The following is a 70497-nucleotide window of genomic DNA, read 5'->3' as shown; positions in this document are numbered from 1 at the left end:
CCTTAATTGTTCCCACAATGGTTTCCTACCTGCAATAGAATTATACCCATAGACGTAGGTTGATTCACAGTTAAACTGAGATGCTCTATCCTCAATATTGTGAGCACGTGATTTTTGTTTCACGAGACAATCGCTCCAAAAGAAATAAAAAAAAATAATAACAACAATTGATCCCGTTGTGCAATTTTGAGATTTTTACATGGCACTTCGTTAATTGTTTATGACTTTGGCCCATTTTTACTTTATTAAAACAAAATACAAAAAATGTACGTGTCATGCATGATCTGAATCGTAACATGGTTGTTAAATAGAAAAAGCATGAACAGGCATCTTTGCCCGTGATTTTGTTTTGTTTAATTTTTACCTGTTTTGAATCATTTTAATGTGTGTGCAAATAATTGTATTAGGTGTTTATTTTAATTTGATTTTACTTAGTTTTGTATTTTTATAATAAAAGAAAAGAGAAAAAAAAAGAAAGAAAGGAAAAGACCCCTTCCGGACTTGGGCCAATTTGTTAAAATTGGCCCAACAAACTCAGCCCAAAACCCAGGCCTGCCCGGTCCAGACCATCTGATGCCTAGAGAATCCAAACGACGTCGTATTGATACAGGTTGATCTGGGCCGTTGATCTCAGATTGATCAACGGCCAAAATCAATCCCCCGTAACCCACCAACAAACCCGACCCGTCTCACCCGGACCGACCCCAAACCTTTATCCTTGAAACGACGTCGTCCCTGTTTAGCCAAAGGATCCTGGCCCTTCATCTCATCTCATCCAACGGCCAGGATCCATTTGCTCACTAACTATATAAACTCCTAACACTACCCTGCCCCCCTATCCAAACCCCAGCCTTCGTCGTCCTCACCACAACCCCCAAACCCTAGAGCCGCCCTAGTATCCCCCACCATGAAAACCGGCGGCATGAACGCCGGTGACCTTCCCCTTAACACCATAGAACCCCCTTGACGTCCTGAACCCAAATCTACCAACCACACACCTCGAATCCTATCCCACCTTCTCGAATCTTCATTTGAAGATTCGAGTCGGAACCTAATCTACACCGATCAACCCCAGCTTCATACCAGACACTCCCCGGACCCTCCTCGTGACCAAACCATACTTGGTTTAATCTGAATCTAACCAGGGTAGCACGAATATTAGATCTGAGTTTTGAAACCACGAGGTCCCTCGTCACTGGTTCAAACCGGTTCAAACCAAAGAGGTTAAGGTCTGATGGACTTTAATCGAAGTGTTTCTCCGTTCAGCCTTAAGAAAGTTTTGTCCGAGTCCGAGTTTGAGGTTTTGATTTTTCAAGATTTAAGGTGAGTTTCTTTCTCTTCTTTATTTGTTTTGGCCCATTTGATTGTGTTAAAGTCTGTTCATGCTTTGATTTTATGTCTTTGAATTTTGTCAACTGTGCCCCGTCCATTTGCCTGAACTTCTGTTTGTTTGAATAAGTCTTTCCATTTGCTCTGATAATGTATATAAATGTTGTGCAAGTAGTTGATTTTCGAGTTTGGACTGACTAGTGACTCCTCGAGTGTATTTCTGCTTAGTCAGTATAATTCGAACCATGTATCGACACTGTTTAAATGTCTGATTTTTGGCTACGATTGTGTATGTTAATGCTAATATAGTCGAGTCGACATGTGTCGTCAATTAGTTTCAACTGTCCGAACAATAACAAATCAACTTGCCTCTGTTGAACATTTGCCTGAATCAATTAAGAACCAAGTCTTGTTACTTATAGTCGTGAATATGATTTCAGAAACCTAAGGCTTGGTCTGTAACTGAAATTTGAGTCGGTGGCACGTGCACTTGTGCACAGCATGTGCATTGTGCACAGCCTGTTTTCCTGCATAAAAAGGCTTTTGATTTTAAAAATGGTTTGACAGCATATGCTGTCAGATATATTCTACTGCCCATATTTGCTTTTGGTTAATAAAATGGGAAAGTTTAAAGCTGCCAGGAGAATGATGGGGTTTTATATTTAATTAGCTAAAGTGGAACTGAAAAGAAGGGCACATGGGAGGGGTATGGTAATAGTCTAAACAGGCTGTTAAAAAGGGGTAAGGAGGGATACAAAAGGAGGCAGGACTGACTTTGAAGGTGGTAATAGACACACACAGTGGGGAGATTAGAGAAGGAGAGTTGAAATACATACAGAGAGAGTCTACAGAAATAGAGAGAGAGACTGATAGGGAACACCTGAGAGTTCAAATTCCGAAAACAGGAACTGGAAAAGAATTCTTTTTGATAACCCAAATAGATTTCAAAACTGAGGATTGACATTCGAACTTGAAAAGAAAGGAGATAGGGAAAGGGATATCACAAAGATCAGAAATTGTCTTCTTCCTACTATTTGTTCGATTCTCAGTTTTGTTCAAACTGTCCAAATCAGTTCTGTCTTCTTTCAAGTGTCGGCTAAGTCTGTTGTTTGGATTTGTATTGTTTGTTTCTTCTGGAATTGGATTGCTTGGATCTCTTATTCCATACTACTGGGAATTTGTTTCATTCTGCCCTTCTTCCATTGGCTTTACTGGTCTTTTGCACTGGGATTTTTGTTCTATTGGCACCTACTGTTACTGCTGTTGTTGGTATCGCTTCTATTGCTCAACTGACTGCCCTACTTTCTTCATTGTAAGCATTTCCTCAGGTACACATTTCGAATCTGTCTGATGTTGCAATGAAAGTTGAATCGAAAGATCTGAAGGATGTTATAATCATCTGTTGCATTGCTTACAAATTTTTATATAAATGTTGTTAAGATATGCAGTTTCTGGGTCTGTTAGCCTAATGGAGACAGATTAGTAAGGTTGTATTTAATTAAAAGTTTATGCCAATTGGAAACTGTGACATTTTATTCGTTTAGGAGCACACAAGATGTAAATACAATCCGTGAAATATGCAGAGCCATTTAACACAATTGCTAAATTCAAACTAGCTCTTTCAGCATGTTTCGAATATGTAAGGACAAATAATTGTTTAGATCTAGCTAAAGACAATACAGTTTCAAACTCTTGAGTTTCAGTTTTCATGAAGCAGTTTATAGGATGAGTTTCAAATATCATTAGTCGCATTTTTCTAATAAGTAGTTTTAATTAATCTTGCCTAAATAAGTTAGGATTAGGGAGCTCGTGCAGCAGTCGTAGCATTTCATCAATCTTGTATATAATTCTTCTATCAAGTTAAAAGCATGTTTCATAAGGTACAACGTCTCTTCATTCTGTAAATAATTAATCAGACGATTAACTAAAATCTTAATTTGGCCAAAATTGAATTAGTATGCATCTTTTCTTCTATTTTAGAGACAAACACATTAGAAATGTAGTCTCTTTAGGATATCCTTTTCTAAAATAGAGATGAGCCTCGCCAAATAAAAATGCAAAATTGCGGGGCCCTCAATAAATAACCATGATAATTATTTAGAATTCAGGATAGGCCATTTAATAAATTTCATGGCCTTCTACAAAATAATAACGCGTTAGACTCCGTAGGCGCGGCTTAATTAAATCATATTCTTAAATTCGGGTGCACATTGATGTGACCCAAATCCGAATCTCAACGAAGTCCGAATGTGTCGACGATTACGGGTGCATTGATTGTGACGTGGTTCGACATGCATTTTCACGACGTTGCAATTCTATAAAAATAAATGATAATAATAAAAGCGGTATAAATCTAATAAGAAGCATATAAATCACAACATGCATTTAAATCAGTTATTTAGCCTTTATAACAATTTAAGCGACCGTGCTAGAACCACGGGATTCGAGGGTGCCTAACACCTTCCCTCGGGTCAACAGAATTCCTTACTTAGAATTTCTGGTTCGCAGACTTCATTTGGAAAAGTTCGAAAATTTCCTCGATTTGGGATTCAAGATAAACCGGTGACTTGGGACACCAAAAATCAAACCTTTCCCAAGTGGCGACTCTGAATTAAATAAATAATCCCATTTCGAATATTGTCACTTAAATTGGAAAAACTCCACCCGCGCATTTAACCCTTCGGGGCCGGGCGCGCAAAAAGGAGGTGTGACAGCTCTGGCGACTCTGCTGGGGATTAAACCCAGAACCACTGGTTCAGGGTTCAAGAATTCGAGCTTAGAATAATTGTTATATTTGGCTTTATTATCTGATCTTTATTACATATTTTTGCATAACGTGCTAAATATTGTCTTTTACCGCTTTGATATTATCTGAACTGTATATAAACTGTGCCGAAACCCTTCTCTCTTCACCTCCGGGGAGAAGCTCGCTGGTCGAGACTCCCTATTCTGTTAGTGTCAATACCCGAAATAAGAAAGAGGACGGATAAGTTACGAAGCCGGACGGCCTTTTGGTTCCCGGTAAGTTGCCCCTCCTCGACTCGAGTTGTCCGCTCGGGTACACAGTCTAGAACAAATACCAAGGTTTAAACCTAGTATAACTCGACTTCATGCCGGATCCCTAGTAGGAACGCTTATTTGCATCATGTTGCATTTGGCTTAGGGGGCTCAACACAGGGGTTGGGTCCGTCTAGGACAAGCAACCAGAAATGAAAGGACCACCCTGCTGCATCCTATTTATTTTGCGCATTTATTTGCTTCGGTTCCGCATGTTGATCGGTTTCTAAAAAAAAAAAAAAATAGCAGCGTAGGGAGATAATTACTTATTTTGGAAAAATAAAACCAATGTCCAAGTAGTGTCGAAACCTCGTCGGAATTTTTCTAAAAAAAAAGGGAATAAAACCAAAAGTTGCCTTTTAGTTTGATTTATTAAAAAAAAAAAAAAAAAAAAAAAAACACATATAAAAATTGTTCTTTTCTTCTAAGAAAAAAAGAGGGTATTTATTTCAAAAAAAAAATGGAAAACTCATAATTCAAAAAAAATTGTGTTGTTTCTTTTGTAGTACCCTTTTTATAAATTCGGACTGATAGTCCAAATATTGCAAAAAAAAGAAAAAAAAAATTTTAGTGTTTATATTTCTCCAAAAATAATAAAAATGTTTATTCTTGATTACCAGGTTTATTTGATTTTCTCTATTCGCGATATGACCGAACTACGCGGGTCTGATTCTCACCGGGCGTGAGATACGTAGGCAAACTTCATCGGTTCCGGCCCCAATTTTTAAAATCCAAAAAAATATATATATTTTTCTTAAAAAAAAAAGAAATAAAAAATATAGAAGTTTTCTTTAAAATCAAATAAAATAAAATAAAAATAGTCTTATTCTCTCTGAAGTCTTTCATATGAAAAATGAAATAAGCAGCAACAAAATCAAAAAAAAAAAAATAATAATACTCTTTGCTTTCTAGTCTCTTTTGTAAAATGTCAAAAAAAAAATATATTTGAAAAATTAAATTTCAAAATATTAGGATTTTCCTTTAGAAGTGCTTTTGTAAATAAATAAAACTCAGAATTCCACATCATTTTCTTAAAAGTCCCTCTTTCAAAATTTAAGAGGCAACATCATATACATTCTTTCTTCCGTAGAAAAGGTAAAACAAAACAAAAAAAAAATCAACCAAACATATTTTTCTTTTTTTTAAATTTCCAGAATTCCAGTCAAAAGCAAATAAACTTTTAGAAGTCTTTCTTTAAAAATAAAATAAGAATCAGAATAAACAAAATTTTCTTTCTTCTTTTAAAGTAGTTCTTTCAAAAAAAAAATCCAAAAAAAAAAAAATCAAATCCTTTGAGCCCTATGCTAAATGAGCACTTGCTTCTTTATTTTTATATATTTGTGTTTTTCGAACTACGTAATGATCTGATTCACGTAGGCATCGTGATACGTAGGCAATCCTCATCGGATCCGGTCGCATTTCTTTTACTACAAAAATAAAATATATATATATATATATATATATATATATATATATATATATAATAAATAAAATAAAAGGAAAACAAAAGAGAAAAAGAAAAGAAAAGAAAAAAGGGAAAACTAATAAGAGGGAAATACCGGCATGACGCATGATCTCGTAGCAAACATATAGTAGTCCACTTAACTGTATAGGTGCATCATGCCTAACGTAAGATTAACTATCTGTTATTTGCTACAAATTAACCGTGCGCTTGTCGCTGAGTATATCCAGGGTTTTTGAAAAGACGGTTGGTTTGGTGAAAGTCTGGCCTCGCACTCATACTTCACAAGGTCGAGGGGAAGTGTTCAACTGCCTGTTGTTAGGGCCAGAAGCAGTACTCACACTTACTTCACCAGGTCAAAAGGAAGTGTGGAAATGTCTTCAGAAATTCCGTTGCAAACAACCCCGATTTCCGAGGAAAGCTCGATCTCAGCCGTCCTCACGCCTGAATCCGCAACTGCGGAGGAAAATAGAATCCTACGGCTCCGCATGCTGGAAATGCTGGACGACTGGAATAATGGGAAAGAGCCGCCAAGTGTCATCCCCGGATTCCCTGAATTATTCTCCAGGTCAAGTGGGACTTCAAATGTTCCCATAAATTATCCTGCTACCCCATTCGGGTACCCAGCCACCTCAGCCTTCTCTGCTGGATCGCCTTCTGACCCTCATCCCCGAATGTCAGCCACCGATGCAAGCATGAACATCTTTACTGCATCGCCTTGCCCGATTACGGCACAGCCTGCCACGTACAAGCCAAGCTTTGACTCATCCTCTTTTACATTCCAAGCACCATCGTTCTCAATGGAACCAACTAGATTCGCTACCAGCACTAATCCTCTACCGCCTCAGTGCGAGCTTGCACCCAGGCAAGATCAGAACCCCAGATTTGCAGAACAAAATAAGATTGCCAAGAGAATGAGAAGCCTTGAACAAAGTTTGAAAAATATGCAAGGATTGAGCGGACAGAAGAGCGTCTCTTACGCCGACCTATGCATGTTCCCTCACGTGCACTTGCCAACAGGTTTCAAGACCCCAAAGTTCGAGAAATACGATGGGCATGGTGACCCCATTGCACATCTTAAAAAATACTGCAATCAATTGCGGGGAGCTGGCGGAAAAGAAGAACTGCTGATGGCATATTTTGGAGAAAGTTTGGTGGGAGTCGCTTCGGAATGGTATATGGATCAGGACATATCTCGCTGGCATATATGGGATGATCTTGCCAGAGACTTCGTAGGGCAGTTTCAATATAATATTGACATCGCACCAGACAGAAATGCCTTGTCAAACTTAAAGAAGAAACCCTCGGAAAGTTTTAGAGAATACGCCATCAAATGGCGTGAGCAAGCGTCAAGGGTAAAACCTTCCATGGACGAGATAGAGATGGTCACTACTTTTCTCCAGGCTCAAGAGTCCGACTATTTCCAAAACATGATGTCAGCCATGGGAAAGCCTTTCGCAGAAGCGATTAAGATTGGAGAAATGGTGGAGAACGGTTTGAAAACGGGAAGAATTTTGAGTCAGGCAACCATAAGGGCAACCTCCCAAGCCGTCCAAAGCGGGTCTGGAGGAATGGCAAGAGGGAAGAAAAAAGAGGAAACATCCATGGTGGTATCAGAGGCGGGAGAATATCATGATCCCGGGCTTTGTTCTTCGGAAAGAACCTCGCAACATTATTTCCCCCACCAAAATGCGACCTACGCTCCTCAGCCCTACATGGTCATGAGCGCCCAGCCTTATATCCAGCGGACACAACCAGTCAATCGGGGGCAGGCCCCACATCCTAGGAATCAGCCTCCTCACCGAAACCACTACAATCCTCGACCTCCTCAAAATAATTTCCGTCCTCGGGAACCACCCAGGAGACCCAACTACACACCAATCGGTGAACCCTATTCCACCCTATTCCCTAAGCTTGTCCAAATGAATTTGTTGCAGCCCATACCACCGAACGGGCAGAACCCGGGATCACCATCATATCGGCGGGGTGTTAGATGTGCGTACCATTCAGGGGTAGAAGGGCACGACACCAACGACTGTTGGACATTGAAACAAGCTGTAGAGAATCTGTTAGACCAGGGGAAGATTGTGTTGAGAGACGAGGATATCCCAAATGTGACCAATAATCCGTTGCCCGCCCACGACAACGGGCCGATAGTTGGGATGATTTGTGAAGACGAGGAAGTCGATCTGGCACTGAAAGCCATAATTGCTATTGCTGATACAGAAAAGGGACCCAGGGTAACTCCGGAACAAGAAAAGGGAATAAGTGATGTATTCAAGCAGGCCTCCATGGTATGGGGGACGGTCAAAACACCTCGGCCGAACGAGCCAGTGTTTGTCGGACGCATACCACAGGAGCCAAAATACAACAAAGAGGAAGATGATAAGGTGTCCCCGCTCGACGAGAGTGAGGAAATATGTGAGGCAACAAGGGAAAAGCTATGCGAAATGCACATGGTCCAGCCAGGAGAGGGCACTAGCACCGTTGAAGTATCGTACATGGGGCCAAGCACCAAGCTTCAAAACTAGAAGGCTACACCATTCTTGATCAAACGGAAGTCCTAATGAACCTGTCTTGCCACTTTCTCTGCATCACGAGTAACCCCCGAGGGTGACTCAGATGTTTTTCTTCAGTTTCATGTTTTTAATTTCCTGAATGTCGACCTTTTTCCTTATCTTCCCCAAAATGCCAAGAAATGAAATCATGCTTGATTACTCACTTTCTTCTTCTATGTTTTCTTTTGTGTTCTCTTCAATTCTGATAAATGCAGCTTTAAATAACATGACATGTTTGCGGACTTCATGCCCGGATCACGAGAACTCCGATCAGACTTCAAATAATGAGTCAAAATTTGAGATATAAAGAATTTGAAAAGTAGGAACAACTAAAGAAAATTGGTTCATGGTTTGGAAAATGTCCGTCACTAAAGCAGAATTTGAGAGCAGTAAATGGGTTTAGACCCGTACAGAATGATAACCTTAATAACTGCGGTTTGTCACGGGCAATTATACCCAGAAAGAATGGTCCATACGTCATTGAAGAACGTTACCAAATGGAGCATTTGTATCTGGGCGACGTCGAAAGAAACGACGTCAGCCTTGCTTGGAAAGCAGGTGCAGCGATATGTCTAAATCACTCTGGCGATATCTTTGCACAGTTTGAGATGACGAAGGCTTCCATTCTCACTACCCAAACACTATCAACCCTTTGCAAAACTCATTTGAGCTGGTTACTCTTCTTTGATTACCCTCTTTGGAACCTGAAAATATTGTTGAAAATAAGTTGAAAAAAAAAAAAACAATAAAAAAAAAAAAAAGTAGTCTGAACTACGTTTGACTTGATTACGAAAGGATACGTAGGCAACCTCTCCTTGGGGGTTCAGTCACACCAACAATAAAATCCAGGAATTCCCCCGAAAATAAAACTGGGGCAGAAGTTATAACGATTCAGCAATGATCCCACCCAATAGTTCCAAAGTTGTAGTTCAATCCAAATTCTTTTCACCCCAAACCTTTTTTTAAGTCCTTCTGATCAATCAGCAAAGCATTTCAAAATAGGAAGATGGAATTGTTTGGGTCCGATACAACAAAATGAGGAGAATAAAGATGAGAGAGTCTTGTCGGTGAAAACCTTTGGGCACCGTGAGGCGACGAGAGAAGAGAAATTGAAATGAGAGAGCTTGTTTAGTAAAAACTCGCAAGGAGTACTAGCAGGCGACAGTAAGAAGAGAAATGAGAGAGGTCGACTAGCGAAAACCCGCAAAGGGCGTTGTCGGCCAAAAAGATGATTCCACCTCAGAAAGTCCTGGCAAGGTTTCCGGGTTTTTGAAAAATATAGATCTGTTTTGATTCATGAGGAAATGCAAGTTCTCGGAGGTCGGGCATCCAGTCCAAAAGGCATGTCATGTCAGTTTGAAACTGGCATACACTCCAGATAAGTCCCTCTTTTCTCCCCGAAAGGGGCGTTTCTCTTTAAACTCATATGTTCTCCTTTACATAGTTTTCTTTGAGTTCTTTTTTATCCAACTCTTAATTCCGTAGTAATCGCAAAGAAAGGTGGCAGGACCGGTTTTACAGGGCTCTGTTTGGCGAGAGTCGAATAAAATGTACAACCTCGGGGGTGCGTCAGTCCCATCCCGACTGGCCATGATAGTTGATTTGCTTCCAAAACCGACAAATCCCCACAGGCTATCCCTTGTACAATTCCCCAAAGAAGTCCACCACAGCACATCCCCAGCAAGTTTGCTACAAAAAAACAAATCCCCACAGAGTCTCCCTGATAAAATCCCCAAGCAGAAAGGGACAGAAAAGCCAAAGCCTTATAAGGCAAATCATCACAAAATCTGGAAACGCAAGTCTGAGTAGTCCAAGAGTTTTCGCATGTGAAATCCGATCAATAGCAGAGTTTCTCAACAATAATTGGGCCAAGACAAAGCAATTGGAACAGTCAAGGCCCCCAAACCAACCGCCGTTTTCAAACTAATAATTTTTCTTTGTTTAGGAAAATTGAGACAGGTGCGACACAAAGCAGCTGTGCAAGAAGCAGGTGTAGCCCAAAAGAGATAAAGCGCGCAAGCATTGAAACAACCTTGCAGCAGAAAACGACCAAAGGTAAGTTTCCCATAATATTTTCATGCATTTTGATTAAAAAAAAATGCTTTGATGGTAGCGTAGGACCTCATTCCTCGACTCTTCCCGGCATAACCCGATAAATCCTCCCGGCATAACCCGATGAATCTTTTCGGCATAACCCGATAAATTTTTTGGCATAACCCAATAAACCTTTCCGGCATAACCCGATGAAGCTTCCCGGCATAACCCGATGAATCCTCCCGGCATAACCCGATGAATCCTCCCGGCATAACCCGATAAACCTTTCCGGCATAACCCGATGAACCTTTCCGGCATAACCCGATGAAGCCTCCCGGTATAACCCGATGAATCCTCCCGGCATAACCCGATGAATCTTCCCGGCATAACCCAATGAATCCTCCCGGCATAACCCGATGAATCCTCCCGGCATAACCCGATGAATCTTCCCGGCATAACCCGATGAATCTTCCCGGTACAACCCGATGAATCTTCCCGGCATAACCCGATAAATCCTCCCGGCATAACCCGATGAATCTTCCCGGCATAACCCGATGAATCTTCCCGGCATAACCCGATGAATCTTCCCGGTATAACCCGATGAATCTCCCCGGCATAACTCGATGAAGCCTCCCGGCATAACCCGATGAATCCTCCCAGCATAACTCAATAAATCTTTTCGGCATAACCCGAGAACCTTCCCATGCAATCAGCATTAGAGTTTTAAACTCTAAACTGAGCTTTTCCATGCAACCAGCATTAGGGTTTTAAACCCTAAACTGAATTTTCCTTTTAGTCAGCATTAGGGTTTTAAACCCTAAACTGAATTTTCCTTTTAGTCAGCATTAGGGTTTTAAGCCCTAAACTGAACTTTTTTCCATGCAATCAGCATTAGGGTTTTAAACCCTAAACTGAATTCTTCCTTTGTTCGGCGTTAGGGTTTTTAAACCCCAAACCGAACCTCTCCCCAGCTAGCCGGTGTTAGGGCTACAGCCCTGAACTGAACATGTATATCCTCTTTCATCAATTTTATGAACTTCCTGGTGAATAATTAACGAAATTTTCCTAGTGAAACCGGGGCAGAAATTCCGTTCGTTTGTTTGTTTTCTCCCGCAGGTCTGACCTCGAGCCACATGGATCGAAATGACCCACGAGATAAATCCCAGTTCGGAATCAAAGAAGAAAAAGACAAAAGAAGATATCCCGAGATATCAGAGTAAAGGGAAAGCAGATCGACTCCAACATTTGACTAAGGTCCTGAACCCTACCAATCGCGTCTCACTCAGTATCCCGGAGATTAAACAAGTCGCCGCAACTCGCAAGCATCAAGATTCAGATCGGAGTCTACAAGCAAAATCAGCTAAGACCCAAGATCAAGTCGTAAAAGAATCATAGATAGGAATCTTGTAACTAGCAGTTGACATACATATAAGTAGTTAGTTCAGTTTCTAATTTTTGTTTGGTTGTAATAAGGCGGTCAGTGACGTAGCAGTGACAACAGCAACAACATTAGCAGCAAGCATTGCAATCCCATGGTAGTCCCAGCTACCAAAACTTCCCGAACTACATTGACCTGATTCCTGTTTAGCCTAGGATATGTAGGAAATCTTTGAAGCGAGATTCGGTCAGATCTTTCAAAAAACATGCTTCACACGGAGTAGTCCATAGGCAAAAATCGCTCATGCACGCTCACTTTATCTTTGCACGAAAACTCTTCGTGTTTCCGAACAAAGAGGGGCAGCTGTGAGCACGTGATTTTTGTTTCACGAGACAATCGCTCCAAAAGAAATAAAAAAAAATAATAACAACAATTGATCCCGTTGTGCAATTTTGAGATTTTTACATGGCACTTCGTTAATTGTTTATGACTTTGGCCCATTTTTACTTTATTAAAACAAAATACAAAAAATGTACGTGTCATGCATGATCTGAATCGTAACATGGTTGTTAAATAGAAAAAGCATGAACAGGCATCTTTGCCCGTGATTTTGTTTTGTTTAATTTTTACCTGTTTTGAATCATTTTAATGTGTGTGCAAATAATTGTATTAGGTGTTTATTTTAATTTGATTTTACTTAGTTTTGTATTTTTATAATAAAAGAAAAGAGAAAAAAAGAAAGAAAGGAAAAGACCCCTTCCGGACTTGGGCCAATTTGTTAAAATTGGCCCAACAAACTCAGCCCAAAACCCAGGCCTGCCCGGTCCAGACCATCTGATGCCTAGAGAATCCAAACGACGTCGTATTGATACAGGTTGATCTGGGCCGTTGATCTCAGATTGATCAACGGCCAAGATCAATCCCCCGTAACCCACCAACAAACCCGACCCGTCTCACCCGGACCGACCCCAAACCTTTATCCTTGAAACGACGTCGTCCCTGTTTAGCCAAAGGATCCTGGCCCTTCATCTCATCTCATCCAACGGCCAGGATCCATTTGCTCACTAACTATATAAACTCCTAACACTACCCTGCCCCCCTATCCAAACCCCAGCCTTCGTCGTCCTCACCACAACCCCCAAACCCTAGAGCCGCCCTAGTATCCCCCACCATGAAAACCGGCGGCATGAACGCCGGTGACCTTCCCCTTAACACCATAGAACCCCATTGACGTCCTGAACCCAAATCTACCAACCACACACTTCGAATCACCCCTCAGGTCCTCGAATCTTCATTTGAAGATTCGAGTCAAAACCCGATCTACACCAAACAACCCCAGCTTCATATCAGACACTCCCCGGACCCTCCTCGTGACCAAACCATACTTGGTTTGGTCCGAATCTAACCAGGGTAGCACGAATATTAGATCTGAGTTTTGAAACCACGAGGTCCCTCGTCACTGGTTCAAACCGGTTCAAACCAAAGAGGTTAAGGTCTGATGGACTTTAATCGAAGTGTTTCTCATTGAGAAACACTTCGATTAAAGTCCGTTCAGCCTTAAGAAAGTTTTGTCCGAGTCCGAGTTTGAGGTTTTGATTTTTCAAGATTTAAGGTGAGTTTCTTTCTCTTCTTTATTTGTTTTGGCCCATTTGATTGTGTTAAAGTCTATTCATGCTTTGATTTTATGTCTTTGAATTTTGTCAACTGTGCCCCGTCCATTTGCCTGAACTTCTGTTTGTTTGAATAAGTCTTTCCATTTGCTCTGATAATGTATATAAATGTTGTGCAAGTAGTTGATTTTCGAGTTTGGACTGACTAGTGACTCCTCGAGTGTATTTCTGCTTAGTCAGTATAATTCGAACCATGTATCGACACTGTTTAAATGTCTGATTTTTGGCTACGATTGTGTATGTTAATGCTAATATAGTCGAGTCGACATGTGTCGTCAATTAGTTTCAACTGTCCGAACAATAACAAATCAACTTGCCTCTGTTGAACATTTGCCTGAATCAATTAAGAACCAAGTCTTGTTACTTATAGTCGTGAATATGATTTCAGAAACCTAAGGCTTGGTCTGTAACTGAAATTTGAGTCGGTGGCACGTGCACTTGTGCACAGCATGTGCATTGTGCACAGCCTGTTTTCCTGCATAAAAAGGCTTTTGATTTTAAAAATGGTTTGACAGCATATGCTGTCAGATATATTCTACTGCCCATATTTGCTTTTGGTTAATAAAATGGGAAAGTTTAAAGCTGCCAGGAGAATGATGGGGTTTTATATTTAATTAGCTAAAGTGGAACTGAAAAGAAGGGCACATGGGAGGGGTATGGTAATAGTCTAAACAGGCTGTTAAAAAGGGGTAAGGAGGGATACAAAAGGAGGCAGGACTGACTTTGAAGGTGGTAATAGACACACACAGTGGGGAGATTAGAGAAGGAGAGTTGAAATACATACAGAGAGAGTCTACAGAAATAGAGAGAGACACTGATAGGGAACACCTGAGAGTTCAAATTCCGAAAACAGGAACTGGAAAAGAATTCTTTTTGATAACCCAAATAGATTTCAAAACTGAGGATTGACATTCGAACTTGAAAAGAAAGGATATAGGGAAAGGGATATCACAAAGATCAGAAATTGTCTTCTTCCTACTATTTGTTCGATTCTCAGTTTTGTTCAAACTGTCCAAATCAGTTCTGTCTTCTTTCAAGTGTCGGCTAAGTCTGTTGTTTGGATTTGTATTGTTTGTTTCTTCTGGAATTGGATTGCTTGGATCTCTTATTCCATACTACTGGGAATTTGTTTCATTCTGCCCTTCTTCCATTGGCTTTACTGGTCTTTTGCACTGGGATTTTTGTTCTATTGGCACCTACTGTTACTGCTGTTGTTGGTATCGCTTCTATTGCTCAACTGACTGCCCTACTTTCTTCATTGTAAGCATTTCCTCAGGTACACATTTCGAATCTGTCTGATGTTGCAATGAAAGTTGAATCGAAAGATCTGAAGGATGTTATAATCATCTGTTGCATTGCTTACAAATTTTTATATAAATGTTGTTAAGATATGCAGTTTCTGGGTCTGTTAGCCTAATGGAGACAGATTAGTAAGGTTGTATTTAATTAAAAGTTTATGCCAATTGGAAACTGTGACATTTTATTCGTTTAGGAGCACACAAGATGTAAATACAATCCGTGAAATATGCAGAGCCATTTAACACAATTGCTAAATTCAAACTAGCTCTTTCAGCATGTTTCGAATATGTAAGGACAAATAATTGTTTAGATCTAGCTAAAGACAATACAGTTTCAAACTCTTGAGTTTCAGTTTTCATGAAGCAGTTTATAGGATGAGTTTCAAATATCATTAGTCGCATTTTTCTAATAAGTAGTTTTAATTAATCTTGCCTAAATAAGTTAGGATTAGGGAGCTCGTGCAGCAGTCGTAGCATTTCATCAATCTTGTATATAATTCTTCTATCAAGTTAAAAGCATGTTTCATAAGGTACAACGTCTCTTCATTCTGTAAATAATTAATCAGACGATTAACTAAAATCTTAATTTGGCCAAAATTGAATTAGTATGCATCTTTTCTTCTATTTTAGAGACAAACACATTAGAAATGTAGTCTCTTTAGGATATCCTTTTCTAAAATAGAGATGAGCCTCGCCAAATAAAAATGCAAAATTGCGGGGCCCTCAATAAATAACCATGATAATTATTTAGAATTCAGGATAGGCCATTTAATAAATTTCATGGCCTTCTACAAAATAATAACGCGTTAGACTCCGTAGGCGCGGCTTAATTAAATCATATTCTTAAATTCGGGTGCACATTGATGTGACCCAAATCCGAATCTCAACGAAGTCCGAATGTGTCGACGATTACGGGTGCATTGATTGTGACGTGGTTCGACATGCATTTTCACGACGTTGCAATTCTATAAAAATAAATGATAATAATAAAAGCGGTATAAATCTAATAAGAAGCATATAAATCACAACATGCATTTAAATCAGTTATTTAGCCTTTATAACAATTTAAGCGACCGTGCTAGAACCACGGGATTCGAGGGTGCCTAACACCTTCCCTCGGGTCAACAGAATTCCTTACTTAGAATTTCTGGTTCGCAGACTTCATTTGGAAAAGTTCGAAAATTTCCTCGATTTGGGATTCAAGATAAACCGGTGACTTGGGACACCAAAAATCAAACCTTTCCCAAGTGGCGACTCTGAATTAAATAAATAATCCCATTTCGAATATTGTCACTTAAATTGGAAAAACTCCACCCGCGCATTTAACCCTTCGGGGCCGGGCGCGCAAAAAGGAGGTGTGACACTCAATATAATAGTGAATCAATTGTGCAGAACTAGCAAGAATATTCACTGCAACTGATGCTCTTCTCCATCCAATCCAAATCCTTCCATTAGGGGCATGAGCATAATCTGTATAAAATTCCCATTCACTTCCAAATTTTCTAGTAACTTTTGTAACTTTGTGTTGTTTAACTCTAGTCTCAAGGCAACCAATTAAGTCTATCTTCTTTGTAAGCAAAAAGTCCTTAAATTCTTTTTGCTTATGGGCGTTATTCAGCCCTCTTATGTTCCATGAGCAGAAAATCATGGGGGTTATTTTTTAGCAAGACGTTGACTCACTCTCTTTTCAACTGCTTCTTCATATCTTCTCAAAGTTGAATACTGATTTGTTCCCAAGGAGTCCTCTAAATCACTTTCCAACTCTGCTTCCTGGTGGTTCTGAATTTCATGCTGATTGCTGTGCTCTTTTCTTTGAAACACTACTACTTGCTTGCCACTTCACTGCAATTTCACCTTGGTGGGAGAATTATGTTCTTCCTTATTTTGGGGGGGGGGGTTATTGTTGTTTAGCATTAGGCACTGGGATGTCTTGTTTAACCTTCCATTCCTTCTCCTCCTTTATTGGCTTCTATTGCACTTTTGCTGACCTTTTCGCGGTTGTATATGTTCCCGATGCGCCTCTTTACCACATACTTCAGTGAAATGCCTAAAGTGAGCACAATTCTGATAGAATTTAGGTCTCCACTCATAATCAATGTCTTGCTCCCATATGTTACCATCAGATTTTTCAATGGTTATCGTGTCTGATAGTGGCTGAGTTATGTCTATCTCAATGAGAACTCTAGCATATGATATCATATCACCTGTGGCTGTCAATTTGTCAGTGCATATTGGTCGACCCAAGTAGCTAGAAAGTCAATCCAAGTTCTCCTCAGTCCAACACTGTAAAGGTAGTTTAGGAAATGATACCCATAGTGTAACAAATATCAGAGGTTCCTTATTCAATTTGAAATTCGGTACCCATTCCTTTAGGATCATCGGCCTACTATTGAAAGTGTTAAGGTCCATTTTGAAGCAATAAATTCTTATCGTCTTCCGAGTCAAATTTGAAGATGAAGTATCCATCATCATGAAGTAATACTCTGGGAGTTGATACAAAGTGCCACACTCCATATACAAACTGTAACATCTCCTTGAAACTAGGCGTACCTCCTAAAACATAGCCAATCAGAGCATTCCTCCATTGCCTACTTTGTTCCTCCATTTCTATTTCATTTAACTACACAACTTTGACTCCATTTTTAATGACTAGAGGGAAAAACTTCAATTGCATGCCTAGGTGTTGAGCTCGATTATGTTTAACCACATTCGCCATAGTACGGATTTCAGATCCAGAGTTTACCTTGATAGGGCTTGGAACAGATTGTTCCGTAGGGAAATTCAATCTTCGAACAGTAGAACTAGTTGGCTCATCCTTTTGTATCGACACCGACGACTTGGTTTCCTGTTGAATTTGACTTGGACCTTCTCCTTCCGGCACCCAATTGATCAATTGCAATGGAACCAGAGCTTGGGCTAAAGTCACTTTTCTGATGAGTAATTACATGATTTTATTAAGGAAAAAACAAATATTAGGTACAACCAAAATGAATACTATACTTTTTTTTCCGAGAGTAAATTTTATGGGTTCTTCAACTTTGTGTTCATTATCCAAAAGTCACTTTTTTTTTGTTTTGTAAAGTCATTCAACTTTGAGTTCATTATCCAAAAGTCATTTTTCTTTCTTTTGTTACACAAAAATTATTTTACTATGCACTAGTTTGACCATATTTTACAAAGTTTTCTCCTGAAAAGTCTAGTATGCCTTTGACATTATAAATTCTCACATTTTTGTAATGTCGTCTATATTATATGTTATATAATATACTTTTACCTAGGTATTCTACGCAGTGTATATAGAGTGTATATCCAGTGTATACAGAGTGTTTCGAGTGTTTTTTCCGATGTGTTCTTCTTTCTCTCCAACTTATGCTCTATTTATAGCAGTTATTTGAGAGAAATACGCCCCCTCCATGTGCAACAAGCACTAGGCTATCATGGAGGAAGCACTTACATGATGGAATGTACACTTGCTTGGTGGGAGGAGCACTTGCACCATTGTAGGAGGTGCACTAGGCTGCTTATTGCTTAGTGTTGCAACACAATACACGGATTGGAAAACATCCGTTACAAACACGAATTATATCACGTTAATATTCACTATTAACAAATAAATTTGGTCCAAAAAATTAATCAATCGATCGATCATTTGACCAAATCCAAATCCAAATCTCATTTCCCATTCACTCTAATTTTAAGACTATTTCATCTTAAACAAAAACTCAACAATCCCCCACATGAATGGGGAATGGCTATATCACGGAAGTATGCATGAAAAACTTGTGTGATTTGCAAGCAAGGATTAATTGCATCTGGATAAGTAGGTTTCCCTTTGAACTTTCCGTAGTGAACTTATGTCGGATATACTCGGTCAATCGGTAGATTTGATATCTTTGAACCGTCGAACTTTAGTGTATACCTAGACAACCATAAGTCACACAATCAATCCCTTAACCGTCTTTGGTTCTCATTGTTGTGTTCGTTTCAGCCATGAACACTGCCTGGTTTCATAAGTGCGTAGAGAATTGGCCTTGCAAAATTCTCCTTGAAGCGGCTAACACTTCACACTTACATAGGTGATTCCTAAACGTGTCATCCCGTAGATACACTATTTGATATACCCTGTATCAAATTTAGAAATCATTAAAAAGCCTTAATGCTTTATCCTTGGTACTGAACATTGTCTCATCACGAGAATGGACTAAAAAAAATTTGTTGACAATGTTGAACCGTCATTAATGACTTTGTTTGATCTCCTTGAACCTAGATCTTGGGATCTCCAGTCTTCTAGGTAGAGTTACCGCCACAATGACTTGTTCTCGGCCATAGTCCCATTCCCCTCGATGATTTCTCAACTACCTCTCTAGTTAGGCCTTTTGTAAGTGGATCTGACACATTATCACTTGACTTTACATAGTCAATCGTGATAATTCCTCTAGAGAGAAGTTTCCTAACGGTTTTATGTCTTCGTCGTATATGACGAGATTTACCGTTATACATAACGCTCCTAGCCCTTCCAATTGCCGCTTGGCTATTACAGTGTATGCATATTGGTGCCAACGGTTTGGGCCAAAATGGAATGTCTTCCAAGAAATTCCGGAGCCATTCAGCTTCTTCACCGGCTTTATCTAAGGCTATGAACTCAGCCTCCATTGTAGAGCGGGCAATACATGTTTGTTTGGACGACTTTCAAGATACCGCTCCTCCACCAATAGTGAATATATATCCACTTGTGGACTTCGAATCAGTTGAACCGGTGATCCAATTTACATCTCAATATCCTTCAATCACCGCAGGATATTTACTGTAGTGCAAATCAAAGTTTTGGGTATGTTCTAAATATCCCAAAACTCGTTTCATTGCCATCCAGTGAGATTGACCTGGATTGCTCGTGTATCGACTTAGTTTACTTATAGCACAAGCTATATCTGGTCGTGTACAATTCATGATGTACATTAAGCATCCCAACACACGAGCATAATCCAATTGTGATATGTTTTGGCCTTTGTTCTTTGCTAGTGCAAGATTCACGTCAATTGGAGTCTTTGCAACTTTAAAGCCTAAGTGCTTGAATTTTTCAAGTACTGTCTTAATATGAGATTGTGACAATGCCAGACCTTGAGGAGTCTTTTGGATCTTAATCCCCAGAATTAAATCCGCAATTCCCAAGTCCTTCATATCAAACTTGCTAGTTAGCATACGCTTAGTAGCATTTATGTTGGCAATGTTATTACTCATTATCAGCATATCATCCACATATAGGCAAACAATGACTATGTGATTTGGAACATTTTTAATGTACACACATTTATCACATTCATTTATCTTAAAACCATTTGACAACATTGTTTGGTCAAATTTCGCATGCCATTGTTTGGGTGCTTGTTTTAGTCCGTAAAGGGACTTAACAAGTCTACATACCTTATTTTCTTTACCTGGAACCACAAACCCTTCAGGTTGTTCCATGTAAATTTCTTCCTCCAACTCTCCATTTAAGAAGGCCGTTTTAACATCCATTTGATGAATTTCAAGACCATACACTGCAGCTAATGCTACTAACATCCGTATGGACGTAATCCTTGTAACTGGGGAGTATGTATCAAAGTAGTCAAGACCTTCTCGTTGTCTATACCCTTTGACAACAAGTCTTGCCTTAAATTTATCAATAGTGCCATCATCTTTCATTTTTCTCTTAAAAATCCATTTAGAACCCAAAGGTTTATTTCCAGGAGGAAGATCAACCAATTCCCATGTATGGTTGTTCAATATGGATTCTAGTTCACTATTGACTGCCTCTTTCCAGAACAATGATTCCGAAGAAGACATAGCTTCTTTAAATGTTCGAGGCTCATTTTCCAATAAGAAAGTCACAAAATCTTGTCCAAACGAAGTAGACGTTCTTTGACGTTTACTACGTCTTGGATCCCCTGATTAAATGTACTTTCTTTTGTTTCTTCCCGAGGTCATTTAGATCCTTCACCAATCGACTCACATTCCTTTTTATACGGATATATATATTCAAAGAACTCAGCATTATCTGATTCTATAACCGTATTATTATGAATGTTGGGATTTTCTGATTTATGAACCAGAAATCGATATGCTTTACCATTAGTCGCATATCCTATGAAAACACAATCAATTGTTTTCGGTCCTATTTTTACCCTTTTGGGTTTAGGAACTTGCACTATTGCCAAACACCCCCACACTTTAAAATAATTCAAGTTGGGCTTCCTTCCTTTCCATTTTTCATATGGAATGGATTGTGTTTTTCTATGGGGTACTCAATTTAGTATTCGGTTGGCCATAAGAACGGCTTCCCCCCACAAGTTCTGTGGCAAACCAGAACTTATCAACAATGCGTTCATCATCTCCTTTAATGAACGATTCTTTCTTTCCGCAATCCCATTGGATTGGGGCGTGTAAGGGGCTGTTGTTTGATGAATAATTCCATATTCTAAACATATTTGTTCAAAAGGAGATTCATATTCACCACCCCTATCACTTCTTATCATTTTGATTTTCTTGTTAAGTTGCGTTTCAACTTCATTTTTGTATTGCTTGAATGCGTCTATTGCTTCATCTTTACTATTAAGTAAGTAAACATAGCAATATCGAGTACTATCGTCAATAAAAGTTATGAAATACTTCTTTCCACCGCGAGATGGTATTGACTTCATGTCACAAATATCTGTGTGAATTAAGTCTAAAGGATTTGAATTCCTTTCAACCGACTTATAAGGATGTTTAACATACTTAGATTCCACACATATTTGACATTTTGATTTTTCGCATTCAAACTTAGGCAATACTTCCAAGTTAATCATTTTTCGCAAGGTTTTATAATTGACATGACCCAAACGTACATGCCATAAATCATTTGACTCAAGTAAGTAAGAAGAAGCTGAAGTTTTATTATTAGTTTCAACAACTATTACATTCAGCTTGAAAAGGCCCTCAGTAAGGTAACCTTTTCCTACAAACATTTCATTCTTACTAATCACTACCTTGTCAGATACAAAAACGCACTTGAAACCGTGCTTTACAAGAAGTCCAGTAGAGACTAAGTTCTTCCTAATCTCGGGAACATGAAGGACGTTGTTCAAAGTCATGACCTTGCCAGAAGTCATCTTGAGAAATATCTTACCGTATCCTTCAATTTTTGCTGTAGCAGCATTTCCCATGGAAAGTGTCTCGTTGGGTCCAGCAGAAGTATATGTAGAAAATGCTTCTCTCACAGCACAAACATGGCGGGTGGCTCCAGAATCAATCCACCATTCCTTAGGATTGCCCACCAAGTTGCATTCAGAAAGCATGACACACAAGTCATCAACATCATCATGTTTTTCTACCATGTTTGTTTGACCCCTTTTCTTGTCTTTCTTCCGAGCACGACACTCCATAGATTTGTGTCCGGTTTTCCCACAGTTGTAGCAGTTTCCACTGAACCGCTTCTTGCTTGGGTTGTATTTCGGACCAGAAGCCTTCTTTCTCTTTTTGTTATCTTCAACAATATTTGCTCCCATTATTGTTGAATTTCCACGGCCTCTCCTTTCAGCAGCTTTATTGTCCTCTTCGATTCTCAATCGAACAATGAGATCTTCAAGGGACATCTCCTTTCGTTTGTGTTTCAAATAATTTTTAAAGTCCTTCCATAATGGAGGCAACTTCTCAATTATTGCTGCTACTTGGAATGCCTCATTGATGACAAGACCTTCAATGAAAATTCCGTTAGTAAAATTACTAAAAATTTTACTTTCAACATTAGCATTCATTTGAAATATACCTTCAACAAGTAGATCATGAATAATCACTTGTAACTCCTGGACTTGGGTAATAAAAGACTTGCTATCTACCATTTTGTAGTCCAAAAATTTTGCAGCGACGAATTTCTTCATCCCGGCATCTTCAGTTTTGTATTTCTTTTCAAGCGCATTCCACAATTCTTTTGACGTCTTCACGCCACTGTATACATTATACAGATTATCTTCCAGTCCGCGAAGAATATAATTCCTGCACAAGAAGTCAGAATGCTTCCACGCCTCAATCACGAGAAAGCTTTCATTCTCTGGAGTTTCATCTGGAAGATCAGGAACATCTTCCTTGATGAACTTCTGTAGACATAACGTAGTCAAGTAGAAGAACATCTTTTTGCTGCCAGCGCTTGAAATCCATCCCAGAAAATTTTCCGGGTTTCTCTGCCGGTGCCAACGCCGGAGTACGACTTGTCGATGCATTGGCAGTCATCATCGGAACAGCTTGATTTTCGTCATTCGCCATTTTTACTGTAAAAATGACACAAACAAACGTTTAAAACTGGAGTGAAAAATTACGTAGATTTTAATCTCCAACAAAACGCCACGAAGGCTTTACTCTCCAAATGGGAGTACACAAAACCACAAAGGTTTTAAGTTTCCAGAATAATAAAAGTAACACAAATACAGAAATTAAAATTATTTAATTCCTTAAGCTTGTTGTTTACTCCTGCCTGTATTTATAAATAATGATTCTGAAAATTAGAACGTTAGCTTATAAACGTAAATATAAATAAAACAGAAATTAATTCGAGCCCACTGAATTCACAGTGTTTCCTTAAGGAATTTAATCCCCTCCTAGTACCCAAGGTTATAGATTATTTCCTCCCAGGATAGAACGAATTACACACTGGTGTAGCGGTACTTCAAACCCCAGTGTTTCAGCGAACACAAAGTTCGGCAGCAAATCACACTTATGGATGCTTTATTTGTAGTTAAAAACAATGCAGAATAAGGAGGACAACTCAGAAGTCGAATGAAAATTCTGAGAGGAAGGAATGCAAAGTATAACCAATGTTGAATTCTTACTGAAGAGAATATCAGATTGCAATTCGTTTGTCCAGTGTATACGCAGTGTATACAGAGTGTATATCCAGTATATACATAGTGTATATTAAGTGTATACAGAGTGTATATTAAGTGTATACAGAGTGTTTCGAGTGTTTTTTCCGATGTGTTCTTCTTTCTCTCCAACTTATGCTCTATTTATAGCAGTTATTTGAGAGAAATCCGCCCCCTCCATGGTGCAACAAGCACTAGGCTATCATGGAGGAAGCACTTACATGGTGGAATGTACACTTGCTTGGTGGGAGGAGCACTTGCACCATTGTGGGAGGTGTACTAGGCTGCTTATTGCTTAGTGTTGTAACATAATACACGGATTGAAAAACATCCGTTACGAACACGGATTATATCACGTTAATATTCACTATTAACAAATAAATTTGGTCCAAAAAATTAATCAATCGATCGATCATTTGACCAAATCCAAATCCAAATCCAAATCCCATTTCTCATTCACTCTAATTTTAAGACTATTTCATCTTAAACAAAAACTCAACATAATCTACACGAAATATAATTCAACTTAGTATTTAATGTTTGATTGACCGATGTTAGGAATCTATCACAAAAATTGCTTAATCATTCTTTGACAATTCCACGATTGAAAAATATTTCCATGACAATATATATAAACATGGCTTAAAACAAAAAGTATTATAATATGGATATAAATATATTGAGTACTCAACACTAAAGCATGTAATCTATTGTTAAATGTCTATTAAGATTTTGTTCGCTCTAAATGTTTTGCTATGTTAACAAAAACACGAAAAGAAAAGAATCAATAAATTTATAATAGTTATTAATCTCAAAATTATAGTTAAAGAAAAGAATGTAATCAATTAGTGAATACTTTTATCTTTTTATTTTTTAGGTCAAGCATACGATTTTGCTCAGACTAGTTTTATTGCTTGGAATTTGGAAAGAAAATAGACTAATTGTAGTGTGTCATTTAGTAGTTTTACATAAACTTCTAGCTTCAAAGTCCAAATTATGTCTTACCCTCGCAATAAATGATTAATCTGATATACGTAAACAAAGCTACTACATACATTTCAATTTCAAAGTTCACATTTAATTCATTTTTTAATATCGACCAACTATACGTTACTATATTCTAATAACAGACCACTTAGCTACCAAAAATAATAATAACGGACCAATTCAAACATATAATTTCGATTAAAATAAAACATATACTTGACCGATATTTGATCTTCTCAATGAGACTTCTTATATTGTACTATACCAAAAATAAAAAGAAAAGAATCCGATCTTACATGTGTTTCAAAGCAAAAGCAAAACTGAAAAGTAACTATAAGTTGTTCCTTGTAAGTCGAACAAAAAATATTTAATTTGCAAAAAAAAAAAAAAAAAAAAAAGAGCAATACTCCATTGAAATAGTCCATCTTGTTTTTCCTACTATTCAAAAATATTTTTTTCCTATATAAAAGTTTGGCCAAACACCTTAAGTATCTTTAGCCTCCCAAAAACTTGCCCAAATAAATTGTTCATCTATTCCCTTCATTTGCCCCCCCCCCCCCCCCCCCCCAAAAAAAAAAAAAACTACTCTAGATACGTCTGAAAATTTTGGGTCATAATTGGTAGTTTAGTGCTAATACAGTACGACTAAAAATAATTGCATTCACTAGCCAAATATATAATATATATATTAAATATATATAATATATATATTAAATATATATAAAATATATATTTTGCCGGCTATTATTTTTAAAAACGGTTATACCATGTAGTTTTCCTTTAATTAAATTTAATACTTCAAGCCCAACTGCTCCAGGGACTTTTGGTTAGTAGTCAATGCTTTTACTGCAACATAATACTTTCATAATCGTAGGTGTTTGAATGTGATTTAATAGCCCGGATATAATTAAATATGATGGCCAAAAAACTGTACTTTCATGTAAATCCTCGAGTAAAGATTTTACAGAGTTTAGAATACTTTTAGAGGATTGTCATTTTTTCTAAGGAAAAATCTTAATATATCTTTGGTTTAAGTTAAGAGGCAAGCATATTTAATTGCTTACTGTTTGGCAAGAAAGTATAGAAATTGTGCTAGTTCTTTCTAATGGGAATATGCTCCTTATTGTAAACTTGCTATTACTAATTCAATCTAATAAAAGTCTGTGTTAATAAAATAATTATAGGTGTTTTATGTAACAATCTTACCCTGACATTATGTAATCAACATAACTAAGTTATACTTCCTAATTATGCTAGAGGACGAGATTGAATAGTTTGTCAAACGAAGGGATTTGGTCAAATGTACTTTTAAATTTGGCCAAATAACACGATTAACAGTTTAATAAAGTGCTTATTTGTCGTTGCTTTCTTTTCAGTATTTTAATTATAATGCTCAATTTTAGTTTTGTAACTTTGTATTTATTCTTCGGTTTTAAAATTTGTGTGATTGTTACTGCCATTTCTTTTATTTTTCCTAAGCCGAGAATTTTTTCAAAAATAACCTCTCTGTCTTCTCGAAGTTAGTGATAGGGCATACATACATACTACCCTTCCTAAATCCTAATTATGGGATTACACTGCGTTTTGTGTTGTTGTTGTTGATTTTGACAATCTGCTATCTTATTTGACGGGTTTTGAAATTTTGATCATATTCAAAATTAGTATATGCTGAAACAGTTAAATTGCGCGAGGGAAACACGGTTGATGTGATTAAAAATTAAATCAGGAAAAAAAAGTATGTATTCCGCGAAAGAGTTTTGTCGGAAAAAATATAAAGCTCAGGCGGGGCCGGCTACTAGTCAACAGGTCAACGCAATCACTATCAAGCTGCGGACCTTTATTTATATTAATTCAACACGTAATCTTAATTAAGTACCTAACGAACTTGGAAAAAGAAACTGCTGTTTATATTCTCTATGGGATTCCTCTCCAGTTTGTGCAGTTGTTTGGAGAAACGACGGAAAAGTGGCAGCGCCGATGTCGGAGCCGAAGCCGATGACAAGGAAGATGGCTTGTTTTTTGAGCTCCGCAGTTTGCAAATTGCAACTAACTTCTTCTCCGACCTTAATCAGCTTGGTCACGGAGGCTTTGGACCTGTTTATAAGGTGCGTCTCCTCGATTTTTTTTATTTATTCTACAGCTAACCACGGCTCAAGCAATTAGGGTTTTTCGTTACATAATTGCTACATTTCGCATTAAAATAATTTGAACAGCCGAATCTAAGAGCTTATTCTTTTTCTCATAATTCAACATGGTATAAAACAAGCAAATATCCTTAGTTCAAGTCTCATCGCCCCACCCCACGTTAACAAAAAATATCTCCACATTGCACGTGAGTGTGCCTGTTAGTACATAGTTAAAATAAATACATATGTACCCCTTTTGCACATCTTAAGCTTTTAGGTGAGTGCTAATACGATCAACGGAACAAGTCAAATTGCTGTTTGTACATGTAGTATTTACTGTTGTGCAGCTAAGATAATTGTGACACGCTATCTTTGGGCTTTTTATCTTATCTATATGAGTAGTGCAAAGGAATATCTTTGCTACCTCAAGCCTAATATTCACTCTTGGGAATTCCTAGGTAGTGTATAAAATGATTTGAATGCCTACATAGGTATTCAGCAATAAACTATTCCTATGATGTTTCATTAATAATGCTGCCAATGGCAACAAGCTTGTCAAAAGCTAATCTTGACTTCTATTTACAGAATCGGGTGGATTGTTGTGTTGATTGGTTGAATGTGGATGATTTGATATAAGGTACATAAGTGGTGACAATCTTGGCAAATGATGGACATGAGATGGAATATGGTGGTTGTGGTGATGAAACAGTAACCATGATTGTATAGGGTAATTTGTTCTTTGTACTGATGATAAATTCTTGGACGGGAGAGAGAAGGTCAAGAGGCAAGTCATGTGGTGTTTCTTTGATTTAAACAGAGTTGGGCATAGGCTGTTGAATAGATTATTGCTGATGTTGCTTTATAGTGCCTAGGTCCTCCTTCTGAGAAGTGAGAACTGCTAATTTCCATGTAGTACCATCACGGACTCCTGTTGCTTAGGAGCCGAACCTGTAAAATAGTATTCACTAATCACTAACAAGTTTTCATACATCAGAATCATTTAATTTAATCAGTCCAAGTGAAACTAAATATTTCAAAATTCCGAGACTCCAGTTAATAATTAATTCAGCTGCCCTAATGAATTTCATATGGTTACTATAGTTGTATAGTTCAATGAGGGAGATGCGAAGTCTATCTTGATTTTATCTTTTTATTACTTTTCTTCACAGGGACTGATGCCAAATGGTCAGGAAGTTGCTGTAAAGAAGTTATCCCTAGATTCAAGACAGGGAATAAAAGAATTCACTAATGAGGTGAAATTACTATTGAAAATTCAGCACAAAAATCTGGTTATTTTGTTCGGTTGTTGCGTGGACGGACCTGCAAAGATGCTTGTGTATGAGTATCTGCCAAATAAAAGCCTTGACTGCTTCCTCTTTGGTAAAATAAACACTCATGATGCCAAGAATTTCTTGAATACCATCAGGCTCAGGAAAAACTAATAAAGTGCGATTTTTCAGCTAAGGAGAAGTCTCCATCTTTGGACTGGACGAAGAGATTCCAAATAGTTACTGGTATCGCAAGAGGTCTTCTCTATTTGCATGAAGAAGCCCCTGTAAGAATCATACACAGGGACATTAAGGCCAGTAATATATTGCTGGACGAGCAATTAAATCCAAAGATCTCAGACTTTGGTCTGGCTAGGCTGTTTCCAGAGGACGGCACTCATGTAAATACATTTAAAATCTCTGGTACATAGTGAGTGTTATTTCCTTTCCTTGTATTTTTTTTCGAATCGACAAAGGAAAGAAAAAGGGGTTCCTCTTCTCCCATTCCTCCGCCCTTTTTTTCAGTGCAGGCTCAACCTTAAACTAATTGTCATCTGAGCTGCTTCTGCTGAATGCAGTGGTTATATGGCTCCGGAGTATGCGTTGCATGGTTATTTGTCCGTGAAGGCAGATGTGTTTAGCTTTGGCGTTTTGCTGTTGGAGATTATAAGTGGCAGGAAGAGCAGTGATCGTCGGCTAGATCCACAAAAGGCAGACCTCTTAATCTATGTAAGTTCCAGTCCCAAAAACTTCAATGTATAAGTTATTGTTTATGTGATTGAGCATGTGTATGATTTGCATTTCTTTCATGAGTTTTGAGTTTAATTTCATACTTGAATATCACTAAATACTAAGGGATCGTTTGGTTCAAAACCGGGATATCCCATGATTAGTCCCAGGATTATAACCTGGATAACTTATCTCATCTTTTATACGGGATAAGTTACACCAAGTTTTTGGTTTAAAAATAAAATTGGTTTTAGCTAATAGATCCGACCAAACACGGGATAAATTTAATCCCAAAATTTATACCGGAATATCCCACCTAATCCCCGACTAAATGACCCCTAAGAGGGTTTGGCCTGGAAATAAGATATTCAAATTTTATATCAAAATAACAACTTGCTGTCATGGGCATTTCTTGAAAGTAGTAGTATTACATCTTAGAGCATAGTTGGTCAGACAGACAGTCAGTTGTTCACTGCTGCACATTAGCAGGAAAAAGTGACTGGCAGTGACAGCCACATAAACTTCCATTTTCATTCCTGAAGAAGGAAAAGATCTAGAACAACCTTTGATATTTAACCATCCACTCTCCTCTAGAGTAATTTGAGGATGTAGAAATAAATATATTGTCTCTCTTTTTACAGGCCTGGGAACTATTTCAAGAACGTAGGACCTTGGAGCTTGTTGATTCTAGCCTTGAAAACTACGATGCTGATGAAGCAGCAATGTGTATTCAGTTAGGATTACTGTGCTGTCAACCTACTGTTTCAGATAGGCCCGATATGAACTCTGTTAATCTCACGCTTTCAAGTGATTCATTTACTTTACCAAGACCTGGTAAACCGGCAACACAAGGCCGTGTAAGCAGATGGACAACTGATAGTTCTAGTGCCTTGACAAAAAATACTACTACTACTAATACTACTACTACTAATGCCAGTAGTACTTTAACTGGTGCGACAAATGCTACTAGTTCTACTAAGGCTTTTGGAGGCAATAGTTTTGTTGAGGATTATTCTAGAAATTCTATCTCATATTCTTCTATGGACGAAGGTAGATGACCTCATTTCAGAGACGGAGCTAGGATTTGAATTTTATGGGTTCTGTATTATAATTCTTTTAAGCTATTAGGTTCTAAATTAATAATTTTTACATATTCATTGGATATCTTAATATAAGTATAGAGTTTGAACAAAAGCTACTGGGTTCGGTCGAACCCACAATGATCACTGTGGCTCCGCCGCTGCCTCATTTGTATTGTAAATTTTCAGTGAGTTCGTTATTTTCCGCGTATATTTTGTTATTTACCTCATTTATCAGTTCACTTTGCGTGTGCGTGTGCCCACGTGTTTAATATATGTCAAATATGGCTTTCTCATCTTTTTGGACTATATTCATGTGCAATCTATTATAGGAAGACGCACTAAAATATGGTCCTATTTATAAGCTTATTGTGTAAATATAAAAGTGGACAATTCCTCAATATGTTGTTCTGCAGGACCATGACAGAAGCGCGTAACTTAATGGCACTAAGCTTAACCAATTATTATTCCCTCCAGTTTCAAATGTTAATCATTTTGGCAATTTGAACAAATTTATTCTTACGGTTTTAATTAGGGATGTGCAAAAATTTACGGAGTGTTATAAATAATTATTTAACAGTGGATGTCCATAACTCATACAGAAGTTACTCCCATTACTATTCTCAATTAACCTTCCACTGCTTCTTACCATTATGGTTGTAACCCCCACACCTTCATAACCTCCTCCATGATCTTTTCCCATGATCTCAATAGTTAAAACCATGTTTCATGACATCCCTTTGTATTACATCAATATCATCTTGTAAATAAAGGGCTTGTGCATCAAATTGTACACGCTTGAATACATGGAAGAAATATTTCATGACATCCCTTTACATTACATCAATATCATCTTATAAATAGAGGGTTTGGACATCAAATTGTACACGCTTGAATACATGGAAGAAAGAAGAATCTCTCATCTCTTTCTCCCTACATTCTTATCTATTTTCTTGTTTTATATTATTACTTTAAGCTAAGTTTCTTAACAAAAAGTAAATAATATTGATGTTTGACCAAAAATATTAAGCCCTTTTTAGTTAAACTAATTTTAAGGAATGGATAAGGGGTAAATCCTAGCCAAAGATAATTAACTCTAGATTAATGAATGATAAGTAAGAAGAGTAGTGTAAGGTTAAGCTCATGAACTCATTAAGATAATCGAAAGAAATCTAACGTACATAATGAGCTTACATTCCTTCTTGACATCGTCAATCCATAATGTAAAATAAAGAAGAAAGAAAAACTTCACCATTGATGACCACAGGGTATATCTTTGTTTATTCCATAATGATGGCTACAGAAGATGAATAGCAAAGCTTTGAACCTTCTCACATTTCGGTGAGTTGGATTCTCCTATTCTCATCCCCTGTTAGTGAGAAAGTGTGTTATTTGTGAGAATCCCCCATTCTTCGTTCTCACACCTAGTATATATACTTAAGTATTCTCATTTACACAACAGTAATTAACCAGTGTACCTAAGTCATTTAACTAAATTACACACTTACCCTCTAAAATGCCATGACATCTAATTCACCGTACAAGCATTCTGAGTACGCGACCTCGGTCGTGGCCGAGGTGCTTGTCACTATAGCGTTGTACGAATACGACTTTGGCCTAAGTGACTTTGTCGTCCCTCTTTACGCAGATTTTTGTTCAGTCGGATTTCGACCCATACAGTTAGTCCTTCCGCTTGTCGGGGTCGCCCTTGGGCGAGCTCGGTAGGCGGACCTTGCCAATTCGAAAGTTTGAGAAATCTGAGCGTTTTGGTTGATAGGGGAACACCCCATGGCGAGATAACGGTGTGACGTTTCGAAAGCTGCACCAAACCGTTTCATCAGTTCAAAATGTCATTAATTCATCATGCGTCATTATGGCGCACATTCTTTGTATGTTGCATCATTTCCCGTGCCCTTTCTGTTTTCAAAATGACAGCGTTTGGTTTTCTCGCTCAGGGTATTTATATCCTTGTAAATAGGGGAAGCTCTTACACTCGAATGTTATGTTTCCCAATCGCTCAAGAGAGACTTTTGTAGCTTTTCTTCTTCTCCCTCAGTTTTTCACATTTCCCTTTCTGTTAAAAGTTCTTGTTGCCGCTACCTTTTTCCTTTATCATTCCCGATTTTCGCAATCAGAGAAGGGATGGCTAGTGCATCCTCTGACCCAGAGAGAGTTGTTGGTGCCCTTGCGCCGGAAATTGATATACCTCCTCATAAAGAGGGTGTAGTTACGCCGGAAGATGATAAGTTTCCAACCGTGAATGAGGTGGTTCCTCGCCCAGGAAGGCAAGGAATAACTTCAAGAGCCCTGTCGAGGATGAGTATGAACCTGTTATTTCTATGATAGATGTCGCGGTGCTCACAGCGTTCAAAACCAAATGGAGCATCCCTGATCACATTGAACTGGTTCCGACGGGTCGTGACATAGTGCATATACATCACCCGAGATGCTGCGCGGTTTACGCATATCCATTTGTCATCGGATACACGCTTTCCCTTCCTTCCTTGGTGGTTGACTTCTGTTGCTTCTACGAGGTGTGCCCAGCTCAACTCTCTCATACGTATACAAACTCTTCCTTATGCTTATCAAGTACGCGAAGCTGGCCGATCGGGGAATTTCTCTACAACACATGCTTCACCTCTTCACCCCCTATTTTTATAGGGGCACGATGATTCACCTTTGTCACCGAGGAACCAAAGGTTTGGTGGTGAAGATGGATGACAAGGCCAATCACGGCTTTGGAAGAACTTCTTCTACGTCCGAACAGAGCACCCTTAGCTCTTCCTTTCCTTTTATTATATATTTTTTGAAAATGGTTGTTGGTTGTCTCCCTTTAGTGATCCTCGTCGAGTTTTTTTTTTTGTTTTCGCAGCCGAGAGAGTATCTCCTCCGCAAGTTGCTAATATTCGCAAGTTGGTGAGCTCGATTCTGCCCCACACGATGGGGATTCGCGAATGGGTGCCTTTTTATGATAGGTTTGGGCGCAAACCTTCTGCTGGTGAGTCAGCTTGTTTCGATCTTAGTTGTTTTGTTCTTTGCTCCATCTTTTTCTTTACCATATATCTTCATTTGGTCGAATTTCTCATTGGCATGTCGGAGAGGAGCGAGAAGGGCGAGGGCTCCCGTCATTGCTTTCCGTCAGCTGGCTTCTTTTGCCCGGCCCGTACCAATGGTAGCTGTGCAGGATGGCATCCAAAATCTGGTTATTCTGCGGACCACGTTCGTGTCCGAACTTGTTCGTTCGGAGGCTGCTCTTCGGTCAGACATTCCGGTTCCCACAGTCTGTTCGGCGGACGAACCTTCTCATGGTGGTGGTGAAGAGGCCCCGTCAAAGATGCAGAGGTTAATATCAGAGGGGGCATCTTTGATTGAAATGCCCTCGAGGGGCGACCCTATTTCGGCGGTGCCTGAAACCGGCGGTGATGTCGATCTGGGTGTGGAGGCGATTCCCGTTTCGGGCGTGGAAGAAGCTGTCGTAGCAGGGGGACAGAGTTTGGAGATTGTCGCGATTGTTTTGAGCGGTCCATCGACGTCTCGGCAGGCCCACACACCCTCTTCGGTTAATGAGAGGTTGAAGGGCGTAGTGGTAGTGATTATGAGTCTGATTCTGATACCGTTCCTGAGGACATGAGGATGTTCAAGGAAGGTTTTACCAGGGTTAATGTGAGGGCAGAAAGCCCTTCCCGTGTGCTCGAAATTTCGTCAAACTTTAACTTGTTGGAGGACACGGTGGACTTGGTGCCCCAATTTGAACTTCTGTGCTCCGCCGCCGAAAGCAGGTCTCTTCGGGAGATTAGTGATTCCAGGTTGTCACGCGGTGTGGCTGGGATGGCCTTGAGGGTGAGTTCCATTTGCTATTTTCTTTATTTTGTGCCATTTGCTTTCGCTGATTCTTCCTTTTTTCCTCCCCAAAGTTACATGCTGGATATCGAGAGTGCTCGTCGGGCTGAGACTCGGGCCGCTGTCTTTCTGAAAATGGCGACGAAGTATCGCCAGCATCGCAATAGGTGCCATGAGATGCACGCGCAGCTTAGGGCGGGCAGTAATACTCGGTCCCTCAAGTAGGAGTTGGAGATGAAAGATGAGGATCTGGTGCATTCTATCAGCAGATGTAGCGAGCTCTAGGGGCTGCTTAGGGCTAAAGACGAAGAGCTCGAGGTGGGCAAAGGGGTTTCGGCGGAATGCGAGGATCTTCAAGCGAAGGTGTTGTCTTTGTGAGCCGAGCTTGAGTAGAATGCCACTAGAGTTTCCAATCTAAGTGCATAGTGGACAGAGAAGGTGACTGAGCTAGAAAAGAAGGTGTCCGAGTTGGAGAGGGTTGATGGAGCTCGAGTGGCGGCTTTGGCGAGGGCAGCGGTGTTGGAAGACACTATTCGCGTCCTCGGGTCTGAGTGGGAAGTCGAGACGGCGGCGGCTACACTAAAAGAGGCACGGCTCGAGGAGCGGATCGGTGAGCTTGATCGGGATGCCTCGAGCCTGGGAGACCAAGTTGTGACTCTCGAGGCCGAGAAGGCGCAGCTGTTGGCTCAAGACCCCTCAAGAATCTGCCTCTGTTGTTGTCCCCTGCCATTTGTACGAGATATGGGTCCATGCTGAGGCCCAACGAGATATATATAAGGGTTTGTGGGCGGTGGGGAGCGTTTCTGAGGCCATTTTTGAAGATGCTCGGGTTAAGGCACGCGAGGCTCGTCTCACCTACGGTTATGACCCTGCGACACCGGAGGTCGGTGGGGGTGCTGAGATTGAAGATGGGCTTTCTTCTGATGATTACAACACTGGCGAGGACGGTGGTGGAGATGAGGCCGAGTGAAGTTTTTGTAGCTTTTTGTACTTAGTTTTTTTGTGATCTTTTGTTGTTGCTTGCTTTTCTTTATATGGGGCCCCATTTTTGGCCTTTTGTAAGACGTTGTTGCGTATGTATATCTTTTGAATAAGATAGTTGGTTTGTCTTTGGTTGCATGTCTTAGACTTTCTTTCTCATTCATTTTTTAGGAAAATGATCTCCAGATTTTCCGGTGATGATTCCCTGATTTTAGTTGGGAATTTGAATGAGGTTGAATTTAGCTCGCTGATTCGAGCGAGGTCGGATCTTATCTCGTTAGTTCGAACGGGGTCGAACCTTACTTCGTTAGTTCGAGCGAGGTCGAACCTTACTTTGTTAGCTCGAGCGAGGTCAAACTTTTATTTTGTTAGTTCGAGCAAGGTCGAACTTTTATTTTGTTAGTTCGAGCGAGGTCAAACTTTTATTTTGTTAGTTCGAGCGGGGTTGAACTTTTATTAGTTTGGACGAAAGTCGAATTTTACTCTTTGGCGACGGCTGGGGTCGTAAGGGTATAAATCCCAGCGATGTCGAATTGTAACCCGTTAGGAGTTCGAGCTAGTCGAACTTTGGCTTGTTGATTCGAACGAGGTCGAATTTTACTTTCGCTTGGTGATGGCCAGGGGCCGTAAGGGTATAAATCCGAGCGAGGTCGAATTGTAACCCGTTAGGAGTTCAAGCGAGGTTGAACTTTGGCTTGTTGATTCGAACGAGGTTGAATTTTACTTTCGCTTGGCGACGGTCGGGGGCCGTAAGGGTATAAATCCGAGCGAGGTCGAATTGTAACTCGTTAGGAGTTCGGGCGAGGTTGAATTTTGTCTTGTTGATTCAAACGAGGTCGAATTTTACTTTTGTTTGGCGACAGCCGGGGACTGTAAGGGTATAAATCCGAGCGAGGTCGAATTATAACCCTTTAGGAGTTCGAGCGAGGTCAAACTTTGGCTTGTTGAACCGAACGTGGTCAAATTTTACTTTCGCTTGGGGATGTGTGGGCTTGGTGGAGTGGTAAGAATATTGCTCGCTGCCTTGCTTTTATTGGAGAGTATTACTCATTGTTGCATCGTTTATGCGTACGTTGGGGTGAGTCTCGATTTATCTAAGCTTGCTTTCATTGGAGAATATCAAGCGTTGCTGCATAGTTTATGTATGCGTCGGGGTGAGTCCCAGTCTATCTAATCCCTTCATTGCTCGGCTTGGAGAGACTGTTGACGGGATGGGCAATGAGCTTATTTCTTGGGCTTCTGGAACCTTGGGGATTGATTAATTTGAACAAAGTTCGGACGTGACTTGTAGTATTTAGTCGGCTGAATTGGCGTAGCATCGTTATGGCGAGCACGGGCAAGCTTTTCGTGTTCATGTTCTGCCTGTGTTGGCGAGACTGTACGTTCCATGGGCTCACCACCCAGTCCCAGGCTATGGAGATTGCTTCTTAATGATGTCGGCTTGTTCTGAGTCGTTTGTTTGTTATTCGTAGTATGATACGGTGTGGAGGGTTTTCCCGATTTATCGTTTGTCGTAGGGAGGAACTTAGAGCCTGTATGTCGGCTAGCCTTCGTTAGCGTATTTGGGAGGATGTCTCTGTTCTCTATTTTACTTCTCTCTCTTTTTTTTTAAGAAGGAACAACGGGTTAGAAGTACATGGAATAATCTGTTACCTTGGTTTGCTATTTGGCTGATGAACGAGGTTGATTGGATATGTTTCCCTTGACGGCTGGGCTCTTTGGATCTGGGGAGTTCCCTCATTCGGCAATGAACTAGGGATCGTACCGCAGCGCAGCTCGCCTTGTTCTGTATTCTGGTACTAGTTTCTGGCTTGATGTCGGCTTCGGCTTTGCGCTCAGCCTTGTCACTGGTTGAGCTTTGCAATCTCGTGGGCGAACGATCCACTCCCCCTATTAGGGTCTCAAGCTCGATTCCCAGTTCATCTCAATCCATAAACATACAGACAAAGAGTATTTTAGTCAGTTAATTACATAAGCATCGTCTCATATAGTATGAGGGAAAGCGATATGCGCAGGATGTAAGAGGTGTTGGGTACTAACCTGGAAATGGGATTACGGACGTGTTTGGTATGCATAGTCGTAGTCCCACTATGATGGCTCATATTCACAATGCATCAGGGTTGCTGCTGTGGCGGAGCGCAGTTTTCGTGTGTAAACCAGGCATAACTCCGATTTCGCGTAAGGATTTATCCTTGGTTGGTTTGGCGGTTTCGAGGGGTTACCGACCGGTTTCGCAAGTCGACATTCATAATGAAAGGGTGAAACTTCATCGAATTGGAGATAGAGCTATGACTATGTTTGGATCTAGAGGGAACTAAGGCTTTGGCTAGAAAATCCCCACAAACGGCGTCAAATTGTTTGACCAAAAAATGTTAAGCCCTTTTTAGTTAAACCAATTTTAAGGAATGGGTAAGGGGTAAATCCCAACCAAAGATAATTAACTCTAGATTAATGAATGATAAGTAAGAAGAGTTGAGTAAGGTTAAGCTCTTGAACTCATTAAGATAATGGAAAGAAATCTAAGGTACATAATGAGCTTACATTCATTCTTGGCATTGTCAATCCATAATGTAAAATAAAGAAGAAATAAAGAATTCACCATTGATGACTATGGGGTATTATCTTTATTTATTCCATAATGATGGCTACAGAAGATGAATAGCAAAGCTCTGAACGTTCTCTCATTTCGGTGAGTAGGATTCTCCTATTCCCATCCCCCGTTAGTGAAGAAGTGTGTTATTTGTGAGAATCCCCCCTTCTTCGTTCTCACACCTAGTATATATACTAAATATTCTCATTTACACAACGGTCATTAGCCAGAGTACTTAAGTCATTTAACTGAATTACACACTGACCCTATGAAATGTCGTGACATCCAATTCACGGTACAAGCATTCTGAGTACACGACCTCGACTGTGGCCGAGATGCTTGTCACTATAGCGTTGTACGAATACGACTTCGGCCCAAGTGACATTGTCGTCCCTCTTTACGCAGATTCTTGTTCGGTCCGACTTCGACCCATACAATGGACACGAGGTACTATTTGTTAAGATAGCAAGTCAAAACGTTTTTACTTAGCACTACAGAAGTTTCTCAAGAGGGTGTCCGTTCCTATGTTTTCGTCTACTTCAGGACAAGAACAAATATTTGAATCTTGCTAATGACCTACACTTTTTTTCTCCGAGCTAACATGTGATTTTTTATAGAAGGGAGTTGTGAATTTAGTAAGATCCAAAACCAAGATCCGAGGAACTTGAAGCTCGAGTCAACATGTTTTCTCCCAAGACACGATTCAATAAATGTAGACGACTTATGTCAGTATTTGTTACTACTACTTAATTGGAGTGTAGGAAGTAGAAAGGAAGTATGAGATTGGGTGCATGTGGCATGGGTTTCAGAAAATACACAAGAACCCACGCCGCAGTTATAGCCACCGACTACTGACTCAGAACAAACTAACACACTCCATTCTGATTTCTGATTCTACCATTCATTATCAGCCGTCTCATTTTTTATACTCTCTCCTCAATACCCTCTAAAAAAATATAAAGGAAAGCCGCTAATATTTTTATGTAAAAGGTTCACCAACTGCAGCTCATCATCTTTCTCCATATTGCTTTGCTTTTTATGCTGGGGAAAGGGAATAAAGCCACTTTTAAAAGTCTCTCACTCACACCCTCTTGAGAAAAGAAGATACTTGATCCTTTGCCCCTGAAAAATACCAGTTTGAAGATACTACCTTTTCTTATTAATTGAAACAATTGTAGTACTCTTTCTAAAGGCATGCCAAATTGGGAGCTGAAGCATTGTTGCAAGCATGAACAAATCGTCTTTCTCGCCACTATCGGCGTTTGCGCTGTTGTCATTCTTGCTGTACTTCCTTTTGCTTCTCCCTTTTTCTTTTCTATCACATATTCAAGGAAAATCAATTCCTTTATCGTAAATAAAAAAAAAAATTCCTTGATTTTAACCATAGGTCTTAATTGTGGAAATGCTATGTGTATCGCTTGGAATGATCCTCTTTAGTCTTTATGGGTGCTCTGTTTTCCTCCTTTCTTTTTATTTATTTTATAGTATATGGTTTACCAGTTGAGCTAGCTTTTTTAAGGAATGAATTACCCAAAGATACTATTAACATGGTGTCATGTTGTCGGCTTCAGGTTAAGCCCGCACGATTTTTCCCAAAAGGTCTCTCCATTAAGAGATCCCTACATCTTGTATGTAGGTTCCTTTTCAACTACCAATGTGATGGGACTTTGTTCGCACACCCAACATTACCTTTGGCCTCTTTTCATCAGCACACTCAGACTTGTGAGTGTTGAATGAAGTGTCTTATGAAGTACGTACTATTTATCTTATTGCCTCTCATAAATTCGAAACTCAGGAAGTCCACTGATGTGTTATTTCCTCCTTCCGGGTGAAGGGAGGGGACCGGCTAGTGAGCCAGCGGCAGAGGTGGATCTAGGAATTATATTTGATGGTTCACCCTCTAGGTCTTGCCATTGTATCCATTACATTTTTAAAATTATTGGTTCAAAATTTATTTATTTATTTTGAAATTTTTGTGATTATTCATAAGTACATCTACACTTTGTGTCGAAAATGCTGGTTTAAGTTGAATTTGTAGATGATGTGCTATATCCGCCACTGGCTAGGGGTTGATGCTTTTACCAAGTGAAACTAGTATATAAAAGTGCAGATCACGAATTAATTGAGGGTCCAACATGTTGGATCCATAGCAATGGATGGATATGATTTTCACTATCTTCTTAATTGTCTATGATGTGTCAATGTCGTAGTTATGGTAAAGTATAAACAGCTAAAGTTTACTTGTCTTCTACTTTTTGGAAATTTAAGCTGTTGTGACTTAATGCTCTATCTGTGACCATTCCTTTTGGTGATAATCTGTTAGTATTTTTTTCTTGCAGCTTTGGAGGACAGTGCTACTACTACCTTTCAAGCTTGTGACAGTGTTTATTCATGAAGCTAGTCATGCTATAGCTTGCAAACTTACTTGTGGCCATGTAAAGAGTCCCTCTCGCTTTCTTTTAATCATTAGGATATGATGCTGTTGGTTCATATTTCCTGAGAGAGAGTTTTTTATAATAGTTAAAGATATGACACTTGTTGGAAGCTGATAATTATGTGTTCTTATAGTTGGATATTGTGATGGAATATGATAGTTCACCATTTTTAGCTTTAGAAGTTGCATCATCCTTCACTGACCAGAATATATTCATCAGATAAATGCCAGAAAAGAAAATTAGTTTTTGATTGATGTTAGGTAATATACTATTACAGTTCGAACTGTTGTATTATCGTGCTTCATAGCAGTAGTGAGAACAAGAAAACCCTGAACATATTCGTGTTCAATGCTTGTTTCTAGTTCCGTATACCCAGCATATTTCTGAGTGATTGGGGAACATTTTTGTAGCAACTATTTTATTAGCTATGCCATTGCCACATATATAACTGTGTACATACCAATTAATAAATAGTCCTATCTTCAGCCTTATGTGACAGAATGGATCTGTGCTTCCTCTTTTAGCTGATTTTATGAAGCTTGTATTCATCTACAGGTCGAGGGGATACAGGTTCATGCTGACGAAGGTGGCACTACACAAACACGTGGTGGCGTATATTGGTTCATTTTGCCAGCTGGATGTATATTTCTATCACTTCCCTGGTTACATTTTAATTTCAGTGGCTGCAAAGTTCTTATCAAAATGAACTGTGAACTTATTGATTTAGTTTGTTTTGGTTGATTTGATACGTAAATAATCTTAGTACTAGAATAATGTTCCATATTTCTTATGTCTAAATAAACATTACAAACTGTAACATGCCTATAATGAGTTTTCTCTTTCAATGACTGATGTTAACTCACATGACAATCTTGTTTGGATCATGGAATTGACTCTATTTTCTCCTTTATAGATCTTGGTTCAGCATTTTGGGGAATGGTATTAGTGCTTGCGTCCACCAAGCTCCTTACAGCAAGAATTGCAGCAGGATGTTTACTGGTCACTCTAATTGTTGTTCTTTTTGTGGCTAAAAATGTGAGTGACAATTAATTCCCAAGAGCATCTCAAATTCATCTTAATGGCCTAGCATAAATGAATTAGATGTGCATTTTGAAAAAATCCGTGTACAACGTAATGGAGCAGGTGTTCTGAAATGTAATTATTATCTCAGTGTCTCCTTTGCAACAGGACTGAGACATTTTTTTAGCTTGAGCTAGTTGATATTGGATCTCTTAAATAACAATGGTCTTAATATGCATGGTTCTATGATGAAGTTGCAGTACTTGTCTTACTGATCATGTCATGTCTCTTTTCTGCAGTGGACACTCCGCGGCCTTTGTATTGGTAAGATCATTCAGCCAACAAGGTTTTTATAATATTTTGAGACTATGAAAACTAGGCCAAACTGATATTTGAACCTCAAACCGTCAGGATTTGTTCTCTTCCTTGCTGTTGTATGGATTCTGCAAGAAACAACAAAGATTAAAATTCTGCGGTACATCATTCTGTTCATTGGTAACTTTCAGTCCCTTTGCCTTTATGCAAAGTTTCATGCACCATAGGACTTCTTTCCAGTGTGTAAGCTTTTCTTTTACTCATTAAAATGTTAATGAAATGCAGGTGTAATGAACAGCTTATTTTCTGTGTATGGTAGGCCCACACTCTTTCACACCCTTCTTCATTTGATAAAATTTTACATTAACATATTGATGCCTGGACATGTTTTAAATTTATACAGATATCTACGATGATCTGATATCACGAAGAGTACACCACAGTGATGCTGAGAAGTTTGCTGAAGTGTGTCCCTGTCCTTGTACTGGTGTTGGCTGGGGGATCATCTGGTGAGCTCACCTATAACTTAAATAAGCAGCATACAATCTGACTTCTTAAATGATACTAGATCTTTTTGCAGGGGACTCATTTCCTTTTTGTTTCTCTGTGGAGCCACATATCTTGGTTTAGTGATCTTGTCTTGAGGTACGCCTGCTAATTAGACCATTCATTATAAGTCCTTATGTTTTAGTTAACTCCTATGTTTCATCATCATCTTCTCATCACAGCCCCCCGGGATGGTTGAGTGAAGAATCTCACATGTATACAGAAGTTGTTGACTGAAGTATCCTTGGATTCTAATTTCAATATAGGTGTTTCTGCTCACTCCTATGTGCATGTGCGTCTTGGGCAGATTGATCTTAAAATGAGTATACAAAGAAACACATTTGCCACTCAATCACTCTTTCTGGAGATAGTTCTCTTCTAATTCTATTGTGTTTTCTTTTGCTGGCACATAAATGATAGAAATAAAAACAAGAATATGTTTTGAATCTTTGCTTGCTCGTTCTGTACCCTTTTGACTTAAGTACTGCTGAAATTGCAGTGGAATCATCAGAATATCGTTATGTGCTTGTGGTTGTTTCTTTCTCTTTTGTTCTTCTCCGTGGCAAAATTGATGAATAGGCAATTCATTGTAAATGTCCTAAGCGACAGAGTGAAGCATTGTAAAAGTTTAAATTAGAGCCAACTGATGAGAATCTATTGGTAAATAATGCAGGTAGTTTGAATTGAACCAGCCTCTTCCTGGATGAGAAGTTGGATTACTGCAGCACTTACAATTACAAACATATAAGGATGCTGCAGGAGGAGAATTCGAAAATTAGACCAATATATATCTCATATACCAAAAGGATGTATCATACATTTTCCTCATTATGCATCCAGTCATAGCTTCATTCGATTTGTCTTTACATTATACTGTTGTACATATCAGTTTAACATAGTTTCTTCACGGAACTAGTAGCTTTCTAATTTTGGATATTTTTTAAAAAGTGACAATACAATCATGTCATATCGGTACCTTCAATTTTATCTTTATTTATATTTCTGCCTATACCTGTATTTACACACAGGCACACGTATAAATACATGCATATAACCACAAATATAACCCCTAATCTTTAATCTATCTACACAGAAGAAAGGCTGATACAAACTACTTGATAAATAAGAGAAAAATCGTGAGAAGTGGTTCTATACAAAGATAAGTAACTTTTTAACCTTTTGATACTAGGAGAAAAATGATTCACATCATAAACATTAGGAAACAACTTCTATATGTTCCATTCACACAGGAGTCCTAGAAGTTCTTTCAACTATAGCGTAGTAAAATTAGCAACAAATGAAAATGATTACTAAGTATTACAAGCATCTTAGCAATTAGTATATGTAAAAGAGCAGGATTATTAATAACAATATGTCTGAACGAAGGATTCCACAAAAGCCTCGGTACAGTATATAACTTAATTCCCATCAGTAACCGTAGCGAAACATAACTAGAACGTTCTACTTTTGTGAAACTATAGTGTAGGAAAACTAGAATAAAAAAAATCAGTTAAAAACTGGTTTCAGGACCTCCATAACAATTTTTTATACAAAATAGGCACTAAAAAACTAGAGTAAATTATTTTAACTTGGTCGAGTACTAAATAAGGCAACTGCTGCATAGGAAGACGCTTTTAAGTTACTTTTAGAGTTGATGTAACAATCACAAAACTAGTGCAGCTAATAAATCAATAAACATATCACACACCTTGCCATATAATTATGCACCTCAAATCACCAAACCCACGCTCAAGAAAAAAACCTACAGGATATGGCAACTCAATAGGTGGACAAAGGGATAGGACATTGCACGAATACTGTTGGACCAGAATTAATTGCAAGCAGGAAATCAACGAGCTCTAAAGATAATCACACCTAGGTTCAGCATAAAATGGTGGAAATAGCACGGTAAAAGATTTATAAAACAAGTTGAATTATCTTTCTAGCAGATTGGAACAAAATTCCACAGAAACTCAAAACCAGTTTTAACACTGTCCTCTGCCTTCCAAACAAAATTTAAATGCCAAAATTTATAAAGTAGCCACTAATTTATAGTTCTGCATCGAAGAGATCAAGACCACTATTTTGTATGTTTTAAGCCTCTGTGATGGGGTACTCGAACACGACGTCTTTGCCTGAAAGCTTCCTGTAAACTGCAGAAAAGGTCTCCAGCTTGTACTCGGTGTTGTTGCGCTCCTTGGGGTCCAAGAAGACCTGTCCAGCACAAACAAGCACAATGATGGACTGAGAAAAGGTGACAAACATAAATAAACTAAAACATGTTTCAGAAACTTCTTTTCAGATTGAAATTATGTCTTTATTTACTACTAAAATAACCCAGGAGTCAATAGTCATTCAGAAACAAATAGTTAAAGTGGATCTTCCAATTCAAAAATAGGTACTTCTCCAGTAATTACAGTTTCCCAAGTAGGATTGGAGACCCACAACAGTTAAGCAACATGATAAGACTATTTAATTTCAACAGTCATACCTTCATTATCTTGGATCCATCAATACGATATCTAGTTCGCTTCCCAACAATCTCAGCTGGTACAACCAAGTCCTCCAATATAGCATCGTGAACAGAAGTAAGAGTCCTGCTGCGTGGTCGCTGGGCAGCAGAGCCTCTCTTGGGGGGCCTAACTATCCTCCTTGTGGCAATGAAGATCACATCCTACAAGAAATGAATGTCAGGAATTGCTAAAAAATCATATTATCCCGGTGGATTCTTGCATGAATATTCAGAGAAATCGAATAATGATAAAAAGAATATCGGACTACTCAATACTGAACATGTAAGCCATGTCTCACACTGCAAGCAAACTGGTATCCATTTAATAAAGCATCATTTCAGAATTAAGTCACACCAGTTAATTCATTACTAACCTAAACTGTACACAGAATACCAACATTATGCATAAATAATTACTACAGCAACAGATGCATGGATAAAAATACTTCAAATCATCAGCGAATGAACCCAAGGTGTAGAAGATCAAAGATTGGAGTACAACAATTAATACCTAGACGAATTTCCACTCTTCAGAGTGGCATTAGGGTGAGAATAGTGCAAAGAGGACAAATAAAATAAGAGTGGAGTATAATATTTTACCCAATCATAGAAGAGATACATTGGTGGAATCCAGTGAGCAAAGTAGGCAATATTTTCTAACAATCATCAGTGGACTTTTTTTAAGGCAACTGAACGTTGGAATTATGCATATGCTACTCTTGCAAATCACTATAATGTCAATAATCTTAAATAAAATAACAATATGTGGCATAATTTAAGAATAGATTTCCAGGTACAAACTTGAAACATATAAAAGTCAGTGACAGCAGTAAGCATAATACACTAGAGGAAGAAAATGGTAGATGGTTACCTTTCCACTGAATTTCTTCTCCAACTCCCTAACAAGCCGGACATGAACCTTGCGGAAAGCTTTCCTCAGTCTGTATGGCACGTGAATAACAACAGCTTTCCTACTTCCAGACACATCAATTTGACTGCAGCAGCAGCCAAATAAATTAATTATCACAGAACAATCCAATACATATTTACTAACAAAAAATCTGTTAACACCACTCTTACGCTGCTGAATTGATGTATAGATCCTTCAATTCGCTTTTCAGCTCTTGGTTGGTGTTTTCCAAGTCAAACAAAGCCTGTTCAACAACAAAATTTATATCTTCATTCCACAAACACAAAATTATCAAAGGACGGATTGAAACTAAACAATAACCAGAACGGTCAACTAAGAACAACACAAAACCTGTGCAACGGACTCCTCAAATTCAGAAGGTTCAGCATCTTTGTCTTTGTGAATCTTTTGCCTTGACGTGTACATCTTCACAGATCTAATCAATCAACTGATTCAGCTATAAGCCTAAAACCACTATAAATAATCTGCAGAAACTAACCGACTAGGAAATAAAAATTTAAAAAAATGACACTTCTTCTGAAATTCTTAGGCTCTATCCTGATGATACAATATAGGAACGACTTTCAATCAAACAGGCATTGAGATATACAGCTAGTTTACCTGCTTAATTAACTATATTCAGAAGTATGAGCATTCGTCATTTTTTTATTTATACTGTATGGAGTGGTACTTCAGAAAGATTAAAATAACAAATTTGAACTAATTCATGCATTTCTAATTAAACAAGTAAAATGCAGCAGAAAACGTCTATTTCTGTAAATTCTCAGGTATTAAAATTCGGTTTTACGCATATTTTCTTACTAGTAAAACAGAGATAATAAATTGCTTTAACAAATGGAAATTTGGCGTAAATTTGAGGGGAAGTGAGTTTTGAAGAGGGAATGGAAGAGAGAGAAGAGTACCTCTGAGTGTTCGGCAACGGCGGACAGATCTGTGAGTGTGCCGGAATCACTTGGCCTGACAGAAGATAAAAACCCTAGTTGCTGGAAGTGTTAAATCATTTATAAAGAATAATCAACGGCCAGGATGAGACAAGGAGCTCTGTGCGGTTCGGATTCTGTGGGCTGAAACTCGAGTTAGCAGAATAAAATTTCAGCCCGTGTTGTGTACATCTATAAGGCCCAATATTGCTGTCTAGCCCACGTTATTGGACAAACAAGGGGTAAAATTCATAAATAGACACTTTTTAGCCCCTATAATTGAAAATTAGCCACTGTCATGGAGTTTCACCCCTGAAATTTGAGAGGAACTTTTGCACAGTACATCCGTCACTCAAAATAATAGTTGAAAAATTTATATTTTTTTGAATATTAATGTATAATATAATTTCTTTAGATAAAATAGTGTATATTTTTGTATATTTGACTAGTGGTACGATCAAATGTGTAAAGCTCAATTTAACACCCCAAGGCACTGGCTATTTTTACAAAAATATGGCCATTCCAGTGGGTTCTATTTCAACACAAACAAGGTAAGTCCCAAACGTGTGAGTATCATAGCCCATCTCATGTGAGGAAAGTATTAACGAGCAACTACCTCAACTAATTTTTCTTCAAAGGCTGAAACTTATAATTGTATACTACAAAGCAATTGAAAATTCGGAAAAGAGTCAAAACTACCCCTAAACTATTCGATTTGATACAAAAATGACTTTCATCCACCTATTGAGCTAAAAATAAATCCATCGTTATCTTAGTGACGAAATTATGCCCCTATTACTAAAGGACTTATCTAAAAGAAATAGAAAAATCTAATGATCCATGTGTTATGTTACGCAACGCCTTCCTGATGATCTTTGGAAGGCAACGTAAGGCTAAGCAACCGATGTCAGTGCGGTTGCTGTCCGCCAATGAGGTCCTCGCCGCACGCTAGACTAGATTGTCAGTGCCATGAGGGAAAACCAATGTCGTGAGCAAATTGCGGAAGCTGAGAGAGAATTGGGTTTTGAATGATGATGATGATTTTATTGATGACTGAAAATGATGATTACAATGATGCGGTGTCGAGGGGGAGAGACACCAGAAAATGCTTGCTTGAAAGCATTTTCTGGTGTCTCTCCCCCTCGACACCGCATCATTGTAATCATCATTTTCAGTCATCAATAAAATCATCATCATCATTCAAAACCCAATTCTCTCTCAGCTTCCGCAATTTGCTCACGACATTGGTTTTCCCGCACGGCACTGACAATCTAGTCTAGCGTGCGGCGAGGACCTCATTGGCGGACAGCAACCGCACTGACATCGGTTGCTTAGCCTTACGTTGCCCTTCCAAAGATCATCAGGAAGGCGTTGCGTAACAGTTGGTATCAGAGCCTAGGCTCGACATCGGACGAGGGAACATTTGCCATCATCACCATTTCTGACCATGGTGAATCATGGGGAGCGTCTAGCATCCCTAGAAGAGACGGTTGACCGATTACGACCCATCGTGGATACGGTGCCTGATCAAAACAACAACCTAGTGCAAAGGTTGGACGACCTGGACCGCCGAATGCGGCAGGCCGAAAATGACATTGCAAACATCAGTCGTGACTCTGACGAGGACCGACAAACGGCAGCCATCGAAACTGCCAATATTCATGGCAAATTTGAGGACCTCCAACAGGAGCGTGCCGACGATTTAGCCCATCAGCAACATGAGGCAGACAGACTAACTGCCATGCAGCAAACCATAAACGACTTGACTGACAAGCTCAACGTTGTCAATGCTGCCTTACAGAGCCTACTTCGAGAAGGCGACCATCACATCAGGGGTGCAGCAAACCTCACCCCCATTCCACAAAAGCTTAAGATACCGGAGCCAAAGCCATACGACGGATCCCGGGATGCTAAAGAAGTGGAAAACTTCATCTTCGACATCGAACAATACTTCGATGCCGTGGGCCATTTGGAGGAATCCAAAAAGGTAGCGACTGCTGCCATGTATCTTCAGGGCGATGCCAAACTTTGGTGGCGGGTCAAACACGAAGCCATCAAGGCCGGTGAAGATACTCTTCAGACATGGGACGAATTGAAGGTAGCCATACGCCTGCAGTTCTTTCCCGAAAATGTGGAATACAATTCCAGGAGAAAGCTACGGGACCTCCGCCACACCAGATCAGTGAGGGAGTACGTGCGCGAATTCTCCGCACTCATGCTAAACATACGCGACATGGGGGACAAAGACAAACTCTTCGCATTCATAGAAGGTTTGAAACCTCATGCCCGTATGGAACTACAGCGACAACGGGTAGACACCCTGCCCAAGGCCATTCAAGCTGCAGAATGCCTTGGCGATTATCATTTGGGAACTCAGAACGACAGGCCCCAGCCGTCTGTCCGAGGGGGATTCAACGGGCACCATCCCAGCAATGGTGGCCCAAGCAAAAGTGGGGGAGATCGGAGTGCATCCAAAACTAAGACTCCTCCCTCCAACAACAACAGTGCTGCATCCATCAACAACAATCAGGGGAGAAAGCCTCCCTCAGAATGCCGTCATTGCGGCGGGGCACATTGGAACAATGAATGCCCAAACATCAAGGTCAATGCTCATCAGACGGTCGAGGATGAGTTAGACACATCAGACTCATCAGACGACGACCAGGTAGGCGCCTTCAATGCAATTGTTGGCTCTATCCCACATGCCTTAGCGGGGACCAGTGCATGTCCTCCTAAGAAAACATCAGTCCCGATCACCAAGAAAGGGAAAGAAAAGATGGACGAAAGACCTCCTAAACAAGCGAGGACCCTAATGTTCGTCGAATTGAAAGTGAACGGCAAGCCCCTTCACGCCTTGATAGACACGGGTGCCACCCACAACTACTTGTCATCAACGCAAGTAGAGCGCCTAGGTCTTGTTGTGCAAAAGAGCAAAGGCCGCGTCAAGGCTATCAACTCACCACCTCAGACATTGGGTGGAACAGCTACAAATGTCCCAGTGAAACTTGGCCCATACAAAGGAAGCATCGACCTGCGCATCGCAATCATAGATGACTTCGACATCATAGTGGGTTTGGAGTTCATGAGGCAAACCAACACCATACTGGTACCATATGCCAACATGCTCCTGATGATGGGAGAAAAGGGGGACCAAACAATCAAACATTTCAATCAGCATTTTCTGGTGTCTCTCCCCCTCGACACCACATCATTGTAATCATCATTTTCAGTCATCAATAAAATCATCATCAGCATTCAAAACCCAATTCTCTCTCAGCTTCCGCAATTGCTCACGACATTGGTTTTCCCGCACGGCACTGACAATCTAGTCTAGCGTGCGGCGAGGACCTCATTGGCGGACAGCAACCGCACTGACATCGGTTGCTTAGCCTTACGTTGCCCTTCCAAAGATCATCAGGAAGGCGTTGCGTAACAGTTGGTATCAGAGCCTAGGCTCGACATCGGACGAGGGAAAACATTTGCCATCATCACCATTTCTGACTGACCCGCCCAAAAAAAAGGACCCCCCCCCCCCGAATTTTAAAACCTATTAATCCAAACCCAATTTTTAAAAGACAATGTAACTTCTTCTTCATCTTTTAGATTCTGCAACTGAAAGAATTTGCGTCACCACAACAACAAGAAAAGTAACAATTTAAGCAAGAAAATATTGAGTTGGGAATAAAATGAAATGGGTATGAGAATGAAATTTGGGATCATGACTTAGAAAGTAATTCATTAAATGAAATCAAATGGGCATAAAATGTGTGAGAAAAAATTCATTATCTCCTCCACTAATTCAATTTCATGGAGATTGGAGAATAAAGGGGAGTTGGCAATGGGGCATGTCTTTTTTTTTTTGGTGAGTCCGAAGAAATCATAATGTTTTTTTTTTTTTGTAAATTTTTTGGTAAAGAATTAAGTTTAAACTAATGAGACATTGACACGTGGATATTAATCTAAAATATTTTCCAAAGAAGTCCGTTAGTTAATAATGGCATAATTGAGTCACTAAGATAACGATAGAGACATTTTTTGGCTTAATAGGTGAACTGATGCCATTTTTGTACCAAATCGAATAGTTTAGGGCCAGTTTTGACCCTATTCCATTGTAAGTTAGTTACATAAACACTAAAACTTCTGTTGATTTATCTGAAATTGATTGCATCTCAAACTTGAAATGCAACAATGAACATAATAGCCTTTGATGTAAAATATTAATGTAACTCATAGCAGTTTAAAACATTTTTTTTCTTGATCAATTTTGGTGTTTGCTAAGTCGGACGAAATCAACCTATTCATTAGTATCTTACTATCTTCTACGATTAATGTAACGTGTAAACTACTTGCTCGATAGAGCTACTTGGACTGAATAAACGTTTCAATTGGTAATCGTACGTTCCAAAACTGAGTGTGAATTAGTTGATTAAATTTGAACTCAATTTGGAAAGCAGCTTTCTCAATAGGGAATTCTCAATTTGACTGCAGGATCCTACATTTCATAGGGCAATTATCTTGGGATTCTATAACTTACTAGTAAGGCAGCGTACCAAAATGTCAATTTCAGTTGGCATTTGTTTTATAGTTTGCAAACTCAATAATTTATTAAGTTCTCAAGGAAAAAAAAAAGTGTTTGTTTAAGTTGTTTCCAAAGAAATTTTCAAAGTCAATACACGAGCATGTAGATAAATGAACATAGTGTTGAATCTCCATTTTCTGAATATTAAAACGAAGACGAGAAGGAGAAGCGTATGGAAACAGGTTTAATAGGAAGGAAATGATAATCTTGGGAAACAATGTTTCCATTTGTAGTGAAATTTGGAGATAAACAAGGAAGCAATTGAGTGGAATAATCAAAGTCTTTCACAAAGAAAATCGTCAAGTTTTGCCTTTTTATTCTCAAAAAGACCATCAGACCACGCCCCCGAGCACTAATCAATTTAATTCTCATCAATCATTTGTTTTTCTATTTTTCCAAAACCCAATTCTCTGCATCCACTTGTAGGTCAAAGCAACATAAAGTTTCATATCTAACACGCCAATGACCTAACAAATACTTCCTTCTACCTGACTTTAATTGATTTTTTGGTCTTGTGGTTCACAATATTTGATTTCTTCAGATATTAAGAATAAATTAACTTTTTTTTAAAGTTACCCTCGAAGTAAAGAATCAAGGAGTAGTTTGTTATATTTTCAATAAAGTAAATTTCTAATATATGTGAAAATAATAATAATAAAATCAGTTTAAGTGGACCGAAGAAAATAATAGTACTAAAGAGAAAATGATTTGTCGTATAAAGCCGTCACTGTTTCTAAATATACAAGAATGTTACTATTATTGAGGTGAATTCCTCAAGGAAATTGTTCCTTCCCTTTCTGATTTCAAACATACAAAGATCTGACGGAGGCCAACGAGGAGATTGAATTGTTCCAAAGTATAGACTCATTCACCCAAAAGTAATAGGGAGTAGTTCTTTGCTTCCGTCTGGCCATAGAATTTGGCATTTTTTTTTTAATTCTGTTTTTAAATATTTGTTTATTTATAGATTTTAATTATTTTTTGGTAGATTTTGAAAACAAAATCTTTAAATCCCTAAAATAGCTCTAGAGTAGTTTTTGAAATTCTACTAAAAATACTTCAAATTCTTTTCAAGTAAAATGCATCTTCAAACACAATTTCGACTTTCAAAAACTATTTTTCATCTCATTTTCAAAAATTTATTTTTTCAAGTTTCAACCAAATTTATATTCAAACGCTAGCTTAGTATGTTATATAACCAACTAGAGGTGGCAAAATGGTTAGGGGCATTTGCATCTATACCCGTTTTTTGAATCACGTTTTAACTTGTGCCCGCTTTGCAAAAAAAAATTGCAAGTGTATCCATTTTTTCGCGTAACTTCAGCATACGGGGCTGAAGTAGCAAAGGTAATCACGCAAAACTTCAACATTCTACTAGACGTGACTGAAGTTTTTGTTTTTGTAACTGGCGAGAGCTGAAGTTATTGTTTGTAAGTGGCGTAGAGCTGAAGTTTTTGTTTGTAGCTGGCGAACTTGAGCTCTAGAGCTGAAATTTTTATTTTGTAATTGGTGAAGTTTTTATTTTTGTAACTGGCGAACTAGAGCTGAAGTTTTTGTTTTATAACTGGAAAGTTTTTGTTTGTAACTAGCGAACTCCGCCCCTTTTCTCTTCAATTTCTCCACACACCTTGCCAATAGTTTCCCGTCCCCTCTCTTTCTAACAGTTTCTCTAAGTGACTCTCCGTATCCGTCTTGTACCGAACAACCCAAATGATACCCAAAGAACAGAGCAGAGACACACAAAGATGGAATCCAAGAACGGTGGCAGAGCCCAGTTTTAGAAGCCCATTTCGAGGAGGCACTAAATAAAAGCATAAGTGAAGTGAAGTGGAAGAGAAAAAAGATGCAGTAGAGTTGGGTGATTTCGTTGCGCACCGAATCGATTTGGGTTTCTTTGGCGGCGATCTGTTGAGGATGAGTTCTTCTTCTTTAAGCTATGCTTGAGAATGGTGGTAGTATTAGAGAAATAATTATAGTGTCTTTCAGTTGTTAATAGAAGAAGAAGAAAACAAGGAGGAGAAGGAAGAAGAGAAAGGCGCTGAAGTTGTTTAAAAACTAGGTACAAGTTAAAACTTTTTTAAAAAATGGGTATATGTTAAATGAGGCGACTACAAATAGTTAAAAGAAAAATGGGTTGGGTTATCCACCCATATTTTCCATTAAAAATGGGTTGGATAATGAACTTTTTAAAAACGGGTCAAATATGGATAAAAGTCATATTATCCACTTAGAAAATGAATAACTAATAGGTTTAACTTTTACATTTGTAAGGCCTCAAATTGGATTCCTCAAATTTGGGAGACGAGAAGTTCTCTGATTATATTTAAGAAGTCATGGATAATAACTAGAAGTTCGGCGGATAATTATCCGCCGAATAACCCGTTATTATAACTTGAGCTCTAGAGCTGAAGTTTTTATTTTGTAACTGGCGAACTAGAGCTGAAGTTTTTGTTTTATAACTGGCGAAGTTTTTGTTTGTAACTGGCGAACTCCGCCCTTTTTCTCTTCAATTTCTCCACACACCTTGCCAATAGTTTCCCGTCCCCTCTCTCTCCAACAGTTTCTCTAAGTGACTCTCGGTATCCGTCTTGTACCGAACAACCCAAAGAACAGAGCAGAGACACACAAAGATGGAATCCAAGAACGGTGGCATAGCCCAGTTTTAGAAGCCCATTTCGAGGAGGCACTAAATAAAAGCATAAGTGAAATGGAGTGGAAGAGAAAAAAGATGCAGTAGAGTTGGGTGATTTCGTTGCGCACCGAATCGATTTGGGTTTCTTTGGCGGCGATCTGTTGAGGATGAGTTCTTCTTCTTTAAGCTATGCTTGAGAATGGTGGTAGTATTAGAGAAATAATTATAGTGTCTTTCAGTTGTTAATAGAAGAAGAAGAAAACAAGGAGGAGAAAGAAGAGGAGAAAGGGGCTGAAGTTGTTTAAAAACTAGGTACAGGTTAAAACTTTTTAAAAAAATGGGTATAGGTTAAATGTTGGTCGCCACATGCAATTTTTACAAATAGTTAAAAGAAAATAGTTATCCACCCATATTATCCATTAAAAATGGGTTGGATAATGAACTTTTTAAAAACGGATCAAATATGGATAAAAGTCATATTATCCACTTAGAAAATGGATAACTAATAGGTTTAACTTTTACATTTGTAAGACCTCAAATTGGGTTCCTCAAATTTGGGAGACTAGAAGTTCTCTGATTATATTTACGAAGTCATGGATAATATCCATATTATCCGTCAAATAACCCGTTTTTATCCGTATTAAATATGGGTCTTATCAAATACTTTATCTTTTTTTTTTCTTTCATTACCTGTTTTCAATCCGCTCATATCGAGCCAACCCGCCTATTTGCCATAACCAACCGAAGAAAAAGGAGAAGAAAGAAAAATGATAGTCTTTCAACTCTTTAATGGGCGGCTAGACAATCTTCCTCCTTTCATATTTTTCAGTTGCCACCTTTAATATTTCCGTCCTTTGTGGCATCTTATGGTTTTCAAAAGTTGGCGAGAAATAATTCTAAAAGTCTTAAGGTCTTATCAATAAATCCCTCTGTTTCCTAGAACTGACTCAATCAGAAAAAAATATGTCGTGAATAACCCTCATTATTTTGCTTTTAGTAACCTTTTTCTGCAATACATGTATGTTAAGTATACATCATTTCAGTTTGACTTGTGCATACCATGTCCACTAACGGGAAAGGTGGACAGAAAACAGAGTACTCTGTTTTTTCAAGAAAAGAAGCAGTTGAAAATGAAACTAGCTTCAATCACGCAATTTCAACTATTAACAATTGGTCATAACCTCACTATTTTTGGTAAAAGTATCATGATGTAAGGTCATTGTTTTGTTCTAAAATGCCATGAAACAAGAAAGATGACCATAGTTTTAGGTCCCTTCTACTGAAATTGCTAAAATTGATCCATGCTCCAGAAGCTGTCAGCTAAAATATCACCATTCATCATATTGTTTTCTCCACCCACCATTTGATCATAATTTGTCAAAAAGTTGCCAGTTGCTGGGCTGAAAGTATCCATATCATAACTGTTGTCGTCAAATGGAAAATGAACATTGACAACAGAATCACCCATCTCACGAGGTGGAATTTTAGGACATTCCGAAATAATGTTGGGAGATTTATAGATACTCATGGATTCTGACGAAGGTGATCTCGAACTGCAGCAGCTGCTGCTGCTGATGCTGTTTCTCTCTAAGCTTAAAACTTGTGGGGTTTGTGTAATTTCTGTGATATTTAAAGGACCATATTGTGAATCCAATAATGAAGTTGATTGTGAAGTCTGAATTGATGGAATAGCAGATGAACCTTGTATCTTTTGTAGAAGCCGAGGTATCCAAATACATCGAATCATGTGTTGAAATGCTGCACTATTGGAGTCAATCTTCAAATGCTTAGCTTGTTTCTGCACCCTTGTTCTCCAGTAATTCTTGATTTCATTATCTGTTCTTCCTGGTAGATATTGCGCAATCTTTGACCATCTATAACATTGTCAAGGAGAATCACACCAGTTATTATAGTTCAAAACTTGATAAGCTTAACAAAAAAATTGATTTAACATCAGGTTTTCTGAGCAATGACAAGATTAAAGGAGATTGCTAGACCAATATATAATTATATACCCACACTAGCAGGGTCAGAGTCAGAAACCAAGTTACAGGTTCGACCAAACTTAATAACTTTAGTTCAAACTCCGTATTTGTCTTAAAAAATTCATTAATATGTACAAATTATGTACAAGGTTGATTTCCCTGATGGTAAGCACACTCCACTTCCAACCAAAAGGTTGTGAGTTCGAGTCACCCCAAGAGCAAGGGAGTTCTTTAAGGGAAGGATGCCGAGGGTCTGTTAGAAACAACCTCTCTACCCTAAGGTACTAGAAATGAGGCCTACGACAAACCCTGCCCACTGGTACTAGAAATGAGGCTTACAACAGGCTCTAAAACGGAAACAGTTGCTGTAGGTGGAAGAAGAACCAAAGAGTACTGTACCTGTTACCCAACTTGAAATGAAGTTCAAGAATCAGGAGTTGTTCCTGAGGAGTGAGATTCCCTCTTTTAACGTCCGGTTTCAGGTAATTCAGCCATCTCAATCTGCAACTCTTGCCTGTTCTCTTCAATCCTAATAAATCAAGAAAGTACATGGAATCAGCAACTAATCAAAGTGTCTAAAAGATCAATATATACCATGAGCTAACTTAGCTATGGACAGGTGAATTACCAGCACGGTGTGCAAGCATGTTCCATCGGCCTTCGCCATGTTGGGAAATGTAATTTACGAGGAGACTGTCTTCTTCAACAGTCCATGGACCTCTCCTCAATCCAATTTCTTCATCACTAGAGCTACTTGAACTTTTAGACAAGAAAGACATGTCTGTTTCCATTGACAGATCTTAGTACTGAAAATGTGCTAAAAAGTGGAGTACTTAATATATGATTGAAGCAAGAGTGGCTAGCAGCCAACTCAGATTTATATGTGTAGAGATTTTTTAGACTCACCACTTTCTACTATATATAAGTAGATGCTGGGTCGAACTTGCCACAAGTTGATTTCCAAAAGTTTTCAACCCAATCCGGTGCACTAAGCTCCCGCTATACGCGGGTTCAGGAAATGACATGGACCATAAGAGTCTATTGTACGCAGTCTTTCCCTGCATTTCTACATGAGACTGTTTCCACAGCTCAAACTCGTACCAGTTACGTCAAGGCTCTCTTTGAACCAAATAAAAGGTATAGAACGTAACGAGAAAATTTAGAGGACCTTTTAATATATTAGAAAAATTAATTAGATTCCTAAGTCAGTTAGAAATTAAAAGTAGGTGCATAAAGGTGACTTCCACCTAGTTATAGTGCCTAATTATTAATCTAACTCTCATTTATTAATTAAATATAACTAATGGTGTTCACAGGTCCTATAAAATATAGGGTCAATGTGAAACTATAGGCACTTTCTGTAGAATTCCAAACTGAAGATAAAGGCGGTGATAAACTTCTCGATAAGGACACAAAAAGTTATCAAATGTAGTTTTACTGGAGCGGGCGGGGAATGAGTTGTATTAAAAATATTTATTCACGTTTTCACTAAACCAAGTAATTTAGCCATAAAAATCTGCAAATATAAATGAAAAATAGCACTTAATCTTAGTCAATTGAAACCTAATGGTGAGGATATATATATATATATATATATATATATATATATATATATATATATATATATATATATATATATATATATATTTGTTTAATGCAAATACCGAGTATTTATCATATTATTTTGAGTTCAAGAAGTGTCTATCCCTTCAAGATTCTCCACTTATAAACGTGGTTGACCGAAACACATGTATTACAACAAATGTATCCAGAGTTCACCAAACAGTAGTTATAAAACGTGGGAATTTGTATGTTAGCCCAAGAAGGCGGCACTTTGAGCCGCTGCTTGCATTTTCAAAACAAGTTCCCCACTTTAACTTGGATTCCTTGTCAAATGCCATATTATTTGTGGTTCTTCAAAGGCCATCACAATACTCGGAATAATTACAAACATTTCCATTTAATTGAATAGTCCTGCAATTCGGCTAAATTTGACTCAAATTTTTCAATTACATCATTTACTATTTATTAAGTTTACAAGTGCAGGATATAGGCAATCTCAACAAGCAATGGTTTATTCCATAGCAAGGGAAGTTCTTGTTAGGAAAAATGACAAATGTATAGCCGCTGTAAAAATAATAGCCGAAAAAAGATATAAAATTTATATAATTTTTGTATATAACATATATATATATATATATATATATATATATTAAACAAGTTTTATATACTTATTCGACTATCAAATATAAATAATTTCTGTCGCGTGCTAAAAGTGATATTGCCCGGACTTAGAAGAAAGACAAATAGGAGCAGAAAGTAAGAAGATTTTTCATTTAAGACTAACTTGCTATCATTTATGTAAGGCAAAATACCTTAAACCACCCCTAAACTTGGCTCAAATTATTAGTATCATTCTCGAATTATGCCTGATCTTAATTTCAAAAAAAATGTCACATAGACAGAAAAATTCACGTGACAGGTGAGTGCACCCACACTTTTTGCCATATCAGCGTCTAGGGATAATGGCTTTCAAAATACCAAGTTTGGGGGGGGGGGGATATAATTAAGACCGGGTATAGTTCGGGGACGATTCTAATAATGTGAGCCAAGTTTAGGGGTGATTTAAGGTATTTTATCTTTATGTAAAGAGGATACTAGTCACCTCCATATTATGTTTAATAATATTAATTTGATGCCTTATTCCACCCTAACTTATTTAGTAGACTACTGACTAGTATAAGTCTTAAAAAAAAAAGAACAAAAAACATGACACAAAGTCTATAAATCCTTCCCCAGTCAAAGTTGGGGTGACATAATACATGACTTCATATTTTCAGAACGTGTGAAGTGACCAAGAAATTTAACAAGAAGAATTGCATTTGCCGTTGGAAATCCTGATAATTCAGTAGACTAAAACACTTAATTCCAAACCGACAAACTCTGACAGTCAAACTCAAACCTTTTACTGCTCAGTTAAGAGTAGCTAACAGCTCTTCTAATCTTTGATAAATCTCTATTACGATAATTGCATGTCTTCATAAACTCAGATGAGGTTAAAAAGAGATACATTTCTCCACAAAACATCAGTGTCATGGCTCGAGTCCAAGCCTGATTTTCTACAAAGGCCGCAACAATTATTTGAAGATAAACCTTGTTGACAAGTCCTTCAGAAGTTTCAAAGAAGACAATTCACCATAATTTCTCAATCAAGGTGATTAGGCGTGATAAACGGCCCCAATTAAAAAATAGGACAAGTGATTAACCAAATAGTTAAGAATACAAATCCAAATGCAAAGGTAGAGAACAAATATCCCTTTGAAACACAATACACAGAACTAATACTGAAGGCAACTTAAAATCCTATAGTGGCGTTTAAGGACTTGGTAGAGGAACTAAATGATTTTCATGCACTTATACGCTGCACAGGAATTCCGCAGCTGAATCTAAACGATTTGCAAAGCACTCATTGAAGAGCAAACGATGTAACAGGATACAAGAGCAAGAATCACTGAGCTCTAAATCTACATGCTTGACACAGTTTTACTCGTGTTCCAGCAGATTAATACTTTCTGATCAAGTTTCAGTTTTGAGAGAAAAGAACTGTGCAGAAATCATACATACAATTTTTTTCTTGAATGATGTGACAACAACATCTCTTTCTGGATCAGCCACATTTCATGCAGAACTCCATTTGAGATGATTTTGAAAAACCTCCATTTAGACAAAGAAGGGCCAAATACCCCACTGGAATTGGCAGATTTTAAAGTAACACATGAAAGAAGAAGAGACTCTGTTGCTCCAAAATGTAATCAAGAAAGCTTATGCAAACTAACAATGTTATGCATATTAGGGATACACTACCACTAAAATTGATCGTGATGCTTTGAAGACTAAGTGATACTCGAAAGTCATCTTTACATTTAATCAATTGAAAATGCAATCAAGGAATCCCTCACTTCAAACCTAACAAAAAAGGAGCAGAAGAGATGATGCACGTCATAGTGTGAAACCTTTACCTATAAGTGTGCTCACCAAACGATTAAAAGAACTCAAATAACAGACGCTAATTATGCTAGTACTTTCAGAAATTAGATCTGCAAAATGAAGAGAAGAGAGGCTACCCCCATTTTGCAACCCAAAAAATTAAAATAATTGAGCTGTTTACAACCACTAATAAAACTTTTTTACTGTATTTTTACAGTACATCACATGTCTAGAATGGTGAGTGAGAAAAATAACAAAAATAAAACCAAAATGGAGATGAAAGAAACACGCTATATCCAGTAGTAAGGCATCAGAACATATTTATGTACTTATATTCCCTACATCTAGTATCAAACATTATGCAGCCACGAGGAGGTGACTGACTGACTGATCTTAGCTAGTTTCATGATTACAATTCATATATCTAAATATTCGTTAATATATCCATTCAATCAAATACTTAAATGTACTGGAAATTACAAAGATCCTTTTATCTGTAGATCCTAATGAAACTCCCCTGGATTTTACGTCTACAATTCACTACCAACAGATCCAAATATTCACCAGCCAACAGGACAGAAAAGGAAATACCACCTTTTGTTAACAGTACAAGCTATTGGGAAGGGAAGGAATGCTCAGGAAAAAGAAAGAAAAAAGGATTCTATGTATGTGAAATATAGTGGATGCTGTGCTTATTTCTAATAATAACACAAACAATGTCTCAGTCAAAATCTGGTAATATCTATTACTAGCTGCTAACCATGTTTGGTAAGAAATAAACATTTCACCATAAATTAAAGGAACAAACAGAAAAAGACTTCACCTCATTCCTGTAATTTAGATGAATAACCTCATAAAGTACAGTAATCACGCAAAACCTGTCGTGCAAGATCCAATGCTCCACTTGTCTTATAGATCAAGTCAAGGTTGTAAGCTGCTTCTCTATGCAACCTGCAATAACCTGAGTTTTGATTTTCTCTGAGATGTTGGCTTTCATAAGGAAGCTGGGGAATAGGATAATCGTTTTCCCGAATAGAAAGCACCTTCTCATAATATGAAGCGGCTAAAGACATAAGGCTCACATGATGATATGCTCGAGCTATGTTGAATAATGCTTCTTGACTCTCTCCACAAAGTTTTAGATACTTGAATAAAAATGCCATGCCCTGTACCACGCACTGATGCTTATTCTTAAGTCTGACATCAAAGGCTAGATTAATCAATGAAGTCCCAACACAAAGATTAACAAATAGACTATCAGGAAGAAGCTTGTAGGCATGTAGGTATTCTTCTGCAGCAGCTTGATATAGGCTGCCCATACTAAACTGATGCCCCTTAATGATAATTGGAGGTACACATTCTTTCTCCTTTTCCCGAATCCTACGCAAGAATCGAGAATGCTTATGCCGATAAATCTCCATTTTGCATAGTGCTTTAAAGTAGTAATTCCACACTGATATTTTGTAAGGATGTCGCTGAAGAATATCCCTGACAAAATCATACCCACGTCTAGGATCTATCACATTGTATGCCATCTGAGCTCCAAGAAGTGTAAGCTCTTCAATTTTGTCAGAAGATATCACATTAGAAGAAAAGTTCATGATCCATTTACAAACATCCAATGCTTCTTCATGTCTCCCTAGAGACGCCAACGCTTTGGCCAAGTCAATAACAAGCTGATGATTTTCCTCGTCTCTTAAGAGCTGAGGAGTTGGGAGTTTCTTCTTCTTCTTTGGCCAACATTCATCGTCTGACTCTTCACTTTGCCAGTCCATACCAGAAGCTAATGCTTTCAATTTCATTTCCTCCTTCAAATTTGTTCTCCGTTGAAGGAGCCTCTTTGCTCTAGCAGCTTTTTCACGCTCAGCAGCAGTAGCTGCTGGTTTAAATTTCTGAAATAGGTTGTCGACCTGATTGTTTTCCAACACTCTAGCTCTTTCAATCAGCTCACTCGTTGAAAGCTTTTTCTTTTTAGAAACCTGCTGCTCTGTTGTTTCGGAGGTGATTAATTGACTAACCAGGGGGAAAAATACATCTACAAACTCTTGAAGCATAGTTTTAGTCTGATAAATCTTAGCAAGCTTTAATCTTACTTTCTCATCATACCACCAAAACTTAGACTTCTCGCTGCATGAATCTGCTCCAAAATCTATAACTGGTGGGGAGAGCAATGATATGGCTTCATTTTCCTTCTTTTCTTCAAGAAGAAGAGAGGCTAAATTTATTCGCACATCAACATTGTCCTCAAGTGAATGTACAGCTCTGTAGAAGAATCCAATTGCCTCTTCCTTTTTCTCCAATGACAGGTAACATTGTGCAATTTTCAAATTCAAGATTCCATCACCAACTCCCCGACTTTCTTCTAACATCAAATAGTAATGTAAAGCATATTCATAGTGCTCAAGAATCTTTAATGTGTCTGCAGTTTCAACAACTGAATCAACATTATCATTTGCATTTTCTAGTCCAAAAGCCTTCAATAAGGTTTCAGCTTTACTCAGATTTCCAAGATAAATGTGGCAGATTCCTGCTTTTGCTGTTAGATTCAATGGCCATTCTCTCCCCATAAAACATCCTTCAATATGTTGAAGAGCTTTAGCATATTCTCCATTTTCAATGCATATATTAGCCAGCATATCAATAATTATTGGATCAGCATCTGATGTGTGATATTTAAGATAATCCTCCAGCATCACAAGGGAATGTTCAGTTTTACCAATTTGCTTATACAACTTCACTGCTGATATGCATGCTTCAATATTGTCCGGATTAATTTGAAATACTTTCTCATATGCCTTGGCAGCTTTCTCATATTCTTTCAACTCAATGTAATGGGATGCAGAAAGGAGTCTGAGTGAAATATCTTCAGGTTCTGCAGCTATTGCCTTAGGAAGGTACTTATTTACATCAGCAGCATTCCCTTGTTCTAAAGACCACGACAGAAGCAACTTCCATAATGAGGTGTCTCGTGGCATAAATAAAGCGGCAAGTTCGTAAAAATACATGGACTTTCTCTTTTCACCAATTGCATCATATACAACAGCAAGTGTATGATATGCATCACACGTAGGTTCTAGCAGAATGACTTCATGTAACAGTTTCAATGCCTCTGTATATTTACCGGCAGCATAGCAAAGAGTGGCTTCCCCTAATAACTTTCTGGCCTCAAGATTTACCTTGTTTCTGGAGCCCTTTGGCCTTCCAACTCGTTTGTCCTTTTTTCGTTTCCTTTTACTTCCAAAACTCATGGCTTCCATTATTTCATCAAAACTAGCACCAACAATATCTTCCTCTTCATGATTCTTTTTGGTTTGTTTACTTTGGCAATCAGCTAATGCTTTTCTCTTTCTTTCAGCAAGTAATTCATAATTATCGGTTGATAATAAATTGAAAGAGACGCCTTCAAATTCTTCTTCTTCAGCACTATCCTGGCTGTCATATTTATCTTCACAGTCATCTATAGCTGCTGCCCCTTCAGAGCCATCGCTTTCCACGGAACCTATTTTAACCAAATAGACCAGTTGTTTTTATTGTTCTCCTGTTGCCCCAATTACTGTTAAACTATAACTGCATTAAATCAAATTAAAACCTGCAAATTTATGATGCACATGTTTTAGTCCAGAAAAATAATGGAATGATCTTGAAGCTTATTAAAATGAAACAACCACAAATAGATGCATGTGTTAAATTATCTAGCCTTCATGCCTTTCATCATGTTGAACTTGATTCCAGTTAGAACAGAATCCAAAAACTCAGAGCCATCCCTTTCCACCAGGGGCAGATTTAGGGGGGCGGACGAACCCCCTTCGCCGAAAAATTACACTCTATATTATGTTTTGAATCTCATTGGCACAAGCCAAAAATATAGCTTAGTAGTCAAGGGGGTTCAAAACCTTTGTAAGGTCATTGGTTCAATTCCCCATTGGCCGCAATTTCTTTTAATTTATTAACCTTTCTCTTTTTTGAACCCCCTAGCGGAAGAGGCACTGCTTTCAAAAGAACCCATTTTAACCAAATAGTCTTGGTTTAATTGTTCTCCTATTGTGCCAATTATAGTTAAACTAGAACTGAATTAAACCAAAGTAAAACCTGCAAATATATGATGCACTTCAGTCCAGAAAAATAACATGAAACAACCACAAATAGATGCATGTGTTGTATCATCATCCTTCATGTATAACTAAAAGCCAACTAAAAACTCAAAGAAATTCAGATATGCACATTAAGCAGACCAAATTAAGACTGGGCACTACTGAAATAATAATAAAATTGCATTTTTTTTCTTCTCTAACAAAAAAAAAAAAAACATTATATTCCCACAAGTTAGATTATGTAGACCTTACTCCTACCTTGAACCTCGGCTCAAGGAAAGATATTTCGGTTTCCTCTCTATGCAGATAATATGAAATTGAACCACTGATCATCAACAGCCATGCATTTTTTTCCTTCTCAGAAATAAACTATGTTACAATTTCTCTATCAATCCAATCACATTTAATCCGAGCTGACGCTTATTTACAGCACAGCACGTAGCAAGCGATAATTACTACGACCAATGTTACCTTAACAATGGCAAGAACAGAGAGTAAAGGTCTCTAGGGTTTCTTTATACTTGCAATTCTCCGATAGAAGAAACGGAATCGACTCTATAAACGAAAAACAAAATAGAGATCAACTGAAAAAATTGAAAAGCGGTTTTCGAAAATCGATTTCAAGATAAACAGTAACAGATTTCTAGCTAAATTTTTTGGACTAAATATAAAAAAGAACGCTAGAAGGAGGGCTCGAACCTCCGACCTTATGGTTAACAGCCATACGCTCTAACCAACTGAGCTATTCCAGCTTCGGTGATGGTCTAGGTTGTATGTTTTAAGATCCAGGAATCGACGACTTTTACGTTGTCTCCCTCCCTCAATCGGGTATTACCATTTTCTTAAATACTTTCCCCATTTAGAAACCTAGGGTTACTTTATCGTATGGTCATGGAACTTTATTTTCTGAATCGGTAAAATTACAAACTTTTTTTTTTTATTAAAATAAGAAAATTGAATTATGTAAATATGCATAAAATATTACCAAATGTCAACCTTTTGGGTCGAGTATAGAAGTGAGTTGAGTTGGATTTGTAATAATCAAGGGCGGCTAAACAACATTAGAGGCCTAAAATCAAATTTATTAGGAGGCCTCAAACTTTTGAAAGAAATTCATATTGAGTAACTTGGTTAATGTTTTATTGTTGACAAATGTGTATGATCTGATAAATAACAAACAAGTAATATATTGTTATGAGGTAAAAATATAAAAAATATCAAATTTCAAATTTAAAGAACAAAAATAGAAAGTTGGAATAACAGAACTTGATATTATAAGTTTAGAATTTGATATCAGAACAAAATTCTATTTTTTCAATTTCTTTGTTGTAATTCTTGAGAACTAGAAATTGATTGTGAAAAAAATAATTATTTTTTTGAGTAATAATAGAATTTATAATTTGAAGATGAGAATTCTGGACCATAGAGTAGATGGATTTGTGAGGATCCTCCAAACAAGATTGCTTTAGGAAATTAGGTTTTTGTTTTGGCCTTTTTTAGGCCAAGACCTCCTTCCACTTTTGATTTGGTTATATTAGTCCAACTTACATAATGAAGTTTCTTGGATTCATTGGTTGATTCCCAGATAAAATTACGTTGGATACGATTTATTTGATTGAGAGTTTGTTAGGGAGGTATGTGTATTGCATGGCATGACTGGGGATTGAGTTTAGGGAAGAGATTGCTAGGGTTGTTCTCCTAGCAATATTAAGAAAATTGGCTTTCCAAGCAGTAATTTATTTTTGCATGTTATCAATTATGAATTGGTAGTCTCTAAGTTTTAGTATATTCTGGAGTATGGGGTATCCTAAGTATTTCCCAAAAGAGTTGCTAATATTCATGTTAAATTTATTAGCCACTTCTTTATCTAAGTTGGGAGCACAATTTTTTGAGAGAATGATCCTTGATTTTGGTAGATTAATATTTTGTCTGGATAGTCTGCCGAAGAGTGAAAGACAATTTTTTAATTGAGTTACATGACTTGTCATTCACCTTAGCCATTAGAGTGGAAAAAAATCTATTTTTAAGATCATACTAGCCTTTTTCCCTTTAATCTTTTTGAATTGGTTAATGATTTTTTGAATTATAATAGCATTGTCGCTAGTTCTTCTTTCATTGATAAAACTTGCTTGGAACAGGCTAATCAGGTCATTGAGAAAGGGTTTTAATTTGTTGACAATAATTTTTATGATATCTTTGTACACTGTATTGCAAAGACCAATTGGTCGATTTTTTAGATTATTTACATTATGAATTTTTGGAATAAGGCAGATATAAGTGTTATTGATACCCTCGAGGAGTGAAACTTGTAAACAAAGATTAGTGATTGATGGCCCCATAAATTTTCAGTATTTTTAATAGAAAAAAGGATGAATCCCATCTAGTCCTGGTGTCTTAAAGGGTTTGAAAGAAAAGATAGCATTGGTGACCTCGAAAGGCATTACGCGATTATCCAACATTCTGAGATTGATTTTGTTGAAATTTGTAGGATCATGGTGTATGTCTATCCAACTAGTGGATGTGTGGGATGTTTTGAAGGTGTTGAAAAGATATTGCTTAGTATGTGTTAAAATTTCTGATGGACCATTGATCCAGTTGCCCGCACCATTTTTAAAAAAATATAATTTTATTTTTTCTTTTGTTGTTAGAGGCCATGATGTGGAAGAACTTAGTATTAGCATTTCCCTCTTGAATCCAAGAGATTCTGGCTCTAAGTTTTCAATAATCATCTTCAATTTTAAAGTAGTTGTTGTACTCTATTTGTAGAGAGTTTTCTATTGTTGGAGGAAAATACTATTATAATAGTGCTTGCATTCTTATATACCTTTTAGCCTAGCCAAGATTCTTTTTTTTCCTGAAGATATCTCCAAAGATCTTATTTTTCCAAGTTTTAACATTACCTAGAAAACGATTAGCCGAGTTCAGATAGTTAGTGTTTCCAACTTTCCTTTACTAGGTTATTGAAGTCTGGGTGTCTGCACCAATAGGTTTCGAGCCTAAAAGGTTTTGGAAGGGAAGTATTTGATCTAGGGATTATTTGTAGGAGTAAAAGATTGTGATCAGAGTGTTTTTTTTAAAGGTGAGTTACTGAGGCATTTGGAAAGCAGCTAATCCAATCGCTATTGGCAAGGATTTTATCTAATCTTTTCATAATAAGACCTTTGTTCTTCTTTCTACGTTTTGTCCATGTGAATTTGCATCCCTTAAATCCTAGATCAATAAAACCACATTTATTGATATAGTTCCATATATATATTTGGTACGATTTCTATTTACTTGGCTACCTCATAATTTTTCTGTTGAATCTAGGACATCATTAAAGTCTCCTCCTACTAGACACGACTCATTAAAATTAGCTTGCATATTAATAAGATTGTTCCATATTTGATTTCTGTGGTTAATGTTAATACTAGCATATATAGAGGTAAACAACCAAGTTTTGTGAGTGGGAATTACCTTATTTGTTGCACTAATTTCTTGGCTTCTACGCACGAAGATATTAACATTGATAAGGTTATGATCCCAGAGGATAATCATACCACCTGATTGTCCCTCAGTTGGTATCTCAATCATATCAGAGAAGCCAAAAGGGTTTAGTAGTGACATATGATTGTCCATTCTAGTTTCCAACAATGTGACCATGCAAGGACGATGCATGTTAATAATTTCCGTAAGATTTAGTCTGAAATTGTCATTGTTTCTACCATGAACATTCCAAATGATGAATTATATAGGTCTATTCATGTTGATGGTCCAGTTGTGAAGATCTCTATTCTCCAGCACTCTTGGTGCATGCACTGAGTTCTTTCTTTGGAAGGGCACTAAGATCATTGCATGTTGTCCTACTGTTGGGTCGGCTTGTGGTCTTATGTTCATCGTGCAATTATAGAGTGCCATTGGACAATTGAGCACTTGCATCTGTTCTTGCATCTATGCAAAGATAAATACTTTTACCTCGTCGAGATTTGAATCTTCGATCATTGATTCTGGGATAAAGTTGATGGGAGGTTCCACTGCCTCATCCATCATTTCCTCTTAGTTTGTTGGATTTGCTTGAGTATGGGACTGTGGCGGATTTTGATGTGGTATGGGAGGTGTATGACGAGCATTGGGAGCTTGAACTTGGTTTGCATGTGCATCCCATGTGGTAAAAATTGGGTTGATGCTTGTTGTTATTTTCGGAGTGAAGAATGCTAAGTCCATCACTGAATTGGTGTTTTGGATTTGGACAAAATGGGGTGGCAGGTTCCATTCTCCCATCATCATTTAAGTTATGTTGGGAGTCAAGTTTGGTGCTACTGGGTATAGAATGTTGTTCACCAAACGTGGTCTATGAAGTTATTCATCGATAGACAGATTCCCTCCGAGAGCTGGGCTAGATAGTGGGGGTTTTGTAGTATTATCACCGTCTCTCTTCCGTTCAACATTATGTTGAAGGAGATGGCATGACCCATCAATTCTAGCTCCACCCAAGATAATGAATGATGATTTTCTGGCAGTGGAGGTTGGATGAAGATTGTAGGGATATTCAGTGTTTGAGGGTTGGATGGTGTTTGATTTGCCATATTTTATAGTCGGTTGAGGCATAGGATTTGAATGAGACTGTGACGTCTCCTACTTGATAGAGGGATTCTTGGAATTTTTAGTAGAAGTGTTTGAACTTATAGAGGGCTTAAGAAGACTGTTGGTTTCTCGAAAGATCACAGTATCTTTTTCAATGATAGCGGCTTTCGTTTCCATGTTATTTGAGGGGGATATCGTATGGGATTTATTAGGGAATATAGCAGATTGGGTTGGGGATACGTGTTCGATGGCATTGAACATTTGGAGCATAGTTTATTGAGGTTATTATTAGTATTAGTAGATTGTTTGGCATTGTAGACAATATTAAGAGTAGGGTTAATAGTACTTAGGAACGTTTCTTTGTAGGTAATTAGGGGTGTCTTCCATATTTGGTGACACATGTCCATTTAATGTGTCCCTATTATGTAAATCATTGGTTTTAAGATTTTTTTCTCTTATTTTTTTGGATGGCTGGTTTATGGTATTATCCAAAACCATGTCCTCCTCCATCAAAGCTGAAAAATGGTTTTTTGATTGAGAAATTATTTTATGTGGAGGGTGTTCCTCAATGGTTGTATTTTTTCCAGTAGTGTTTGTATCAAGAAGTGTTAATTTGGGAGGGGCTTTGTAGCTTAAAGTTTGAGAGCTAATGAATTTACCTATATTGGTATAAAAATGTTCACATTTATACATGCCTTTGTTGATGATTCTGGGATCTCACTCTTCATGTTTTTTTCTTCCCCCTGCTAAACGTGACAATCTTCCATTCCTCGTTGATCTTGCGCATTTGTTCTTGCATGTTACGATCCTGTTCCTTCTCTTCATTTCTTTTGTTGCTGAGTTTGTAGATTGTTGTTTGATCATGTTGTATTGGTATGTTGAATGGCCTAGGTGTCCACAATTCAAGCATAGGAGTTTGTCACGCTCGTATAATACTTGTTGTTTATGGGATCCTATTCACACATTGGATTTAACCGCTTTGTTCAATGGTAATTCCACACAAAGCTTGCATAGCGGCCTCAGAGAGATGTAGATGTACAAACATCAACTTTAAGTAGTCTTCCAATTGTGTTACCTACTTTTTTCAAAAATATTCCATTATAGAATTCAGTGAGGAGTTGTGTAAGATGTATCCAAATTGGCTTGTAGACTTGCTTTGCTGCGGAAAGCTCAAGTGAAAACCTATTAGAACTGTGGGCCTCACCCGTCTACTACTCGACCTTAAGTAACTACAGTTAGGAGGATCCATCCAATAGCTTAATGACTTGCTTGGGTCATCTAAGAGGTAAGGCCTCCTCCGATCGACCCTAACTTTCATTATTGAGCTAAAGGAGTTCCCTAGCCCTTCAAGTTTACACGCTGATCCCTCTATGATGGCATTCTTCTTCCTCTCCGACTTTACGATATTATTCTATCAAAAGCTAGTGATTAGCTGACAGTATCGTATCTCGGCTAAGGGCCGACTCCACTACTTAAGATTGTCGAATCTAATCTACCTTCTATGACCTAGCTTCTGGTATTTGAACCAGTTACGTCGATTGCTGAACCTGACTTTACTTTGACGCGTTGGCCTTTCCCTATATCTTAATTAATCGGAAGAGTCAGTGGCTATCCTGCACAGGAAGAAGTCAACTCTTTCCAAAGCAAGGGGGCATCGCTCTAATCACTTATGTGATTTTTTTATGTAATAACCCTCCTTTTGAATGCCTAGGTTGTAACCTTTATAGCGATAGCGCGTCAAAAAAGATCTTTCGATCAGAAAAAGGGAAAGAAAGACCGGCCACATAAAGACAAAACAGACAAGAAAAGTGCCAGACTCCGTATGGAAAGACAGAAGCTGACTATTTGTAAAGTCAAGATCAGCGGGAACATCCGCCTGAGCGAGCTCAAAATGGGCATTTCCGGCCAGTTTTGAGTTTAGGAGTCGGAGTTTAAGACTCGGCAAAGGCATCAGCCTAGCTAGGAACTTAAGTAGAAGAGTAAACCCCTAAAGAGTAAGGTAAGGCCTAAAGCCTATCATTGACCGAATAGCGAACTTAGCTTCAAAGCTTGAAGTGAAGGCTTTACCTTTCCTTTAATCAAATCAATGCCAGAGAATACATCGGAAGCTAATTAGCGCGTAGGCAGCGCTGCGCCGTCTGTTGTACCGTTTTAGAGAGAATTTGAGTTAAGAGACTAATCCAAAAAAAAGAAAGTGACCAATCTTTCTGTGGAGGCGGCGAAGGGATGGTAAGGCTTTGAAGCCAAGCAAGCAGCTATTAGAAAGAAGTTGAAGCTATAACAGCAGAAGGGGAGAAAAGAAATGACCTAGGAGGTATCCTATTTTGAACACAAATGGTATCAAACCTCAATTTCTTCTTTTGAATACTACTTATAGATAGTCTTCAGAAGAAGGGTTGGTTGCATACCTGCTATAAGGGGGGTGCCCCACTGAATCTGTCTCCAACTAATTTCATTTTAGTTTCGTTGCGGGCCAGAGCTCCTTTTGATTCTGTTTTATCTCAGTCAAACTCTATTTGCTAAATAGAAGCACATTTAACGCTTCAGCGGCGAGCTCCGTGCGTGAGCAGCGACTAAGCAACATCCAATCTTTCTTAACACTTTGTACGCTTGAAGGCCCCTCCTCTACGGAAGGGTACAGAGACGAGGCCTTTGATCCAACTCTTTTTTACATAAATAAATGAAAATCCAAAAACCGAGGGATCCATCGGCCGGATAA

The 70497-nt window shown here is 38.3% G+C and overlaps 5 protein-coding genes and 1 non-coding gene across 17 annotated transcripts; 2 read left to right on the top strand and 4 right to left on the bottom strand.

Moving 5' to 3' along the window:
• Nucleotides 1-26517: 26517 nt before the first annotated feature.
• Nucleotides 26518-30062, top strand: LOC104249613 (cysteine-rich receptor-like protein kinase 43). 3 transcript variants are annotated; one of them, XM_070171397.1, is made up of 6 exons: nt 26663-26754; nt 27361-27559; nt 27945-28155; nt 28236-28473; nt 28622-28772; nt 29414-30062. In XM_070171397.1, exons 3-6 carry the CDS (start codon nt 27951-27953, stop codon nt 29828-29830), a joined length of 1011 nt encoding a protein of 336 aa, XP_070027498.1. In that variant the 5' UTR covers nt 26663-26754; nt 27361-27559; nt 27945-27950; the 3' UTR covers nt 29831-30062. The 3 variants fall into 3 exon arrangements, with proteins under 3 accessions (XP_009804374.1, XP_070027498.1, XP_070027497.1); XM_009806072.2 differs by lacking the exon at nt 27361-27559 and having other exon boundaries at nt 26518-26754; XM_070171396.1 differs by lacking the exon at nt 26663-26754 and having other exon boundaries at nt 27261-27559.
• A 7977-nt stretch (nt 30063-38039) lies between these two features.
• Nucleotides 38040-42560, top strand: LOC104249612 (uncharacterized). 2 transcript variants are annotated; one of them, XM_009806071.2, is made up of 10 exons: nt 38040-38546; nt 39602-39697; nt 40253-40337; nt 40611-40732; nt 41017-41041; nt 41129-41212; nt 41318-41347; nt 41436-41541; nt 41613-41677; nt 42252-42560. In XM_009806071.2, the coding sequence occupies exons 1-9, from the start codon at nt 38457-38459 to the stop codon at nt 41674-41676; spliced, it is 702 nt and encodes a 233-aa protein (XP_009804373.1). In that variant the 5' UTR covers nt 38040-38456; the 3' UTR covers nt 41677; nt 42252-42560. The 2 variants fall into 2 exon arrangements, with proteins under 2 accessions (XP_009804373.1, XP_070024760.1); XM_070168659.1 differs by lacking the exon at nt 42252-42560 and adding an exon at nt 41761-41813.
• Nucleotides 42561-43458: 898 nt separating this feature from the next.
• On the bottom strand, nt 43459-46020 carry LOC104249610 (small ribosomal subunit protein eS7). 2 transcript variants are annotated; one of them, XM_009806069.2, is made up of 6 exons: nt 45924-46020; nt 45352-45436; nt 45171-45244; nt 44962-45085; nt 44070-44252; nt 43459-43792 (listed from the first exon to the last, which is right to left on the bottom strand). In XM_009806069.2, exons 2-6 carry the CDS (start codon nt 45424-45426, stop codon nt 43673-43675), a joined length of 576 nt encoding a protein of 191 aa, XP_009804371.1. In that variant the 5' UTR covers nt 45427-45436; nt 45924-46020; the 3' UTR covers nt 43459-43672. The 2 variants fall into 2 exon arrangements, with proteins under 2 accessions (XP_009804371.1, XP_009804372.1); XM_009806070.2 differs by having other exon boundaries at nt 45352-45448; nt 45924-45999.
• An 8256-nt stretch (nt 46021-54276) lies between these two features.
• Nucleotides 54277-56637, bottom strand: LOC104249609 (MYB-like transcription factor EOBI). 2 transcript variants are annotated; one of them, XM_070171395.1, is made up of 4 exons: nt 55766-56637; nt 55537-55666; nt 54854-55026; nt 54277-54772 (listed from the first exon to the last, which is right to left on the bottom strand). In XM_070171395.1, exons 1-4 carry the CDS (start codon nt 55926-55928, stop codon nt 54441-54443), a joined length of 798 nt encoding a protein of 265 aa, XP_070027496.1. In that variant the 5' UTR covers nt 55929-56637; the 3' UTR covers nt 54277-54440. The 2 variants fall into 2 exon arrangements, with proteins under 2 accessions (XP_070027496.1, XP_009804370.1); XM_009806068.2 differs by having other exon boundaries at nt 54277-55026; nt 55766-56635.
• A 3206-nt stretch (nt 56638-59843) lies between these two features.
• Nucleotides 59844-64044, bottom strand: LOC104249608 (uncharacterized). Of its 7 annotated transcripts, XM_070171393.1 has the most exons (3): nt 63915-64015; nt 60168-62623; nt 59844-60085 (listed from the first exon to the last, which is right to left on the bottom strand). In XM_070171393.1, the coding sequence occupies exons 1-3, from the start codon at nt 63937-63939 to the stop codon at nt 60041-60043; spliced, it is 2526 nt and encodes an 841-aa protein (XP_070027494.1). In that variant the 5' UTR covers nt 63940-64015; the 3' UTR covers nt 59844-60040. The 7 variants fall into 7 exon arrangements, with proteins under 7 accessions (XP_070027494.1, XP_009804366.1, XP_009804367.1 ...); XM_009806064.2 differs by having other exon boundaries at nt 59844-62713; nt 63915-64044; XM_009806065.2 differs by having other exon boundaries at nt 59844-62713; nt 63922-64044.
• On the bottom strand, nt 63894-63967 carry TRNAN-GUU (transfer RNA asparagine (anticodon GUU)). The gene has a single exon. It is a non-coding gene; the product is annotated as a tRNA-Asn (tRNA).
• Nucleotides 64045-70497: the final 6453 nt, after the last annotated feature.

This window comes from Nicotiana sylvestris, chromosome 3, assembly GCF_000393655.2.
Source record: "Nicotiana sylvestris chromosome 3, ASM39365v2, whole genome shotgun sequence".
Classification (NCBI taxonomy): domain Eukaryota; kingdom Viridiplantae; phylum Streptophyta; class Magnoliopsida; order Solanales; family Solanaceae; genus Nicotiana; species Nicotiana sylvestris.
This window is presented reverse-complemented; position numbering and strand designations above follow the sequence as displayed.

Bases quoted from the DNA above. Each gene is read 5' to 3' on its own strand.
- LOC104249613 (XM_009806072.2), top strand. From the start codon at position 26,566: ATGGGATTCCTCTCCAGTTTGTGCAGTTGTTTGGAGAAACGACGGAAA. The intron at 28,156-28,235 runs GTAAAATAAACA...GCGATTTTTCAG, and splicing joins CCTTGACTGCTTCCTCTTTG to CTAAGGAGAAGTCTCCATCT. The intron at 28,773-29,413 runs GTAAGTTCCAGT...CTCTTTTTACAG, and splicing joins AGGCAGACCTCTTAATCTAT to GCCTGGGAACTATTTCAAGA.
- LOC104249610 (XM_009806069.2), bottom strand. From the start codon at position 45,426: ATGTACACGTCAAGGCAAAAGATTCACAAAGACAAAGATGCTGAACCT. The intron at 45,245-45,351 runs GTTTTGTGTTGT...GTTGTTGAACAG, and splicing joins TTGAGGAGTCCGTTGCACAG to GCTTTGTTTGACTTGGAAAA. The intron at 45,086-45,170 runs GTAAGAGTGGTG...CTGCTGCTGCAG, and splicing joins CTATACATCAATTCAGCAGC to TCAAATTGATGTGTCTGGAA.
- LOC104249608 (XM_070171392.1), bottom strand. From the start codon at position 63,939: ATGGCTGTTAACCATAAGGTCGGAG. The intron at 62,624-63,914 runs GTTCGAGCCCTC...TGGTTAAAATAG, and splicing joins TGTTAACCATAAGGTCGGAG to GTTCCGTGGAAAGCGATGGC.
- LOC104249609 (XM_009806068.2), bottom strand. From the start codon at position 55,928: ATGGAAACAGACATGTCTTTCTTGTCTAAAAGTTCAAGTAGCTCTAGT. The intron at 55,667-55,765 runs GTAATTCACCTG...TTGATTTATTAG, and splicing joins CATGCTTGCACACCGTGCTG to GATTGAAGAGAACAGGCAAG. The intron at 55,027-55,536 runs GTACAGTACTCT...ACAATGTTATAG, and splicing joins CATTTCAAGTTGGGTAACAG to ATGGTCAAAGATTGCGCAAT.
- LOC104249612 (XM_009806071.2), top strand. From the start codon at position 38,457: ATGCCAAATTGGGAGCTGAAGCATTGTTGCAAGCATGAACAAATCGTC. The intron at 40,338-40,610 runs GTATATTTCTAT...TCTCCTTTATAG, and splicing joins GTTCATTTTGCCAGCTGGAT to ATCTTGGTTCAGCATTTTGG. The intron at 40,733-41,016 runs GTGAGTGACAAT...TCTTTTCTGCAG, and splicing joins TTCTTTTTGTGGCTAAAAAT to TGGACACTCCGCGGCCTTTG.